This window comes from Rattus norvegicus, chromosome 4, assembly GCF_021556685.1.
Source record: "Rattus norvegicus strain SHRSP/BbbUtx chromosome 4, alternate assembly SHRSP_T2T, whole genome shotgun sequence".
Lineage (NCBI taxonomy): Eukaryota > Metazoa > Chordata > Mammalia > Rodentia > Muridae > Rattus > Rattus norvegicus.
The window spans coordinates 175611559-175683647 of record NC_141537.1 but is presented as its reverse complement, the minus strand read 5'-3'; the positions used below and the strand labels follow the sequence as shown (position 1 = coordinate 175683647).

General features: G+C 44.8%; 1 protein-coding gene across 3 annotated transcripts; it reads right to left on the bottom strand.

Annotated features, from left to right (window-relative positions):
- Positions 1-25408: 25408 nt before the first annotated feature.
- On the bottom strand, positions 25409-63006 carry Aebp2 (AE binding protein 2). 3 transcript variants are annotated; one of them, XM_087657058.1, is made up of 9 exons: positions 62178-62845; positions 51186-51393; positions 46012-46119; positions 41544-41730; positions 38526-38650; positions 34518-34585; positions 33352-33465; positions 30979-31005; positions 26307-30443 (listed from the first exon to the last, which is right to left on the bottom strand). In XM_087657058.1, the coding sequence occupies exons 1-9, from the start codon at positions 62822-62824 to the stop codon at positions 30398-30400; spliced, it is 1530 nt and encodes a 509-aa protein (XP_087513184.1). In that variant the 5' UTR covers positions 62825-62845; the 3' UTR covers positions 26307-30397. The 3 variants fall into 3 exon arrangements, with proteins under 3 accessions (NP_001388474.1, XP_087513184.1, XP_087513185.1); XM_087657059.1 differs by having other exon boundaries at positions 26307-27994; NM_001401545.1 differs by having other exon boundaries at positions 25409-31005; positions 62178-63006.
- Positions 63007-72089: the final 9083 nt, after the last annotated feature.

Genomic DNA, 72089 nt, shown 5'->3' with positions numbered 1-72089 from the left:
AGGAAAGGAGGAAAGGGGATGGAAGGGAAGGGAAAGGGAAGGAAAGGAAAGGAAAGGAAAAGAAAGGAAAGGAAAGGAAAGGAAAGGAGGAAAAGGAAGGGAAGGGAAGGGAAGGAACGGAACAGAACAGAGCCATTCTTGATTCCTGAGCCATTGATGCAAACCACATAATGGCCAGGTGATGGCCTTATGATCTGAGTTCTATCCCCAAGACCCACACAGAGAACCAGCTCCAACAAGTTGTCCCCTGACTTCTAGGCACTATGGTAACTTCACGGTCACAAATTACATACATACACTAAATAAGTGAAGTGGCTTCTGGAGGGTTTTAATTTTGGTTTTGGTTTTGGGGGGTTTTGTTGTTTGTTTTTGTTTGTTTGGTTGGTTGGTTTTGTTTTGTTTTTTGTTTTTGCCCTGCACTCCACTACCTAGAGCAGGCTGCCCTTGAAGTCACACAAACCTGTGAGCCTCTGCTGCCCAAATGCTGGAATTACAAGCATGGGCCACAAAACTCAGGCCCCCCCCAAAAAAAAATCTTCAATGTTCATAGCCATAATCGCAACACTTGTGACACGGAGGCAGGGGGACAAGAAGCACAAAGTCATGGGTGACTACGCGGTATTGTTAAGATCAGCTCAGGCCACAGACAGAGACGTGTCTCCAACACAAAATTGAAAAACGAAAGAACAGGCCCTATGCCATTCCCAGTGGACGTTTTTACCCGTTTCCTCCTCTTACTCCACCGGTCAGGAAGCCCTGGCGCTAGGATGCTACAGGCAGTCTGCATTCCCTCTGCTCCCCGGAGCTGGTGGATCAGCAGCCCGCTCGGAGATAATGAAGGAAGACTGAAGAAGAAAGGACGGACCTCCCTTACCTCACAGAGGTCCTAGGGGACCTCCCAGGCTGGCTGTGGCTTCATCTCCTTAGAGGGACTCTGGCTGAGTGTTGCCCTGACGTCACGGCCAGCATCAGGCGTGGCTCACCATCTCCTGTGACCTCCGCACCAGCAGTTCCAACACCTACGTGAAACTGTGAAACTCGGGTGTCGCATGTGCTCCCAGCCGGCGGGGAGCCAGCTCATGGTATCCGCTCATGCTCAGTGACGAGGTGGATGAGAATCTTCTTCGGCTTCGTCAGAGTCCCCTGCAAGTTCACACACGCGCCCCGTACCGCTTTGTTTGTGATGCTGTCTGTGGGTACAAAAGCTATGACGGCAGCTCGCCGTGCCGACTGATCAGCCCGGACAGGATGCAGTGGTCCCTGTAATCTGAGATGAGTCTGGTCTGATCTGATATTGTCCCCTGACCCCTGAACAGATAGACCCAAAAGGATAATTCTGCCTGATTGGTCTCTGAAGAACAATCACGTTGGGAAATTTATTTATATAAAAGAAATCTCTTTGGTGAGGCTAAAAATAGGGCTCAACATTTCCAAAGACACCGCTCTTCCATAGAGTCCCAGCAAGCAGCATGGTGGCTCACAACCACCATAACCCCAGTTCCAGGGGATCCAACAGGCACACACATGACGCCCACATGTGAATACAGGGAAGACATTCACACATAAAATCAAATAAATAAAGGTTTAAAATGTTAATGAAAAAATTAAATATGTCTTTCTACAGCACGCAAAGGCTCAGTGCTTGGAGCACTCCATGACTTCTACTACATACACACACTCACACCACACAGATATTATACACACACACATTCACACATACACATACACACACACATATACTTACACATTCACACACACATATACCCACATGCACCACACATACCACATACACACTCACACATATACACATCATATACCACAAACACAAATTTGGACACACACATACACTCATACACATATACCACAAATATACACTCACATGCACAGCACACCACACAGACATTATACACACCACACATACACTTCTCATATACACATACCGCACACACACGCACACATATACACATCATACACAAACACAAACACAAACTCTCATACACACATACACTCATTCTCATATACACATACCACACACACACTCACACACAGACCACACACATATATACTCACACACACATTCACATACACATACTCACATGCACCACACACACACTCACACGTGTACACATCATACACAGACACAAACTCACATACACACATACACTCATACTCACAAACACATTATCACAAATATACACGCACAATCACATACACACACTCATATTCACACCACATTCCACACAAGCACTCACACTCTCACACACTCACATAAACACACCACACACACACTCATATAAACACACCACATACACACTCACATAAACACACCACACACTCACACACTCACACACACACACACTCACACACACACACACACACTACTATGAACCTGTAGCCATTAGTTGTGCAAACGTCTACTGGATTCAATTTAGGACAATTTAAGTGACAATACTGTGTCACTTAATGGCCGGGTTAAGACAACCACATCAATGTTCTGAATGTAATAGTCAATATTCACAGAACTATGGCCTGGTTGCATCGCCGTGTAATATGATTTCCACAATGTTGGGGATTGAACCAGAGCCTTGGACTTGCTGGGCAAACCCTGCCACGTGTCCGAGGCCCTTGATCATATAAACCCCTGACCCTGGAAATATAGAGCTTTTTTTTTCTAAGATTTATTTATTTTATGGGTACACTGCAGCTGTCTTCAGACACACCAGAAGAGGGCATTAGATGCCATTGCAGATGGTCGTGAATTCAGGTGGAGTCTGAGGAGTTAATGACCACTTTCCACGTGGACATAGGGAGTGTGGACATATTTAATTGTCACATCAACACTGTAAAGTGACCCAGATTATGTTGCCGATGACAGTTTAGATTTTGGCAAAGGTATATTGGTGCCACAAACGTTTAATCCCAGGATGCAGAGGGCTAAGGCAAGTGGATTGTTGTGGCTTGAAGCCTGGACTACACAGTGAAATCTTGGGTCAGAAAACGAAAAAGAAAGAGGAGTGGGGAAGCAATGGGGGAAGGAGGGAGGAAAGGGGACAACAGAAGAGTGTAGAATTTGAGAAGTCAAGGTCTCCTGACACAACCAAACCCTACCTAGCAATCTAAGGATCCAACCTGACCTGTTTGTGTACCACAGCATTCCTGCATGGCTTTTAATGGCTTAGAGAGACATCACCCTTCTTGGGGAGATAACTGTCAAAAAGCTCTTTGCTCTGAGGAAATGAATTAGATACAAAGTCCTTCCTTCCTGCTAGCTGCCTCAGGCAACGCTGTGCAAAAGCAAGCTGGATCCCACAGCCCACGGATGGACGCCACCAGAACTTTCCACAGCCTGTGTGTAAACGGAGGTTCAACTGTCCCTTCTCATCTCCCTCTCCTGGGCTTCCTCTACCAGCCCTAATACATGTTTACTGTAAAATGCCTTTCCTGTTTTTTTTTTTTCTTTTTATAGAGTATGTAACTCGAAGGCACTGTTGAGTAAGCTTTTGATGGTGGTATTTTTAGGTACGTTGCAACAAAATCACCGTTTCATGATGGTTATTTTCTGGCTGTTCCATTGCTGTCAGATTCAAATGCTTCTGCCTCAAATGGAGCCAGATGTATTTTAATAGATGCAAACCGTCTTCCCCATAAATCCTCTGTGTTCCCGAGTAGGTAGATTGCCCAGCCCAGGAAATGGGACTTCGCCTCATTTGATTAGGTTCTTAACTAGTCCATCTGTCTTTGTGCCTCACAGAGTGAGACTCGACACCTCTGTCTTTCATCTGCTGTCAGCCTTCATGCTGTACTTTTAATTCTCTTGGATTTTGATACAGAACAAACCAGATTTAACCATTTAGGACGCAGACTGGCCCGGAGACCACATGCTGTGCCTTTAGTCAGATCTGTGTCCTTTTATTTATTTATTTTTAAGGAATAAAACTACCGTGTGTGTGCGTGCCTGTGTGTGTGTGTGTGTGTGTGTGTGTGTAAGCATGCAGGTGCCATGATCACAGTATGACTTGTAGGAGTTGGTTCTTGTGTCCCACCATTGCACACAGAACCCCAGGCTTGGCTGCAAGCACTGTTAATCTCACTGACCTGCTCACCAGCCCAGCCCTGGTCTGCACTGACACCTAACATACTTACCTTGAAATGCTTGTGCAGATGTCAGAAACAGACATCCCAAGTTCATAAAAATGGTTGTGGCAAGAGACAGACAGACAGACAGACAGAGACAGAGACAGAGACAGAGACAGAGGGGAAGGGGGAGGGATGAACAAATGAATCACACTTTTTTCACACACAAAGGAGTTTCTTTGCTCCTCTCCCCAACTTCAAAAGGAAATATAACTCCATACCCTGTTTTAGATTTCCCTCCTCCTGTGTGGTGTCTGTGAGTGTCCCTTTCTTCACATCTTTTTAGGAGATGGTTTCAGACACTGCTGGGATTTATAAAAAAAAAAAATCATTTCCTTTGCATTAGTGAGAAAAACCCCTCTTGCTTGCCAACTCATTAGAAGCCAAAGTTATGATTCTAATTTCGTTCTTCTCTCTTCTCATTCCAGTCTGCTTTCATCCTGTGCTCTCCATCCTGAACGTCGAGATCAGTCTTTCCCCCTGCCTCCCCAGGTCACCCTTTAACCCTTGCACAGAATGAGAGTCCAGTAATTTCAAACATAGTTGCAGGAATGGTCAGCCCTCACTCCCTCCACCTTCTGTCAATCACTGACATGTGCTGAACAAGGCTTCCGCGTCTCCACTCCAGGCTGATCACAGATTCATTCGATCTTTGTCCACTCGAGGATATAACGTCGGTGAGGAGCTGGTCGACGTGGTAGAATTTTAAAATTCATCCTTCTGATCAGCAGAGGTGTAAAGTTAGAGCTGGAACATGAACTAGGAGGTCATTGCAGCAACTGACAGAAACGTAATCAGCTCTGATGAGGGAGTAGCCAACGGACCTGAGGAGGGGAGGGCGTTAAGACACCTTTAGCAGGGGCAGGAGAGACGGCCGGGTGCTTACAGCTCCTACAGAGGACCTGGGTTCTGCTTCGGGTGCCCAGAGACGCTGAGCAACAAAACTGACAAGACTCAGTGAATAGGACTGAGGCCAAACAAACCGGAGAAAATAACTGAAAGCTGGGCTTTGGTGGCTGAAAACACCCTTTACAGAGATAGAAAGACGGAGGCAGAGGATGGCTCTGCAGTTTATGGGAACTTGCTGCCAGACCTGACAACCTGAGTTGGATCCTCGGGGCACAAAGAGTAGGAAGGAGAAATGTGACTCCCACATGTTATCATCTGACACACATACATGCATGCATGCACACACATACATACACATACATACGCACACACACTCATACACACAGACACACACATACATACCTACATACATAAATGCACACACTCATACACACATATACATACATGTACACACATACATGCACACACTCATACACATACACACACACATATATACCCACATACATAAATGCACACACACATACACACATATACATACATGTACACACATACATGCACACACTCATACACATACACACACACATATATACCCACATACATAAATGCACACACACATACATACATGCACACACATGCACACATATACAAACACACAGACAGACACATACATACATGCACACATACTCATACACACATACATGCACACACGTGCATATATATATATGCACATACTCATACATTCACACACACACACACACACACACACACACACACACACACTAGAAGGGGAGAGAGGGAAGGAGGAAAGAGGTATTGGAACAACAATTAAGGCAACCGAGGAAAAAGATAAATTTGGTGGAAACCAGAAAGATTTCCTTTGGAAGATGTCTGTGTTAGTCACAATGGGCTCATGGGTGGGAGAGATAAGGCACACGATCTGAGGAAGGCATGGCCACCATATGAGGTGATTGCTGGCAGAACATCTGAGTGGGTCAGGAAAGAAAAGGGGTTCAGCATCCCACTGGCTTTCTGCTCTTTTGCTTTCTACTCAGTCTAGGACCCCAGTAGCACCCCAGTCATTAGATGGTGGCACCCACCTTAGGACGAGCTCTCACAGACACACCTGAAGTGAGCTTCAATTATCCCCGAGGTGGTTTTTTTTTTTTTTCAGTCAAAGCTACAAAGATAAGGAACAGCCTTCAGAAAATAAAAATGGTTCGGTGAGTGGAGACGGGTTTCCAGTGTATCAGGAGTCCTGAGGGTGACCCGGTGAGGATCTTGGGAGAAACTTCTTTTCCAGATATAAAGGTAGGAGGAGAAAATGGTAGAAGTAATCTCAAAACGTCAGTAGGAATCACCCATCTCTATATGAGGCTAAAGAACTGGACTCTGGCCGATAGTCCAGGAGTTGAAATTTTAAACGCTTGTAGTCTTTCCCTGGGCGGGGGTGGGGGTGGGGGACACCAGTTTGGTATAAGCAAGCATCTATCCTTAGAGGGACCAATGACAAACCAAAGTTCAGTTCCACGGAGTCCAACTTGGGGAGCCAATGAGGTTACCCGGCTTACTTACAAAGGGCTTCTTACAGAGGACAGGGCTCCTTACAAGAGCATGGTGACAACAAAGCAGCTACACTGGGAAAATCTCAGCCCCACACGGAGGATGGGTTCCCTAGGGGGGAAGGAGGAGGAGGAGGAGGAGGAGGAGGAGCAGCAGCAGCAGCAGCAGCAGCAGCAGCAGCAGCAGCAGCAGCAGCAGCAGCAGCAGCAGCAGCAGCAGCAGCAGCAGCAGCAGCAGCAGCAGCGTAGATGTGCCCCGCCCCTTCGGCTAACCTGTTCACACTCTAGCACCTCCCTCGAACCACGTGCAATTAGGGTAGAATTGTAAACAACTGGCCAGGAGAAGATGCACGAGGAGAGCCTGCAATCTCAGGTGAGGCTCCAGGGACGCCCCCACTTTAGTGAAAGAGCATCACCAGTCCGCAGACCCAGTATCAAGTAGCCACGCTGTTCCTATTGGTGACTGCTGTCACGCTGGGAGGGCGGGGCTCTAAGACTCCTGTCAACATTGATTGGGTCATATAAATAAGCAAGGTGGGGGGGAGTGGCATGTAGAGATGCTGTGAGAACCTGGGCAGTCACGTTTCCAAATAGAATCATGTATTCTCGTGCTACAGTGGGAAGCTAATGTCCCCAGAACCTCTACTTTTTTTTTTTAAAGATTTATTATATATGAGCACACTGTAGCTGTCTTCACACACCAGAAGAGGGCATCAGGTCTCATTTCAGATGGTTGTGAGCCATCATGTGGTTGCTGGGATTTGAACTCAGGACCTCTGGAAGAGCAGTCGGTGCTTTTAACCACTGAGCCATCTCTCCAGCCCGAACCTCTACTTTTTAACACTAGCAGAACATACAGGTTTTTCTGTCAAATTCCTCAGTGCTTAAGTGTTGATGACTACCACATTCTTTGTTTTGTTTTGGGATGGGAGGGCGACTCACAGGGTATGGGTCCAAAACTGTACATATAAACTCAGATGGTGGTGTTGGCCAGTAGATTATAACCCTGGGAATCTTTTGTGAAAACACAGGAGGCAAACATCCTCACCTCCCCTTGGGGCTAGAGAGAAAGCTCAATGGTTAAGGGTCGTACTGCTCTTGCAGAAGGCCGGAGTTCAGTTCCCACACCCATGTCAGGCAGCTCACAACCGTCTGTAACTCATCTCCAGGGGATCCGTCATCCTTTCTGGTCTCTGTATGGATCTATATTAATGTGTGTGTGTGTGTGTGTGTGTGTGTGTGTGTGTGTGTGTGTGTGTGTGTGTGTGTAATAGGAAGTCAGGTGCACTGAGAGAACGAAAAACGCAGAAAGAGAAGAGTTGGGAGGCGGGCATACTCCCAGAACCCAGGAGGACTGTTTCAAGTTTTAGGCCATTGGTGGTGGGGGTGGGGGATGCACAGTGAGTACCAGGCCTGCCAGATCTACATAGCAAGACCTTGTCCCAAAATAAGATATAAAACTAAAGTAAATAAAAAAGCAAAGAGATAAATGGTGTAGCAATGCTTGAACTCACTGAGAGCTGCCTACCTCTGCCTCTGCCTCTGCCTCCCCAATGCTGGGTTAAAGGAGTGTCCTCCCACCTCAACCCATTATTAATTCTAGAGCAAAGGGGTAAAATTAGGCCAGTTAAACCTTTGAACCCAGCACTGGGGAGACAGGGGCAGGTGGGTCTCCATGAAGTTAAAGCTAGTGTGGTCTAAGTGTTTGAAGAGGGGGGTGGGAGGAGAAGGAGGGCTTGAGGGAGGGAAGAGAGGGGGGACAGTCATCTTGATCATTCCTCACCAAAATTCACTCCTGAGCAATCGTGGCAAACATCCTTATTTCTGTAAATAGTTTTATTCCCTCCCCCCGGGAATATATATATCCCAAAGCTGGCCTTGAACCAAAGTAGCTACACAGTAAAGTCCATATGCTCCTCCTCCTATCTCAGAAGAGCTGAACAGTGAGATCTTATCTATTCTAATCTATTTTAAAAAATGGTTCTGGGGCTGGAGAGAGATGGCTCAGTGGTTAAGAGCACTGACTGCTCTTACAAAGGTCCTGAGTTCAAATCCCAGCAACCACATGGTGGCTCACAACCATCTGTAATGAGATCTGATGCCCTCTTCTGATGTGTCTGAAGACAGCCACAGTGTACTTATATACGTAAAATAAATAAATCTTTAAAAAAAAATGGTTCTGAGCAGCTTTCTCAACCCCAACTAGATAGAGCCCATCACGCCCTTAAAAAACAAAGAACAAAAGAAACGAACAAAAAAAAAAGTGTTCCATACTTCCCCAAGATGGAATGAATTTACCCCATTATTTAATGTCATAACTTCCTTTTAAAACAAAAAACAAAGAACTTATTTTATAAGTGCATTCGTGTTTTGCCAGCATGTACATCTGTGTGAGGGTGTCGTCAACTGCCACGTAGGTGCTGGGAATTGAACAGAACCTGAGTCTTCTGGAAGAATAGTCAGTGCTCCTAACTGCTGAGCTGTCTGTCCAGCCCCCGTACCTTCCTTTTCTGGTTGCTGGTAAATGCCGTAGTCTGTGGTAATAGAAGCTTCTACAGCTCAAGTTTGGAAAGGCCTCTGCCTTTGGTCTCTGGATTTCATCAATGGGAGAAGTCATCAGACATTTTTCCACAGACAGCTCCCATGACCTCTGTGAAACGCACAGTGCAGTCCATGAGGTAGGTGCTGTGAACCCAGCACCCCAGGGAAGAATGCTGTCTAAACATGCCATTGTGTATACAGAGCCATCAAAGACAGATTCCACCTCAGTACTATGGCTTGAATATAAAGCTTCGCACCTGCTAGACAGTGCTCTACCTTTGAGCCCACCCCCTAGCAAATTAAATTTCTAAAGAGAAAATGGGGCGGGGCTGGCCACTCATTATTTTTTTTCCTGTAACTCCTAACCCTTCCATTTCTGTGTGCATGTGAATTCATACAGCCACAAGTCACTTGACCATGGTGGTACATGCTGAGAAAAGCATCACTTAGGCAACTTCATCGCTGTGACGCTACCGGAATGGGAAGAAATACTCATGAAACACATCGCACACAGCTCTCTGTGCATGTCAACCACTGTATCCCAGCAGTGGTATTGAGAGAAGCTTAGCCACTATTGTACATTTTTCTGAGTTATTTTTTTGTAAACCAAATCTACACAAGATAGATATTTTGTTTCTGTTTCTAACCAAAAAGAAACAGAAGCCGTTGAGAAGTAACATTCTCTGGAAGCAGACAGAGCCTGCCAGGTGCTGGTCACGGAAACCTTTAACCCCTTCCATAGCTTCTCAGGGTCTGCCCAGGCATAGTGCCAATGTCACTTGTCCCCAGAGTGAAAAGGGAAATGAGACACTGCATCAATGTCACACTTGTGGCCAGATAGGCTTTGAAGGTAGTCCAGGATCCGGGGATATTGTCGGCCATACAGATTCCACGACAGCATGGGAGGAAACCAAGTCGGGCGTACCAGCAACAGAACTCTGGCTGTTTCCTGGGGTCCTGAGCGCTGGGCTCCCTTCCAGCAGCTTCTGAGCTTCTTGTCTTTCCATAAGATACGGATGGATAGGGTTCTGGCACTAGAAATACTACTCTTGTTAGTAGAAAATTTCCCTTCTCTGTGGGGATAAAAGTCAACGCTTACATCCACCATGTGTTCTCACCGTACGGAGCCTCTGGCTGCAGCCCCATCTGTGACATCAAACAGCAGAATTCCTGTGAATCCCTCAGGAATGTTGATGGTGGAGACATGTCCCAGACATCCCGATTTGAAAGTCAGGAACACACTTTCCCACAGAGGTCGGCAGCTTCCCAGCAGAGTTCACAGAATCCCTTAACCCACAGCATTCTTAGAATACCCCAGAAGTCTATGCAAGTCCCCTAATATGTCCTCGATTCTCCCCATTGATTTTTTTTTAATAGACTAGAGTACTAAGATCTTGCTTCCCCATCCTCTTTGACACCTTTCCCTTAGGTTTACAAATTCTCCTGAGCTCAATCCGCCAGCCGTGAAAAGCAGAGGAGCAACTGAGAGGCTGGCTCCAACTCTGGCTCCCAGCCATGACAGTTTGGGTATGGCCCAGAGCTCTTTCTTTGCCTTCAATGTTCATGACCCTCATTGTTCACGGAAAGTTGGGGGAAACGTGAGGGCTCTCATCCTCCGAGAGGAGCGAACACAGATGGATTCGCCTGTGTTTGGAAATGCGATAAGCCAAACAATTACCAAGAATGGGTCTTTGTGAGTGTTGAAAATGCTGCTCGCCTCAGGGTGGAAGGTATCTGAATCCTAAGAGCCTCCCGCAGAGAAACACACAAGCTAGAGATTGCTGCCCCAGCTCGGCATCTAGGAGTGTGATTGGTCAGACCACACGATGCATCACTGTGGCCCTGAAGGGTGAAGAGTAGAAGCATCAGCGTCCCTTTCTCTTCCACAGACTCCTTGTCAGCCTCCAGGGAGATGCACCAGGTTCTGATGTTGACCTCGAGGCTTGTCCCTTGCTCCCCTAGAGCAGGACTGAGCACTCCGTGACTGAGTTCTAAAGTACATTTCCAACCTCTCCTTCCCAGACACCTACCCTACTCTTCCCCTGAGCAGCATATGGGAGGACACTGGACACTGTTCTCTGTTCTTCTTTCTCTAGGTATAACTTGATTCCTGCAGCCCCAGCTCCCGTCCCGTGTGTGTGTGTGTGTGTGTGTGTGTGTGTGTGTGTGTGTGTGTGTGTGGCCTCCGTGGGCACTGCATGAATGTAGCACACAGGAATACATGCATATACACACTAGATAGCTAAGTTGGTGATGTGCTTGCTGTGTAAACCTGACCTGGGTTCAGACCCCCAGCACCTATATAAAAAGCCGTGTATGGCAGTGCACCCGTAACATGAGCACTGGGGAGAGAGAGACGGGTGGATCCCCAGTTCAGCCAGTCCAGCAAATCAGTGAGCTCAAGGCTCAGCAAAGGACCCTAAGTCATTGTAACGGACACCAGTAATCCCAGCACGCCAGAGGCTGTGGAAGAGACTCACTGTAAGTTGCAGGCGGGTCTGGTTTGCAGTAGTAAGTCTCAGGCTAGCCTGAGCGGTGGAGTGAAACTTTGTCTCAAACAAATGTATTGTTAGTTAAAATGAAGCTCTAGTCAGGAGAAAGAAAACAGAGTTTCAAAGGAAAAAGGCGTAGTGGTCACATGATGACCATTCACGTGTCTTAGCTTCTCTTTCACTGTGATAAAACACATTGACAAAAGGGGGGTTATACTGGCCCCCAGTTCCAGGTTATATCCAGGCTCCCTCAAGGTAGAAAAGTCACAGCAGCAGCCCCTCCAGGCAACTGGTCAAGGCATCCCCTTTAAGATGAAGAGAGCAGTAATAGATGCTTGCACGACAACTGTCAGCTCACTTTCTCCAGTCTTACACAATGCAGGATCCCTCTACCCAGGGATGCTGCCTGCTTCTATGTCTGTATACCACACATGTGCCTGGTGCTGGCGGAGGCCAAGACTGTGTCAGATCACTGGGTCCGGAGTTATGGATGGTTGAGAGCCGATGTGTGGGTGCTGGGAACCAAACCTCAGTCCTCTGCAAGGACAAGTGCCCTTAACTGCTGAGCCATCTCTCCAGCCCACACCTTTATTTTGTAATTGCTTTATGATATGGAATGTCACGGTTTCTGTTTGATTTCTGGGTCGGGATTAAGTCCTTATGTAGCCCTGACTGGCCCCCAACTCATTTTGTATACCAGACTTGACTGAGAGAGATCTCCTTGTCTCTGAATCCCAATGCTCAGATTAAAGGCATATACCCACATAATGACCTGAGTTCAGTCCCCTGAAAGTGGAAGGAGAGAATCCACTCCCGAGAGCTGTCTTCAGGCCTCCACACTGGCACCATGTGTTACCTATACACACATATGAGACCTCTGCAGGCCAGGTACATCAAACAGGCTGCAGTTACAGGTGATGTTGAGCCATCTGACAGACACTGATGCCTCAAACTGAATAAGGGTCTTCTGTAAAAGCAATGCCCACGCTTAACCACTAAAGTAAAATTCTTTAAAAAAAAAAAAGTGAAAAGGAAGAGAAAAGTAGTAAGATCCCTATATATCCCACCTTGTTTCTGTAGCCACGAAAAGTAAATGTCGGGGATGACTTGGGACCTTAGTTATTTGGGAGTTTGATCCAGCTTAACTGTTGGGGTTTTCTGCTGGGGGCCAACCTCAGTAGTTGACATGGCGGCCAGAGAGGAGGCAAGGAGTCGGTAAGGAAGGAACCAGTCAGACAGATTTGTGGAGAATCTTGTAGCTCTGACTGACTGGGCATCAGGTGGTTTCTATTTATACAGGTTTCATAGAACAAAGACAGACTAATGAATGTCCAAGAAATACTGATTTTACCCATTTGTCTCTGTACATGTGTTTGTTTTCTCCTTAAATGTTTGGGTTACAAGTTCAATCACGATTAGAAAATACAAGTAGAACAGATTTTATCTTTATTATTAACTCTTTAACACCAACTCTAAAGAATGCCTCTGCTGAAGCAAACACATTTATTATATGACAGCCATGACGGCCTGCTTTTAGGCTGGCAGTATTTGCGGTTGTAAAGCAATCCAGGCAAACAGAAAATATCTGAGCTGGTATTTTTATGACAGCAAACACTAATGCCTATCCACTTTGACTATATGGTTCCGTCATGTAGGTTATAAAGCAGGAAACATTTATTTTTGTCAAACTATCTTATTTATTGAATTCTATTCCTCTGGAGGTAGACCCTGTACGACCTCTTTCTTTAAGCTACATTTTCAGAGACCTCTAAGTACATTGTAAAAAAGAGGCCTTGAACCTGTTACCAATTCTCCTGGCCGGTCGAGGTTTGTCAGTGATCTCTAAGTTTGCCCTTGTCCCAATTATACTGTTTGAGTTTGCTTAGGGGTGGGCACCCACCAAAGAGATTCCTGGACTCGTGACTTCATTTGGAAATTCCTAGCTTAGTGCTTATCTTAATCTCCAGAGCATAAGGAAGACTTACAAACAGGTCTGGATAAAGCCATTTCCGTAAAAGCAGAAGGGACAGTAAGTTTACAAGTTTCCTGAAAGGAAAACTCCGATGTAATTCTCAGGGAAAAGACATAAAGTGGAACACAGTGCAGAAGGTGCCCAAGAACACAGCACACAGAGACCGAAACCTAAAGTGAGAGGTGAAATGGCGGCGAAATGGCAGCAATCACATTCGGCTCAGCTCTGCCGGAACTGTGTCAAGCATGTGCTGGCTTCAGGACTCCCACTGTTTCCAGTGGATAGAGCTGTGCTCCTTTGGCTCACTGCAATCTCTCCCGCAGTCAGGGTCAACACTAACAGCACACGGGCAGCTTTGCTCCCGTGCTAAGAAGACTCAAGTCAGAAATCAACAATGGAGGAGTCAAGCGATCACAGATGAGACAGAAAATGTCAGCAACCTGAGGGAATCCTGCGGATGTATACAGGGTAGATCTTCGGAACGTGGGTCTTCACTGGGGCCAGAAGGTTGAAGCCCAAAAGCTTTGGAGATGCTGGCAGCATCAAGAAATGTTAAGGACCCTGCAGCAGCTCACTGCTCCTAAACCCCGTGGGAGAGAGAGCTCACCGCCCGGATAGGTGGGCACTCCTGAGGCTGCAGAGTGGAAGAGACCACCAACACTGCCCACCCCTGCCCACATCCCTGGCCCAAGAGGAAACTGTATACGGCCTCTAGGTTCCTGGAGATAAGGGCACAGGAGCAGCAGGTCCCCTGCGTCTGAGACACCACCGGAACCTGAAGGGACTGACCAGATAAACAGTCCTCTGCACCCAAATCCCGTGGGAGGGAGAGCTAAACCTTCAGAGAGGCAGACACGCCTGGGAAATCAGAAGAGACAGCACTCTGCCCACATTTCTGATTCCAGAGGAAAACACCAAACACCATCTGGAACCCTGGTGCACGGAAGTTCCCGGAAAGGGCGGCGCAGATCTTCCTGGTTGCTGCCGCTGCAGAGAGCTCATAAGCAACACCCCACGAGCAAACTTGAGCCTCGGGACCACAGGTAAGACAAACCTTCCTGCTGCAAGCAACCTGCGTGGTGAACTCAAGACACAGGCCCACAGGAACAGCTGAAGACCTGTGGAGAGGAAAAACTACACGCCCGAAAGCAGAACACTCTGTTCCCATAACTGGCTGAAAGAAAACAGGAAAACAGGTCTACAGCACTCCTGACACACAGGCTTATAGGACAGTCTAGCCACTGTCAGAAATAGCAGAACAAAGTAACACTAGAGCTAATCTGATGGCGAGAGGCAAGCGCAGGAACCCAAGCAACAGAAACCAAGACTACATGCCATCATCGGAGCCCAATTCTCCCACCAAAACAAACACAGAATATCCAAACACACCAGAAAAGCAAGATCTAGTTTCAAAATCATATTTGATCATGATGCTGGAGGACTTCAAGAAAGACATGAAGAACTCCCTTAGACAAACACAGGAAAACATAAATAAAAAAGTAGAAGCTACAAAGAGGAATCACAAAAATCCCTGAAAGAATTCTAGGAAAACACAATCAAACAGTTGAAGGAATTAAAAATGGAAATAGAAGCAATCAAGAAAGAACACATGGAAACAACCCTGGATATAGAAAACCAAAAGAAGAGACAAGGAGCCACAGATACAAGCATCACCAACAGAATACAAGAGATAGAAGAGAGAATCTCAGGAGCAGAAGATTCCATAGAAATCATCGACTCAACTGTCAAAGATAATGTAAAGCAGAAAAAGCTACTGGTCCAAAACATACAGGAAATCCAGGACTCAATGAGGAGATCAAACCTAAGGATAATAGGTATAGAAGAGAGTGAAGACTCCCAGCTCAAAGGACCAGTGATTATCTTCAACAAAATCATAGAAGAAAACTTCCCTAACCTAAAGAAAGAGATACCCATAGGCATACAAGAAGCATACAGAACTCCAAATAGATTGGACCAGAAAAGAAACACCTCCCGTCACATAATAGTCAAAACACCAAACGCACAAAATAAAGAAAGAATATTAAAAGCAATGAGGGAAAAAGGTCAAGTAACACATAAAGGCAGACCTATCAGAATCACACCAGACTTTTCGCCAGAGACTATGAAAGCCAGAAGATCCTGGACAGATGTCATACAGACCCTAAGAGAACACAAATGCCAGCCCAGGTTACTGTATCCTGCAAAACTCTCAATTAACATAGATGGAAAAACCAACATATTCCAGGATAAAAACAAATTTACACAATATCTTTCTACAAATCCAGCACTACAAAGGATAATAAATGGTAAAGCCCAACATAAGGAGGCAAGCTACACCCTAGAAAAAGCAAAAAACTAATCATCTTGCCAACAAAACAAAGAGAAGAAAAGCACACAAACATAACCTCACATCCAAATATGAATGTACCAGGAAGCAGTAATCACTATTCCTTAATATCTCTCAACATCAATGGCCTCAACTCCCCATAAAAAGACATAGATTAACAAACTGGATACGCAACAAGGACCCTGCATTCTGCTGCCTACAGGAAACACACCTCAGAGACAAAGACAGACACTACCTCAGAGTGAAAGGCTGGAAAACAACTTTCCAAGCAAATGGTCAGAAGAAACAAGCTGGAGTAGCCATTCTAATATCAAATAAAATCAATTTTCAACTAAAATTCATCAAAAAAGATAAGGAAGGACACTTCATATTCATCAAAGGAAAAATCCACCAAGATGAACTCTCAATCCTAAATATCTATGCCCCAAATACAAGGGCACCTACATACATAAAAGAAACCTTACTAAAGCTCAAAACACACATTGCACCTCACACAATAATAGTAGGAGATTTCATCAATGGACAGATCATGGAAACAGAAATTAAACAAAGACATAGACAGACTAAGAGAAGTCATGAGCCAAATGGACTTAACAGATACTTATAGAACATTCTATCCTAAAACAAAAGGATATACATTCTTCTCACCACCTCATGGTACTTTCTCCAAAATTGACCATATAATTGGTCAAAAAACGGGCCTCAACAGGTACAGAAAGATAGAAATAATCCCATGCGTGCTATCGGACCACCACGGCCTAAAACTGGTCTTCAATAACAATAAGGGAAGAATGCCCACATATACGTGGAAATTGAACAATGCTCTACTCAATGATAACCTGGTCAAGGAAGAAATAAAGAAAGAAATTAAAAACTTTTTAGAATTTAATGAAAATGAAGGTACAACATACCAAATTTATGGGACACAATGAAAGCTGTGCTAAGAGGAAAACTCATAGCGCTGAGTGCCTGCAGAAAGAAACAGGAAAGAGCATATGTCAGCAGCTTGACAGCACACCTAAAAGCTCTAGAACAAAAAGAAGCAAATACACCCAGGAGGAGTAGAAGGCAGGAAATAATCAAACTCAGAGCTGAAATCAACCAAGTAGAAACAAAAAGGACCATAGAAAGAATCAACAGAACCAAAAGTTGGTTCTTTGAGAAAATCAACAAGAGAGATAAACCCTTAGCCAGACTAACGAGAGGACACAGAGAGTGTTTACAAATTAACAAAATCAGAAATGAAAAGGGAGACATAACTACAGATTCAGAGGAAATTCAAAAAATCATCAGATCTTACTATAAAAGCCTATATTCAACAAAACTTGAAAATCTGCAGGAAATGGACAATTTCCTAGACAGATACCAGGTACCGAAGTTAAATCAGGAACAGATAAACCAGTTAAACAACCCCATAACTCCTAAGGAAATAGAAGCAGTCATTAAAGGTCTCCCAACCAAAGAGAGTCCAGGTCCAGACGGGTTTAGTGCAGAATTCTATCAGACCTTCATAGAAGACCTCATACCAATATTATCCAAACTATTCCACAAAATTGAAACAGATGGAGCACTACCGAATTCCTTCTATGAAGCCACAATTACTCTTATACCTAAACCACACAAAGACACAACAAAGAAAGAGAACTTCAGACCAATTTCCCTTATGAATATTGACGCAAAAATACTCAATAAAATTCTGGCAAACTGAATCCAAGAGCACATCAAAACAATCATCCACCATGATCAAGTAGGCTTCATCCCAGGCATGAAGGGATGGTTTAATGTACGGAAAACCATCAACGTGATCCATTATATAAACAAACTGAAAGAACAAAACCACGTGATCATTTCATTAGATGCTGGGAAAGCATTTGACAAAATTCAACACCCCTTCATGATAAAAGTCCTGGAACAAACAGGAATTCAAGGTCCATACCTAAACATAGTAAAAGCCATATACAGCAAACCAGTAGCTAACATTAAACTAAATGGAGAGAAACTTGAAGCAATCCCACTACAATCAGGGACTAGACAAGGCTGCCAACTCTCTCCCTACTTATTCGATATACTTCTTGAAGTTCTAGCCAGAGAAATCAGACAACAAAAGGAGATCAAGGGGATACAGATCGGAAAAGAAGAAGTCAAAATATCACTATTTGCAGATGATATGATAGTATATTTAAGTGATCCCAAAAGTTCCACCAGAGAACTACTAAAGCTGATAAACAACTTCAGCAAAGTGGCTGGGTATAAAATTAACTCAAATAAATCAGTAGCCTTCCTCTACACAAAAGAGAAACAAGCCAAGAAAGAAATTAGGGAAACGACACTCTTCATAATAGACCCAAATAGTATAAAGTACCTCGGTGTGACTTTAACCAAGCAAGTAAAAGATTTGTACAATAAGAACTTCAAGACACTGAAGAAAGAAATTGAAGAAGACCTCAGAAGATGGAAAGATCTCCCATGCTCATGGATTGGCAGGATTAATATAGTAAAAATGGCCATTTTACCAAAAGCGATCTACAGATTCAATGCAATCCCCATCAAAATACCAATCCATTTCTTCAAAGAGTTAGAACAATTTGCAAATTCATCTGGAATAACAAAAAAACCAGGATAGCTAAAACTATCCTCAACAATAAAAGGACTTCAGGGGGAATCACTATCCCTGAACTCAGAACAACCATTCTGGAAATCAGTCTGGAGGTTCCTCAGAAAATTGGACATTGAACTGCCTGAGGATCCTGCTATACCTCCCTTGGGCATATACCCAAAAGATGCCCCAACATATAAAAAAGACACGTGCTCCACTATGTTCATAGCAGCCTTATTTATAATAGCCAGAAGCTGGAAAGAACCCAGATGCCCTTCAACAGAGGAATGGATACAGAAAATGTGGTACATCTACACAATGGAATATTACTCAGCTATCAAAAACAATGCCTTTATGAAATTCAAAGGCAAATGGTTGGAACTGGAAAATATCATCCTGAGTGAGGTAACCCAATCACAGAAAAACACACATGGTATGCACTCATTGATAAGTGGCTATTAGCCCAAATGCTTGAATTACCCTAGATGCCTAGAACACGTGACACTCAAGACGGATGATCAAAATGTGAATGCTTCACTCCTTCTTTAAAAGGGGAACAAGAATACCCTTGGCAGGGAATAGAGAGGCAAAGATTAAAACAGACACAGAAGGAACACCCATTCAGAGCCTGCCCCCACATGTGGCCCATACATATACAGCCATCCAATTAGACAAGATGGATGAAGCAAAGAAGTGCAGGCAGACAGGAGCCGGATGCAGATCTCTCCTGAGAGACACAGCCTGAATACAGCAAAAACAGAGGCGAATGCCAGCAGCAAACCACTGAACTGAGAACGGGACCCCCGTTGAAGGAATCAGAGAAAGAACTGGAAGAGCTTGAAGGGGCTCGAGACCCCATATGTACAACAATGCCAAGCAACCAGAGCTTCCAGGGACTAAGCCACTACCTAAAGACTATACATGGACTGACCCTGGACTCTGACCCCATAGGTAGCATTGAATATCCTAGTAAGATCATCAGTGTAAGGGGAAGCCCTGGGTCCTGCTAAGACTGAACCCCCAGTGAATGTGATTGTTGGGGGGAGGGCGGCAATGGGGAGAGGATGGGGAGGGGAACACCCATAAAGAAGGGGAGGGGGAGGGATTAGAGGGATGTTTGCCCGGAAACCGGGAAAGGGAATAACACTCGAAATGTGAATAAGAAATACTCAAGTTAATAAAAAAAAAAAATAAATTCATATTCAAATTTACCAAAAAAAAAAAAAAAAAAGAAAAAAAGAAATGTTAAGGAAGGCCTTACTGGCAAACGGGGGCACTGCCTTAGAAACGTGACCTTATAATAATGTGAGGGTGTTTCCAGAGAGCTGTAAGAGGGAAAGCCCACTTTGAATATAAGTGACATCGTGCCATTGGCTGAGTGCATGAAAAGGAGAGAGCTGGGGGCTGGAGGGAACACTAAGCGAAGAGCACTAGGTGCTCTTGCAGAGTACCCCCCTTTGATTCCCGTCACCCAGGTCGAGGCTCACAGCCACCTGTAACTCCGGTTCCACAGGATTGACCTCTCCAGGCTCCTGCACAAATGGAGTGCGCACCCAAGCCCACACACGAACACATAACATACTCTTTTAAATAATTTAGACTTTCGTTTGTTTTTTGTTCCTTGTTTTTCATGTCAGGGTTTCTCTGTCTAGGCAAGGCTGTCTTGAAACTGTCTGTGGACCAGGCTGATCTCAGACTCAGGGATCTGCCTGCCTCGGCGTCCTGAGTGCTGGAGTAAAGGCATGCCAGCACGACCTGGCAATTTTTAGATTTTTAAATTTTATGTGTATAAGTGTTTTACCTGAGTTATGTCTGTGCACCACGTGCACGCAATGCATGCAGGGGCCAGAAGAGGGCGCTGGATCCTCTGTAGATGCCATATTGGGGCTTGGGAATTGAACACTTGACTTCTGGATGACCAGTCAGGACTCTTGACCACCGAACTACCTCTCCAGCCCATATACATTTTTGTAATAAATAGATTAAAAACAAGACAAAGGGGTGGGGGGGCGTGTGCTGAGCACGTTTATCTCGCTCTGCTTCCGGAATGTGGACACATGATCAGCTGCCTCGTGACTCTGCCACACTGCCTTCTTCGTGATGGTGGACTGTACCTTCAAATGTGAACCAAAGTGTAAACCCTCCGTCCCTGGCTGCCCACTAGGTAATTTTCTTCAAGCACTTTTTCACAACGCTGAGGGGCCTTGCTCCCTCATATGGTGCTTCTGCCCTTCCATCCCGAATTCACCAGCGTGGCAGGCTCTGGCCAGCAGCTCAGATTTTCAAACATCCCCAGTCAGTCTCAGACCTGCAACTGCTCGTGAATTTAAAACTCATCCTGGTCGCCCCCGGAAGCCATCCTCCCCATCACAAAACAATCAAGTGTCACTTGCCTTTGCAAAGCTCTGCGGGGAAGGCTGAGCTGCCCCTCCCACCCCCACCCCCCACCCCCCACCCCCCACCGCTCCTGAGAGCGCACTCCCATTCTTCACTGAGGTTAGAAAACTGTGGCTTAAACTCATCCTTCCAAATTCGTGTGTTGAAAACTTAATCTTTCTCATTTTTGTCGTACAAGTGTTTGGATGGTGAGGCTTTGGGGAGGCGGGAGTAGATACGGTGGCAGGGGGTGTGGGGAGCATGAAGCCGTTAGAGCAGTGGTTCTTACCCTTCCTAATGCTGCAACCCATTGATATAGATCTTTATGTTGTGGTGAATCCAACCATAAAACTATTTTTGTTGCTACTTCATAACTATAACTTTGCTACTGTTATGAACTGTAATGTAGCTATGTTGTCCAAGTCTTAGGCGACCCCTATGGGGGAGGGGGTGTCGCGGGCCACTCCTTGCTGCTCCTTTCATGTTGCAGATAGGTTGAGTATGCACCCATACTCCCTCTGAAGGCAAATTTTCCTCTCACAAGGAAACAGGCTCCCAGAACCAAAAGCAATTCTACAGTTGTTAGGATGTCTTCATCCATTGCTTTAGAAGCTTGAGTTCTTTTACATCAGACTCATACTTTACTGCCTCACCTCAACTGGAGGTCAGTGTGCAAAGGGTTTTCTGCTCTCAAGGAAACAGCACTGTGAATTTTTTATATTAAAAGTCATAAATGCGGGGCTGGAGAGATGACTCAAAAGGTTTAGAGCACTGACTGCTCTTCCAGAGGTCCTGAGTTCAATTCCCAGCAACCACATGGGGCTCACAACCATCTATAATGGGATCTGATGCTCTCTTCTGGTGTGTCTGAAGACAGCTACAGTGTACTATAAATATGATCTCTTAAAAAAAAAAAATGTGAGCCTGGCTGGGAGGGATAGCTATCTGTGCTGTCCAGGAAGAACACATACTCCTCATACTCTAGAGTAGAAACCAAAAGCAGTTCTCTGCAACCCAAAATGTTCACGAGGAGTCTGGCTGTCTTTAGCTACGACACAGGAGCAAAAGTCATGAAGCACAACCTAAGACCTGCCGACATCTGCATCTTCCTATATAAAGGAAATCAGACTTGTTATAGGAAAGTTATAACACAGACATGACGGCCTGGCATGGTAAGGGTTATCACAGTTACTCCCACTATGTGTGCAGCAAAAGCAGGCAGGTCCCTCTCAATGTTCTTGGTGGGTTTGTGGGTTTGTTTTGCTTTGGTTTTGCTTTTGGAAAGAAGTGGAATTTGTAGTTCTATCAGTTGATGCAGATTTAATTATGCATGTGTGTTTGCAGGTGCCCACAGAGGCCAGAGAGGGCAGTGCGTCCATAGACTGCAGTTAAACAGGCATTCATGAGCTATATGTGGGTACTGGGGACCCAAAATCATTTTACCACCTTTGTTTTATTCCAAAATTACACCATTTATAGATGGTTTTTGATACATCTGACAAGCTCTTTCTGAGAACCAACTGATCCCAGAGGGCGCCTTCAAAAATCCACACTAGACTTCTATTTAGAGGAGTACATGATCGGTGTGTGTGCGTCCTTCAGTTGCATGGGTGCCTAGAACTCTTAACATGTTTCTTTCCATTTACTGCTGGCCATTAACTTCTCATTCTATATTTTGAGACCGAGAACCCTCATCCCAGCCCCTGCTATTTCTCCTGGTCAGGTGAAGGAAATCAAGACTGTGGACCACTGTTGTGGATTTCTTCAGCCTCCCCTAAGGGCACGCAAGTAGGGAGGAGAGGGGAGGGGAGGGTTGGTGCCAGGACTTTAATTTTTTTTTGTCAAAGGTTGAAGGAAACAATCCTAGACAGTGGTGTGTTAAATATACTAAGCTGAGCCTTCAGAGTCTGCCACTCAAGAGAAGGGCTGATCCATAATTCCAGCTACAGCAGTTACTTAAGCTTTGTGTCCGCGTTTCAATTTTCCTGATCTTGATAATGGTTAAGCCTTCAGCTACTTAATGTTCATTAATGTTTGAAATTTCCTCATGACCACCACCAACCAACCACCCCATGCCAAACGTCATTCCCTATTTCAGGCAATATCATGTTGATAAACTTTGCCCTCAAGGTATTTGGACAAAATTACCCATACGTACAAAGGAGGCAGGAAGGTAATTTTTGGCTGAGATTTACTTTAGTGAGGCTGGCTTTTTTCCACCATACATATATTTAAGGAGAATTTCTCCGTCAATTTAGAATATGCCACATAGGACCTATTTTAAGGATGCTCTTCATGTCTTTGCTCAAAGGTAAGAGACATTTTATTGTAGTCTACTTTGCCCTATGTTTGTCTTTTTAACCGGATATAAAACTGAACGATGTAGTATGACATGTCTTGCAGACTCTGGCTGAGGCAGGACAGGCACAACTCTGGGTTGGTAAGACCAGCCTAGGTAAGAGTTAATTGCCAGTTTAGCCTGAACCAACAGGGAAGAAGGGAGGAAGGATGGGGAGGGGAGAAGCGGGGGAGGGAGCTAGGAAATCCCTTCCTATGGAGTGTCATGAGCTCCAATCTTCCCAAATGTGATATGAGAAGTACTGAACCCTCGCAGAGTTTACTTCCTACACGTTGAAAAGGGGGAGGGCAGAACCTGGCCTTGGAATGCAGCAGAACTTGCCAAGCTCTGGTACCTCAGAACCATCTGGCACTTGGTATTTGGTATCTACACTATATGATGCAATGTTAATGAGACCTCAACCCCAATATTCCAGTGTCCGGAATGCTGACTTCCTTTACATCAGGATGCACAGGAAGGCGAGGCAGTTCTGACCAGTCACTTGAGCCAAGATTTGGTTGCTCCTATATCCTTTGTCAGCTGATAAGCATACCAATTTATTGGATGAGAAAGAAGTTAGGCTGGGTGTGGTGGCACACACTCTAACCCTGGTTCTATGAAGACAAAGGCAGGCAGCTGAGTCCAAGGCTAGCCAAGACTACAAAGTAAACATGCCTCCCCCTCCCAAAAGAAAAAAAGCACCAGGTCACGTCCCATCTGCTCATCCGTGCCTCAGGTCTACTCACCCTTAAGAATGTGCAACAATCTGAGGTTAAAAAGGTTCTACTTGAAGTCAGCTCTGACACGTGGCCATCTCCTCAGCACCTCAAGTGCCCGCCCCTCCCCAAGCTGTGCACTGCCCTCAACACTTCCCAGAGTTGTTCATGCTTGTAAAACTACGTGCCGTTGAGTCAGAGTCTAACATTGGATCAACTCCCAACAGTTCCTTGCACTTTTAAGACGTTTTTCCTGTGTATTGTGGGTTTAACAAAACCACTTCCTGCCTCCATTCTAGCCAGTCTTTAGATGCTCCAACTGCACTTTGTTTCTGACTTAGCCTTGTGTAATGATTGTGTGCGGGTGAGGAGGCTCCAGCAATCACAGGCACAAACCGCCATGCACTGCTTTTTTATGTGGGGTTGGTGCTGGTGATCTGAATTCAGCTGAACTGTCTTCATGGCTGCACAGTTGAGCTCTCCTGACCAGCTATGTCCTTTAAAACAGCCACATCTTAACTTTCAACTGTTCAACACTCCATGTCCTCAAAGATAACTTCCTGTCATATGAACTCGCCTTACTTCAAGCACAAGGAAATGGCATGGTCCACGAAATCTTGAGTTTGTCCTAGTTTCATTTCTGCCTGGAAATAGTGTGAAAATAATGCATTTCTCACTGTTCTTCCTTCCGGCCTCTCGGTCTTTACACTCGCTACGCTCTGTGCTGGCATTTTTTCCTTGAAATGCCTGCAGAGGCTCTCCACTCCTTTGTCTTTGCTCACAAGAGCTTACCATCTGTCTAAGAACCACATCACAGTCCCACTTCTGCACAGCATCTGCATCCCGAGGCACCATCTCACTCATTTGCATATTCACTGTCAACTCCCATCCACACACTTCTAAAGGTCAAAAATAGTTTAGGGACAGGGAGGGTGGCCAAGTACCTTTTATCCCAGCACTCGGGCACCTAAAGTCTAAAGTTCAAGGCCAGCCTAGTATACACTTAGTGTCTCAATGAGGAGGTGGAGGCATCCTAGGAAGACTGCCCAGTGGGTTCACCACTAAACTCCTGAAACCCTGTCCTAGTACCTCCAGTGTGGGGAAATTCTCCCAAATCACTACCTTATTATCCACCACACGCTGTTACAGAGGCAGAGGATTGGCAGGGCGGCACACGCAGGTGAGGTCAGCTTGAGGTACATGTGAATCCTAGTCACACAGACAACTCTGGGGCACATATAGCTGTGTTAGTAGCTGCCCTCAGATGCACAAGGGCCCAGCAACACAGAGTGGAGAATGACCAAACAGATTACCCAACGCATACCTAATATTCTTAATGAATCTGTAAGAGCAACCTTACGTCAAGAGTTCAGCTTGTTCCTAATGCCCCAATGCTGCCCTCAAATACAAACATCTAAAAGGGAGAAACAGAGTCTAGTTTTCTCTAATATCAACTTTGATAACTATAACTCCACAAAACCAAAAATATGGATGTTTATAATGTTTTTAATGAACTGATGACTAAAATTACATTTGACAAGGAAACGAGACCCATCATGAAGGTGGGGTTGGGGAGGAAGGGACCAACGGAGACATATGGAACATGTCACAATGAGACCTGTTTCTCTGTATAGTGACCCTTTTAAGACAAGGTTTCTGATAGCATCCTCCCAGTTCTAACTATAGCTAGCACACTGGCTACAGATTAGTTCTCACTGAACTTATGTTTATGTAGGGTTTGTACAAAATCATGTGAGCTGGCGTTAGAGGTGGTTGTAAGCAGCCCATACTAGGAACTGGGAAATGAAGTCCCCAAAAGCAGTACACTCGGCCCGCTCGCCTTAGGACTTCCTGTGCTTTGTTTCCAGCATTTTCTGACTTATGATACAAGTCCATCCTCACTCAGTGCAGAGTCACTTGTACACCGAGTGCACTTCTCCATTATGTGTCCCAACTATATCCTCTTGTTCAGAAGTCAGACCACTGAAAAGATGGAGAAGGTATGCTGAGATGCAAACCACTCACTGAGACTTACATGCCCACACAAGTGGACGTCCATCATGCCTGCACCAGTGGTCATCAATGAGGCTCTCTGATGAAGCCCAACAGAGGACCTTAGGACATTTATGAACGCGTCCAGTGGTGTTCTCAGCTGAACTGGCAGTATTGGACCTGGAAACCAAGAGAAGACTCAGGGCTGGGGAAGGCCACTGGAAGATGGCTGAAGATCCTGGGTTCCTCTCCAAGTGCACAGCACCAAGGGCCCAGCCTTTACGTTTTCTACGATGGTCATATCCCCTAACTATACAAATCCCAAGCCGTGACTCGAGACCCTCCCCAAATGTAATCATCTTAAGCACACACAAGAACCACAGGCATCAGAATATAAATTTGTGAAATTTTTCTTTACAAGAAACAGAGATCATTATAAAATCATAAAATTTAAAAACATGTTTTCTTCAGCCAAAGAATGTAAACCATGAGGAACATAACAGGACAGCAAGGCTACAGCCTTCTGGAGAAACCACAGACCAGGCAGGTCCTCAGGACATATTACTGAAAATGCCATTCACAGCAATTTTATTGGTCTTACTATTCTTAGAGGGTTCTACCAAAAGCAAGTTATTTTTAATGAGATTAAATAAATCAAAATAATTACATTGCAACTGAATTATGGAATGAACGTAATATTGAATCCTGTGCATGGGGATGTTTAGATATCCATCCAAGCACAGGTCCCTTCACTCCGTCTGTATGAAGGGCAGGTGTCGCTTGTGTATCTCAACCCTACAGTGTCCTCCTCTGCCCTGCAGTTTCCCCACAGCACCTGGTGAACAAGCACTCATTGCAAACACTTCATCCATCCATTATTCTGTGTGGAGTGTGATCCTGGCAGACTGTGAGACAGTGAGAACAGATAGTGAGGTTAAACACATCTATCACCATCTTGCTCATGCTGAGAGGCAATTTGGTATAGTTGACATAATAGACCTACACAAAACCTGCTCTAACCTGCTTCCACCCTTTTTGCAGAGAGAGAGTTATATGTGACACTGTTCAAACTTAACTTGGGAAAGAAATCAAGGTAAGTACGTTATTTCTAAATTTTAACAATATAAAAATCAGAACACAACATTTTATGCCTATTATTTTAAGGCTATTCAGGCTCTAAAGGAAATAATAAAAATGACAAAATAGTCTCACCTTTATTTCAAAGAAAACCTCTACAAATGTTATTTATATTAAAGCTATAGTGTTAAAATTGCAAAACTGCCCTACACCAGGTCATAAGATTCTTGAACAATTAAAAAAAATATTTATACACAAAATTTTAAACCTTTTATGAAATAGAATAGAAAAATATCTTAAATTAAAACCTCAAAGTGCCACTCTGCTTTTTAAAAAAAAAGACGTCCAAATAATATATGGTTTGAATCTTTCTTTATAAATAAACTACATTTGTTTATGTATCTCTGTAACCTGAGGCCTTGTTAGACACACCAACATGTCAGACTTTGTATTAGAAACCCACATAGGCCAAAATTTGGTTTACCTTTAGGCTTTATACAAGGGTGTTACAAAAACTATAAAAAAATTAAAGCTGTGACCGGATATACCATGGCCTCAGCTTCACGTACATTTGCCCACTTTGATATTCAGTCAACCATGCATCAAGAAAACAGTTCAATGCAAACAACAGAACTCACGTGTTTTTAACTATGGCGAATTCTACCTTGTGAAGATCATTTGCATATTTACTTGTGGGGAAGACAAATCTCCGGTCAGGTCTCTCCTCAGACCTTCGGGTCCCAGGAACTCAGCTGCTGAGCCCCTCCATGGTCCCTGCTTTACTAACGTGTGACATTAGAAACATCCTAATTATCAGTATTTATTTCTTCTTTTGGTTTGTGTGCCTCAGGATGCTACTCGGGGCTTCAACTCTCGGCAATCCTCTTGTTTCGTCCTCCCAAACGCACGGCTTTAGTCAGCGCACCCAGCTTTCTATGGTCAATGACTTAGACACACGGGGAAATACTTGAGGGTTAAGTATTGTCCACTTTATTTTCTTTTCATCTGAAATTCAGAATTAATGTGCAGCCACATTAATGTACGAAAAGGTTTACTAGAAAAATAAAGAATTTTAAATTTTTACAATATTTACTACTTCAAGAATCTCTTAGAACAAATGTTATTTGTGGTTGAAATGCAGAATCTGACTTACAGATTCTCATTCAGTCCCTGTAAGACAAAGCACGCGTGGTAAAATGGTAGATCCTCAACAATACTAAGAAACCCAGCGTGAGCGCTCCACCTAAACGCCGTGTGCCGTGCTCCGTGCCTCTGGTGCTGCCCGCAGAGTGTGAGACAGTCAGTCTCCTTGGACACTGGCCTCGTGCTCACTGCCATACTAAGGGCAAACAATGTGCTCTGTTTACTGCTCCAACACTTATACCAGCTACACGAGAGACAGAGAAATACGCATGTGCACGTAGAGCAGACACTGAACGCCGCAGGCCCCTAAAGTCTCACTACTTCAAGAGGCCACTGCAGGGAAAAGACAAGGTGACAGGTAAAAAAAATGAGAGCTGTGCCTGTGGGCTGCACACTGTCCAGTGCTGGACCAGACATGTTTGGGGGAAAAACAAGAAACCAGGTCCGCCATTAATGTCCTGGAGAGACAGGCACAGGAGATCAGAGCTGGGTGAGAAGAAACATTAATAGATGGTACCTACTACAATTTCATACCTGACTATCCAATCACTTTGAATGTGCCTGTGGATATGGATACATACAAGTTATAAAACTAGCTTACTCACACTCCTTTTGGTGTGCTAACAAGTGTCAAGCCCAGTCAATCAGAAGCAAAGGGACCGTGAATACCTGCGTACTCAGAGGCTAGTCAGTAACTAGCATTATGGTTTTGACAGCAAAAATTCTATACATAATAGTAACTTATTTGTTCTCTATGCATCTAAAGAAAATGTTCAATGTATACTTCCAGATGTCACCTTAAAGTTAAATTGAATTGTTACAATTTGAAGCTAAGTGTAATTTGCTTTGTTTTATTAGAAAAAATACTCAAGCAAAGTCTACAATCATCGGTCAATTAGGAATGATGTACAAGAACATGAGACAGTAAAATAAAAATGCAGGTACAAACTATGTCTCAAACACTCTATTTGGCAATATTTTAACAAACCAAAATTTTAAAGGAACAAAGGAGTTGCAGAGTCCTTCGCAGATACAGAATAAAACAAATGATGAAGTGCTTAAGCAAAAGGAAATAGTAAAGCACACTGCTTTTCCTCTGAAAACAGACCCCCATTTTCTACATCTTAGCATCTTAGATGGCTGTCCCAGAGTGCCTCACCTGCAGTGCTGTCCCTCGTCCCTCAGGCTCCCTCAGGCTCTGGGACTGCTCCTTATCTACCTCTTCAACCCCCACCATTTCAGCCTCCCATTCTTTTAAGACCCTGTGGGTGGTCTTTCATTTTTTAAGCAAATGAGAAATGATCTATGCATCATGGAACGTTTCCCATTTTGGAACTAAAGGATTAATTTTATATTGTCTATTCTTTAAAAACTTAGAGTAAAAACTGCTGGTATTCCTGACACTGTAGGAAGCGAGAACTCCAAGTGAGGAGCGGTTTCTGCAGTCTGACTGCACAGCACATGCTACAGTGCTGCTCCAACAGTGAGGAACGACTGCCTCAGCCTCTGTCAGAGGGGGTGCCGTAAACTATTACAGGTCAGGGTCCTCCCTGGACTTTCTGGAATGATGCCCAATGCTTTGTTCTTAGACATTAACAGTAGTACACAGTCCCTTCAGTCTGCACAGACATCTCTCGTTAAAGGTGCTTTGTTAGCAATCCCTCTGGCAGCACTAGTGAGTTACAATTTCCTTCAATATTATTTCTACCATAATATATACATTGACTTTCATGCCTCTAGAAAACATCTACAGTACATTTCATAATAGAAAAATATATTACAAATCTGCTGAATTATTTACAAGCAACGCTCTATTATCTCTATGCAACATTTGTTTGATACAGTACTGACAAGTTACACATTTCTGTAAAAGTTAAAAAAATTCCATATGGCTTCTTGCCTGCCAAGCAAGAAAGTGATTTTATTTTCCTTTTCAAAACCAACTTTGGTGCATAAAAGATTCAGTTTGAAGATATTTTAAAAAAAATACAATTTTTTTAACGTTAAAAAACTCAAAACACTTTCCTCAGGAAAAAAATTTAAAGAGTCAGAGGTTAAATGAAAATATGGAGATCATTCAAATATTTTGAAACCGAGGTTTTTTTCAAAAACCATTGACAAGAGTTATTTAGGTAAATATTAACACACTGTGCCCCGTGAGACCCTAGTCCTGAAAAGGGAGCCATCAGACATACGGCCACACTCTTTATAGCAATTCTCAGACCTAACTCGATAGACGAATTTTTAGTTGATTGCAAACGTCGTTCACTGTTTGCTTAAATACAAATTGAACATTTTTCTTATCAGAGTTCTGCAAAAGAACACAAATGGCAACCAATCACATCTATTTATCATAACTGAAAGGTTAATTATCTCTTGATAATTTCCACTGTCTAAATATTTTCCCTTAGGACTTCAAATCAACTCACACTGTCAAGATGGTTATCTCACAGTGCTTTGGTATTTAAGGGCAATTGCTTGTCTTTCCAAATACGACTGCTGCTACAGTCACTAGGGGAGAAATCAGCAGCCTAGGCAGCGAGCATGCAAAGCCTTCCTTCCTTCCTTCCTTCCTTCCTTTCAGAAGCTGTTCCACTGAGGTGCCAGCAAGTGTCTGCGCAGTGTCCCACAGCCATGTGGGCTACAGGCATATTAATATGCTCCACACAGGATCTACTCCAGTCACAGAAGGTCCACACTAGGCATAAATATTACTCTAAATACTGGGCTTAAAAGTAAAAGAGGACGGGGTTGACTGTAATGTGCAACTTTCCCTAACCCATTGTCAGTGACTAAGACTGCAGGTTCCCCGCTTGTTTGCTTTTATGTATTTATGAATGTTTTACCTCTTCAACCTCTTCTGTGGCATTGTTCTAGAAAAAGAAAAAGAAAAATTACTCAGTTGAATCAAACAGAGTACTTCAAAATATTAAAATTTCAAATATTAGAAATCCTTGTAGAACTGAACATAATGACAGTGACAGGCTGTCACATAAGGTTATTTCCAAGTGTGGATGTGTGCCCTCAGTCCCAACTACTGAAGACGGAGGCAGAGGGATTGTTTGAACCTGGGAGTTTGAGGACAGATGGGGCAACACAGAAAAACCTGTCTCAGGAATCAAATATATATGGAGAGCAAAAGTCCTAAAATATACAGATGAGATCACCATAATTTTTTTTTTTTTTTTTTTTTTTGGTTCTTTTTTTCGGAGCTGGGGACCGAACCCAGGGCCTTGAGCTTCCTAGGCAAGGAGATCACCATAATTTTTAATTTAAAAAGAATCCCTGTTTCTATTATCAAGAGTCCCACATCTAAGATTTTCAACTATTTTTAAATGTTTACATTTCAAATAAATACTCTTTTTCGTCATGTCTATAAGTGAAGTGTACTTTCATTTTAACGTGTATATTATCAAAATTGTTCCTCAAAAACAGAAGTGGGAAGGAATAACTGTTTCACTGGTCAAAATCCAGCAAGTTAAACCCTAATCTCACACAGGGAACAATCGGGCCTTTATTACTCTACTAGCCCCTGGTATTCCAGCTCCCTCAGCTCCAACTTGCAGAAGACGACAAAGGTCAGTATTGAGGTTGGGGGTTGTTAATATAGGCACTGTCCAAGCCAGGTGCGATGGGGCGTCTGTGAGCTGAGCCCTGCAGAGACTGTGATGTGGGGCTCCAGGACAGCCTGGGCTACACAAAACCATCTAATGTAGTGAAAACATCATTTCCCAGGAGGGGAAAAGCCAACCTGGTTTCTTTCAGTATTTCTGATCAAATCTAAGTGCGAAGACTATTTTTAATCACTTTCATTAACATACATAAACTGCTTTTCTACAAAACATAACAACACAAAAATAAGTTGATGTGTAAGAAAGGATGAGGGGAAGGATGGAGAGAAGAGGCTTGGATGCTCATCCATTGTGGACTCTGAAGGTGCTGTGCCCTAACCAGTTTTAAGGCAAATGAGGAGCACAACACCGCTGTCCTACTTCAATTACCTCCCTAGAGTAAGTGGGATCAAATCTAAGTTAGGCACCAGCAAATGAATGCCACTCATCTTTCTAAGTATGACTTTCCTATATTCTTGGTGTGATCGTCTCAATCTTATCCCATCTCAGAGAGTAAGTCTCATTGCCTGTGGCACTGTCCACAGAGGATAGTTTATACTAAAGAGGGGAGAGTAGGGAATCCCAAGAGTCTCAATGTTCCCTCACAGCAAGCAAGACCCGCGATGTTGGAACTCTGTTCTCAGAACATGTCTCAAACAAGAATCCTGATACACTGAATGGCATTTCCAACACCTGAGTCACAGAAGGAACAGGACCTTTCAAAGAGTTCGATTCCTACAAATGGGAGTCTTAGTTAGACAGGGATACAGATTAGTTGGAAGGACTCCTAACTGGCATGAGCACCCCAAGTTTGCTACTTACCCCCCCTCAACTCTAGATCAGCTAACTTTATGATGGCCAATCTGGGGATTTATCAGCCTCGTCTTACTGCTGGGTAACCATTCTCACAAGACATTAAAATGCACTGCCCCTGAGAATACAAGGCTGGGCGCTGGTTTTTAGTCACTGGTTTTAGTCGCTGGTTTTTAGTCTGCTATTTGGACACAGCAGCATGGTGCTTAGCTCATACTCTGGGACGTGGGCAGAGGGAGTGAACTCGCTGTGACAGCTGCTAGGACACATAGTGTTAGGCCCGCCCAGGGGTGCTATGTTGTGTGTCACCTGCGGAAACCTCTCATCAGACAAGCTTAGGAATGCGACTGAGAAGCACTAAACACACACAGTGCTGCTCACTGCTCCTCGGAAAAGTCTGAGGACAGAGTGAGTGAAGCACACGGCCTACAGGACACTCGCTCTCTTTCAGGCCCACAGAAGTCTGAGACACAGCAGGGAGGCAGCGCTGATGGCACACCACATGGGCAGCCCCACAACCCCTGCACCACCCAAGAAAACTACAGATCTACAGGACAGAAATGCTGCTTGTCCCGAGTCCAGAAATCTGCATGCTTTACAAAGCCTGGTGCAGGGATTCTGAACGCTCACAAGGGATGTTCAGTTACTCATGTCTACACAAAAGCAAGACAGATCTCCAACACTGCAGATGGACATGATGTTCTATCTCTACTGAAAAGCTCCAATGTCCCCAAAACCTACAAAGGTCAAGATGATAATTTAGAAGGGAAAGTGTGTTGTCAGGACGGAGGTTACCTGTAGATGTTTGGGTCCAGCAGCAAGGCAGTGTCTTTGGGTAGTTTTGATAAATGAACTACTTTAGTTCTTAACTGATGTCGCTCACTTTCATTCACCCATACATCTGGCAGACTATAAATTTAAAAAAAAGCCAATAATTAATTTATAGTTATCTTTGACATACTGCTCCTGTGCTGACAGAGACACCTACATTAATTAATTTATTGTTATCGTTGATATACTGCTCCTGTGCTGACAGACACCTGTGTTTACTTCTGCCAAGGCCCGTGTGTCAGACACACACTCCACGAGTAGCATTTGGGGTCTATAGGATGCACTAGGAATGTATAAGGCTGGCTTTCAAATAAATTAAAGAAAATCTAACTTTGTTTCTTCACTAACAAAGGAGTACTCCATCAACGCCGAGGAGAGGACTCTCAGGAGCCTGAAGGGGGGAAAGGGTAACAAGGAAGAAAAGGAGAAACTGCATGTGTGTGACCAAATCTGAATTTAAAAGTATTTAATCCTACAAAGCAAAGTACTTTGATATCTGAATTGTTCAATTTCTGTAACAGTAGGGTTATAACATTAAATTTGACATTTTAAAAAAACTTTATTTAATATGCATGAGTGTATGCCTGAATGCACGTCTGTGTGCCACAAATATGCCTGCCTGTTGCCCTGAAGGCCCAATGTAGGTACTTGTGGACAGTACGATGTGCCATCTGGTGGGTGCTGCAAATCAAACATGGCTTCTCAAAAATCAGCTTCAATAAAGACGACCATGAGTTTTCAGAAAGTGGGCTCCATAGAGAGACCTTGTCTAAAAAACAAAAAGGTTCCATGTGGGAGGCGGCTCTCTGACTGAAGACCAATTGCATAAAAACTGTGCTGGCTTCACAGACTGGGGAAGCTACTGTGGCTAGGGAGACGCCGAGGTGCAGAAGCTCCAGCCGCTGCCTCCTGAAGGAACATTCACCAAGCTGCCCTCTGACGTCACAGGGACTGGTGGTCCTCCTCAGAAGCTTCCTTATACAACCTCTAAGCGTTGCCAACTTGACAGCCTCAAAGCACAGTACAAGTAAATTTCTTATTAAGATTTCAGTAGGCTAAATCATTTTTAAACTCATGATTTTAATAAAAATAAAACATGTTTATTTCTTTATGCAGTTTCAAATACTTACATGTCTTCGGGCATCCAATGAAGCAAAAGCTTTATCTTCCCAGATTCCTCCTTTCTCTTAGCTATTACCTAGTAACGTCACAAAAAGTAAAAAGTAAACTATAAACCACCATCTCTCTATACTCTTAAAACACTGACAGCCATGCCTACCAGCAAAGGCACTGCCACCACATCTCACCCTTTCTTCTTCCCACACATCAACTTCTTCCCACAACACTGAAATTGCCAAGGTGTACTCACACACACACACTCACACACACACACACACACACACATACACACTCACACTCACTCACACACACACACACATACACACTCACACACTCACTCACACACACACACACACATTCTCTCTCTCTCTCTCTCTCTCTCTCTCTCTCTCTCTCTCTCTCTCTCAAGAATTAAAAAAACAAACCATTTAAAAAATGTAAGACCACTAAGTCAACTAATGGCTGCCGGTGGCTCAGCAGTTATAAGCACTTTGTTCAAGGGCTGATTGTGGCCCATGATCTCCATGGGAGAAGGAGAACCGACTCCCAAATGACTTCTCATCTCTAAACAGATGGATATATAGGAGAACAGAGAACAAACAACAACAATGAAACCAGAAACAGGTTTTTAGTGGCACATAACTATAACTTCCTAGGTCAGAGGGTCTAGGAATTCAAGGCTATCCTTGGCTACATGGCCAATTCCAAAGTAACCTGGACTACAGGAGACCTAAAGCTGCTGCAAAGAGAAATATCTACTGAGATCACTGTCTGCCTGGGCTTCCACTGCTGTACTCGGTGGGTCAATTCATCTTAGGTCTTACAGAGTGGCCCACCTATCCTATCTGGCCAGGGTGTCAGCAGTCTGAAAGCCAAGGTGATCCCTAGAGTCCACACTGACTGACACTGGGGCTCCGTCTGTGTCGTTACCATCTCAATACTACTGATACCAAGTCCAAGTTAGAAATGTCTCAATATTATATTACTATTCCCAAAACATACCACAACTAATAACAGAACAAAAAAAACCAAGGATTTCCTCCTTCATATGCAAGCTTGTAGCTGGATAAATGCATTATTATAAGACGTGGAAATTAATGGAAAAATCCAAAAGTAGACCCAACAAATAAATGCCAGAACCACTCAGCCCAACGGAGCCAGAAAGTGTGGTTCTGCTGGCCTCCTCTGGAAAAGACTTGGCAAACAGTTTCGAGTACTTCACGACCATTTCCTACCATGGTCACTGGTCATTCTCAAATGCTACTAAGACGGACACTTACATTTACAGTTTGTATTAACCGCTGAGAAGCTTTGGCAGATGTCTGAGGGCAGCTTTGTAGACTGTCTCGAACTTTATTCTACAAAGGCTGACTCTACTTAACATACAGTGATGTCCACTGAAGTCGTCTTGAACCTGCTAGGCGGCTCATTTCTCGCTAACTCGAGAGGCTGCCCCAGGCTGCACTTGGACTTCCCAGGCAAGGCCCCTGAGCTTACAACTCTGCAGTTAGTCGAGACACTCATGCTCATGTACTTAAGGGTTCAATCACTATGCACACGACATAAACAAGTATGTCCTTCATCTTCCCAGATCCTTAACCTTATTTTATTCTCCTCTTTTGGAGAAGGGGGAAATCTCTTTCTTCTACAGTAAGACTAAGTGTTTCATCATCAAAATGATAGGGATACTTACTTGGAAGTCTTTACACACAAAATACATAAAAGACAATGAAACAAACATTTTTGATGGGGACATGCATGTGTACACACACACAAACACACACACACACACACATTCAATTAGGCCTCTTCAATTGCTTACCATCTTATATTTAAGTAATATTTTTCTTGGTGAAGCACACATTTAATCTCAGCACTAGGGAGGCAGAAGCAAGTGGATCTGAGTTCCAGGACACCCAGGTCTACACTGTGAAACACCATGCACTCCGGTTGTCAGTCTTACCAGCAAGCACTCTCCTCCGGTAAGCCATCCTGCCAGCTAACCCTCTACTTTATTTCAGTCTTGGTACCATATTTTGAGACAGACTTCTCCCTTAGCCTGGAGCTCACTGATTGGTTAGACTGGGTGGTCAGTGAGCTGGCCAGCACTGGAGTTACAGACATAGCTGAGGATCAGTCAGTCTGGCCCTGGGCCACCTTCCCTACCAAAACTTTACAGGACTAAACTTGTCAGTGTTATCAAAACAGGATCTACGATCTCACCCTTACCTCCACTGCAAGCCAGAACCTGTATCCCCATCTTTAAAGGTTTTGTGTGCTATGAAAGGTAAGTGTGGGTGCTCTCATGCCACGGCACACACGGGAGTGAGGAGAATGTGTGTGACTCGGTTCTCTCCTTCCACCACATGCGTCACAGGGATCAAGTTGGCAAGTATGGTGGTTAGCAATGTCAGTGAGCTATCTTACTGGCTCAAGATGCCTTTTCTCCCCTTCAATCTGCTGTCAATACAGAGACCAAAGCTATATATCCACACAAGGAAGAAGAAATTAAGAACCAAACCCAGTATGCTCTGCAGCTAAGCATGGGTGAATGACGAAGGGCGAGGTGGGGGGCCACATGCTCTGGGGACAGACGGCTCCATTGCTGCGTACAGTGCCTCGTCCAGTCTCAGTGAACTTCCCCGGCTAGCCTCTCGTGGATCTCCCTCCTCATTCCCTCCTGCCACCTTGTTTTTTCAAGTATACTAGAACCTAAAATACTATACACACCTCAGTGTTTTCCTTAACACCCCCTCTAGCTACGGTGCTTAGCGCTCAAAAACTAACACAAGAAACCTCTTCGTTATAGGAGAGGAGCTGAGATGCCAATCAATGCCATCTAGTCAATGCCAACAATACTTCAAACCTCCATTTTGTTGAAAAAGAAAACAAAAACAGCCCAATTCTAGTATATTTCTCAACACAAACGGATCTAGAGATATGGTAATTGGTAAAAGCACTTGCCACATAAACCTAGAGATCTGAATGTAACCTCTAGAAACCACATCAAGGTGGAGGAAAAACTAATTACGGTTGCCTCTGACCTTCTCACAGGCATCATAGTATATGCACCCACTATGTGACCATGCACAGTCATGTGTTCTCTTTCTGTGTGTGCATGCGTGCGTGTAAAATGCCTACAGATGAGCAGAGTATGAGACAGTGCTAGGTTTTCTGCAAAGGAGCAGCAAGCACTAAACCATCTCTCTCGCACCATAATTACATTCATTTTTCCAAGGATTCAAGTTGCCAGAAGCCTTATGCAGAGCCCCGTGCCAAACTATATCACTTTAAAAAATGACTAGGAGGAGGCTCAGGACAGACTCAGCACTCAAGACTATTTGCTGCCCTTTTAGAGAATCCTGGAAGAGCTTGGATTCTCCAGTTTCAGGGAATCTGACCTCCTCGGACACCAGACACACTGGGTACAAAGATGTACATATGGGCACACATAGCACATAAGAATGAATAAAAATTAGTTCCTAGCTAGCCAACTAATTTATTGTTTTGTGTTTCTAAAGTGACAGTCTGTTTATTCTGGGTTAAAAACCTAGCCCCAAGAAATGATGACTCTCCACAATTCTAGGAAACTGAGGTTATACCTATTAAACAAAACCCCCAAAACTCTCCTCCTCCATGACGCTGATGACATATTTATACCCCCATGCTGCCCCCACAAATACTTTCTTTGGGCTTTTGGTACTAGGGGTTGTGGATTGACCCTAGGGCCTCTGCTATGCTGAGCCAATGTTCTGTCACTGAGCTGCACCCCTCTTCTTTGTTTTCAGCAACCAGGTTGCCCAGGCTGGCCTTACACTTATCTAGCCCAGGCAAGCCTTGAAACTGCAGATTCTCCTGCTTTGCTCTGTGGCGTGCTGGGTTACAGGCATGTACTAGCATATTCAGCCAACTGTGACTTTAACAAAACCTCCTAGATTGAGAAATTTATAATTGTGAAAGCCAATGTATACTTTTTTTTTGCCAATCTATATAATTTGAAAGAAAAATAGAATACTTACAGTACTATGAAAAACAACACTGTGTCCCTTCCCTAAACTTTCTATATGAGCCGAGAGGTTAAAGCATATGGCTCGATGTCTTATGGCATCCAGTGTTTGTGCATCGAAGAAATCATGTGGTCGCGCTAAAAGTCAACACAAAGAAGTTAAAGACAGTTTAGAAAAATTCACAATATGCTAAATGCTCGAGTGTTTTCCAAACACAGGAGACTGCAGCTTTAATTGACAGTCCCTGCCCAGTGCCCAGCTACATAGGTCTTTGTGATCTGATTAAGTTGAGAACAGGCAGAATTCCAATTATCAATGAGTCCAGCAACTCCTCACAACCCACAAACTTCACTTTTCCATAAAAATTCTCAAAACCAACTTTTCAACAGTGACCATCTCCATTTATGTAATAAGGTTTCAAACTTACCGTGTGATTCCATCAGCATTCTCTTTTTATTTATTATATACTATCAAACCCTTTCCACATCTGTGACAAGAGGCAATGGCATTCCCAAGCTCTCAACCAGTATTTTCTGATGACAAGCAAATGCCCTAAGAATAGGTAAGAAAAGCTGCCACTCAAGTCTGGAATGCTGGAAGGCTCAAACAACCCTCTCACCTCAGAGGCACATAGGCCACTGCACTCAGCCAAATCCCTAAGGAAAGCCAGGACCTCTCACAGGTGAGACAGGCACTGTACCCATCAGTGCAATTCTAAATAGCAACTACTTAGTTCATAGCTCAACCAGTTCTCCACTGTGACTGTGCACATGGCTTCACCTTCATTAGATTTTCTCACTTCTGAAATAGCCTTGTATAGCCCAGGCTGGCCTCAAAGTCCTAACAGTCTCTTTTTTAGTATATTAAAATAAAACCATTGGGGTTGGGGATTTAGCTCAGTGGTAGAGCGCTTGCCTAGGAAGCGCAAGGCCCTGGGTTCGGTCCCCAGCTCCGAAAAAAAGAACCAAAAATAAAATAAAATAAAATAAAATAAAATAAAATAAAATAAAATAAAACCATTTAAAGACAGGTTTACCAGCACAGACAAAGACTGGGTTCAGGGCCACTCTAGGCAATGTACTAAGGTCCAGTCTCCAAACACTCAGAGGGGGTGGTCAGAGCAGTACTTGTGGGGCTGTGCTAAGACAACCCTGATTCCTACCTAATGCAACCTGACACTCAATAGAAGCTGTGCTGTGGTGCTATTTAAAATCTGCTTTTTATAAGAAATGGAGTAAAAATGGTCACAGCGCACGTCCTGTATGAAGTGCCAACAAAAGCACGGCTTCCGTGTCCCATGGACGTTCAGAGGGAGGGAAGACAGATCTGACCACAGCACTGTCTGTTCAACAGTGGTTCCCGCAGTGAAAGGCTTTGCATGTTTTACAGTTTAGAGAGCAGTTTACATGCATCCTCTCCTCAACAAAACAAACCAAAACCCTGGAAATAGGTAACAAGTGTTTCCATGTCAGCTGTCGCTAGCTAGCACTTGACTCACCTCAGCACCTGACCATAAAACAGAAAGAAGGAGCTGCGCCTCCTTAGGTAACACGCGTGCCGGTTCTAAACATGAGCTGACCCTCAAGTGCACCCACCTTCACTTTCTAAGAAGAGTGGGCAGGCAGGTGTTTTCAGAAGATCAAGAATTTGAGGCCAGCCTGGGCTACACTGAGAAAGCCTTGAAAAGGCAGCAGAGGGGCCTGGACTGTTGGCACACACCCGTCAGTTCCGGCAGCCTGGCTTACAGTGAGATCGTGTACACGCTCCCTAGTTGAACACAGGGTTAAGCAAGTTTCTTTTTCAGTCTTACGTCATGGCAGCTGAGGGCAGACCTGAGTATGCATGGGGTTAGAAATGACTCGTTACTTCTCTGCTTCCACCATGCGGGCTCCCGAGATCAAACTTGTACCAGATGCCAAGGCTGCTTCTGCATCTAGGTTATTGGCCTAACTTCCCTCAGTGATACCATAAAATGAAATAAACTTTCCAAAGTTACTGACAGTCACAATATTTAGAACCAACTAAGGCAGTATGTAAAGATGTTTTTACTTTAACAATAGGAAACGATTTAGCTAATTTTTTTTTCTCTTTGCAGTCAATTCATTTGTTCACCATAGTTTTGTAGTGACAGAAATACTTCAATGTTTTAGCGACCTGCTTTTATGGCTCAGACTTGCACCTGCCTTTTCTTCTATACCCACTCACCCACCCACCCACCCACCACCCTCTTGGTCCCTTGCTCATTGTCTCACCCCCATTCCTTCACTCACGGGACTCCGCTTGTTTCCTCACTCCACATGTGAGGACAGATGATCAAGATGGGGCCCACCAGGTTCTGTAGTTAAGGCTAATTCCTACTCCCAACACTTGTAAGCCTATTGTTTAATTTTAACCCTGAATAACAAGTTGGAAGAACTATGTAATACCATCTAAAAATATAGTAACCCAGTAGTTAAAAGCATGATCTTCATATGTTCATGCTGTTACATAGTTCACACACATCCCACACTGACGGGTTAACTTACTTTTACTTCTGACACGCTCAAAATTTCCCAAAGTATTTGTAGAAATAAAAACTGCCATGTTTTCAATTTCCCTAATTTATAACAAACCAAATCAAATACCACGTAGTTAACGAATTCTCTAAATATAAATATTTTAGGGCTGGAGAGATGGCTCAGTAGTTAAGAGCACTGACTGCTCTTCCACTGGTCCTGAGTTCAATTCCCAGCAACCACATGGTGGCTCACAACCATCTGTAATGGGATCTGATGCCCTCTTCTGGTGTGTGTGAAGATAGCTACAGTGTACTTACATACAATAAATAAATCTTTAAAACAATGTTTACATTCTAAGATCGCATACACTTAATACTCTTTTAGCATATACAAACATTTCTCACTAGATTCTCATTCCCATAGGCAGGTATAGTATATTACCTTCCATAAATATAGTCAAACTTAAGACCAGTAGAACTGGACTGGCTTAAAGCTCTTTTACCACATGGAGACTGAGGAAGTGAGCACTTACGTAACGAGCGCCGTCTCTTGTTCTTCAGTTTCCTCCTCTTGTTCATTCCAGCTTTAGAAGGAGATTCTTCTTTGGCCTTTGGCTGGCTAGAAACTTTTGAGGAGTTCTGCTGACTGAAGTGTGTGGGTACATGGCGAGCTAGCCCTCCCTGAGAAGCAAAGCTGGCATTGCAGCCACCAACTACACACTAAAAAGAAGAAAAGCTCTGTCAGTGTTACTGCGTGACGTGTGAGCAGACTGAAGGTCAAGGAAGGTTCCAGCAAGTAAAACCCAAGTATAAATGATTCTAGAAACCATGCAGAGAATTTCTTTCATGAGTTCACTTCAAAACTCAACAAGTTATCTAACAAGTACTGCTTGACAGCGGCATGGCTGTTTCCAAACTTATGTCCATTGCTCTCTCCATTGCACCAAGACAAAAAATCCACAAGACTGTCTTCCTAAAAGAGATGGTTCTAAACAAACCATGGATAGAAAACCAACATTAATAGCTGCAGGAATTCAGATTATTTATGTATGTATACACACACACACACACACACACACACACACACACACACACACACACACACACACACACTATTAAGGCAGGATCTGGAGGTTGGAGAGATGGTTCAATGGTTCAGAGCACTGACTGCTCTTCCAGAGGTCCTGAGTTCAATTCCCAGCAACTACATGTTGGCTCACAACCATCTGTAATGGGATCTGATGCCCCTTTCTGGTGTGTCTGAAGACAGCAACAGTGTTGTACTCGCAGACATAAAATAAACATATAAATCTTTAAAAAAAAACAAAATGGATCTCCCTATGAAGCTCAGGCTGGCCTTGACCTTGTTATTTAGAACAGGTTGGATTCAATTCACAGAGCCTCCTGCCTCTTCCTCCAGAGAACTAGGATTAAAGCTATGTAATACCATCTAAAAATATATAGAAGCTACTACAAACTCTTCAGATGCCGCGCTACTTTTCTAGTAGAAAACAGATCTAAAAGCAGAGTTGAAAAGCTTTTTTATGTATGTTGTCCTTGTAGATCTAATCAATCAGAGGACACGTTCACAGGTCCCGCCTACTTATTGCTGTCTTGGAAAAGAAAATAAACTACAAACATGTAATTGGTACAGTCATCACCAAACAACCAAACACCACCCCACACCTCCAGGTTCTTCTTTCCAAGGCACTACCAATCCTAATTTCGAATCCTAACTTCGAAAAACTTCAGCAAGATCTGCTATCAGGCAAAATCCCAAATTCCTTCCAAGTACCTACATGTGGCTTAGGTGCAAATGAGCTCTCCTCACCTGGGCCTGTCAGCACACCACTGTGTCCACATGCCACAATTCACTTTCAATGTATTTGGAAGTATGAACACCCTTGTGCACAAGTTTAAGCCCAAAACATCTTGTTAGTCACAGTCATGTCTATCACAGCAGTAGAAATCAATAGCTGTGTGCTTCTATGATTCATAAAATGAATGACAGATGCAACATTTTTTTTTTTTTTTGGTTCTTTTTTTCGGAGCTGGAGACCGAACCCAGGGCCTTGCGCTTCCTAGGTAAGCGCTCTACCACTGAGCTAAATCCCCAGCCCCCAGATGCAACATTTAACAAGCTCTTTATACAGTGTTAATAAAAATGGCAGCTAGCATTACTAAGAATCTACACGCACCTTATAAGTGCTCAGGAAGCTGGAAGAACAGCTCAAGGTTTCAGTGCAAACACTTACCAGACTCCACTCTAATACAAGGTACATGAAAGGGAAAAACAAGACCAACTTCTTGCCCTGAAAGGGTATCTAAGAACTCAGGAAGGCACACAGGAAAAGTACTAATTTCAACAATAAAGCTAAGTCCAAGTTATTGTAACTCAGAAGAGAAGCAATTATCTATGTAATGTAATGAGCTAGTGTGAGTCAGTGACAGCTCCAAGCACAAACGCTTTGTGTTTTACCAAACCTCAATATCGCAAAGAAAATAGGAAACACTCAATTCATTTACTTTTTTCCAACAACCTCATCAATGCGGTTATTACCCAGTACTTGCAACCAGTTAATAAAACCACATAAAGTTAAGGAAAGATACCCTGGGGCTGGAGGGATGGCTCAGCACTTAAGACATTGCTCTTCCAGGACCCAGATTCAATTCCCAGCACCTACAGGGCACCTCACAACTGTACCACGTTATAGTTCCAGGGAATCTCACAGAAATACATGCAGGACACTCATCTACAGAAGAGTGAGATCTCCCTACACAAAAACCAACCTAAACCTTCAAGCTCTCTTCATTTACAACCCAAAATGAGAAACGGCTAAGAGAAACACTTCCAAACAAGCATCGGGCAGATGGATCGGTGGGTGAAGTGCTGACTGCACAAGCATGTAGACTGTTTGGATCCCCAGCGCCTCCACACCTTAGCCGGGCACAGCAGCACACATCTATAATCCTAGCTCGGAAAAGGCTGACAGATGCATTTCTGGAGCTCACTGGCAGCTTAGCCAAATTGGTGAAATCAGGTTCAATGTGAGGCCCTAGGTGGCGAGTAGAGATGTAGCTCAGTAGCAGTCATTTACACAGTGCCAACAAGGCCTTCGTTCAAGGATCAGGCATTCAAGGTCACTGGCACAACTGAGCTACGTGGCACTATCTCAAGGAAGAAGTGTGCATGAGAAGCAATTGAGGCAACAGCCATGGCCAACATCTGACCTAGATGTGAACTCCTCACCCACCCCACACATGAAGCAAGAATAGGCATCTACTCCTGGACAAGAGCCTACATACTAAGGCCAAGCATTATTATAGAAAGTTAAAGGCTTCGGTAGGACAGGCTAATATCGAGGCTATACATAAATAACTACAAAGATTAAACCATAAAGTGTAAAAAAACAAAAAACAAAAAACAAAAACCCTGATAATCAAGAAAATGAGATAAACTCTAACCTCCACACATATACAGATATGCTCACATACACATAACATCTCCTGTCTGGAGAGATGGCTCAGTGGTAAGAACACTGCCTGTTCTTACAGGTGACTAGAATTCAAATTCCAACACCCATATTATTATAATGGACAGTTAGTTTCAAGAGATTAAATATCTTCTTCTGGCCTCCCACATGAACCTATAGGCAAGTTCATGAGTTTACCCACACAGACAATAAAAAATAATGAAAATAAATCCTTAGTGAGGTTTTGGTGATAAATATTTTTAATCCTAGCACTCGAGAGGCAGAGGCAGGATTATCTCTAACTTTGAAGGTATACTCCATAACACACTCCTAAAATCTCTAAAAACCTCTTGCCTTTCTTTCCTCCCAGGACACTGGGAGCTGGGCATGCTGCAGCATGCCTTTGAGCCCTTGGGAGGCAAGGCAAGCAGATCTGTGAGTTCAAAGCCATCTTGGTCTACACAGCAAGTTTTAAGCCAATCAGTTAAATGCTGAGACCCCCAATTCCACTCCTATCTCCCAAAAAGACCCTAATAATAAACGTTTCCCAACCAAAAAACAATCATGATATGAGGGGTCTCCACCATGTTGCCCAGACCGGCTTCACATTCCTGGGCTCAAGCAACCCCCTTGCCTCATGGTTCAGGCTTCTGCATCTAAATGTACCTAGTAACTTAAATTTGTTCATGATGCTCTTAAAATAAAGCATCAGTAATGGCTACATTCTTTGACAAAACTCAAAGGAGAGGTCTTGAATGACACTCATGCACATTATGTTTTTAAAAATTATTGAAATTCTTTATAGTGATCCTATAAATCCTGTGACATATGCTTCCCATAATTAGAAAACTAATCTTTAAAAATTGGAAGAATTCTTCAAACATCTGTGCTTCCTTTATTCCACAACAGGATCACCTGCTAATGAGGCTGAACCTGACACTAAGTCAGCAGTCAGGTCACAGGGCGGATCTGGCTCAACACTGCCCAGCCATTTGCTGGTCTGAAAGACCCTCCCCTAACTGTGATTTTGCTGTTCTTCACCCTGAATTTTATTCTCTATCCCCGGCTTCTTTCAAAATCTAAGCATCAACAAAATTGCTAACAAAAATCTTTTCCTGGAGCTGGGGAGATAGCTCAGGTTAAGAGCACTGACTGCTTTTCCAGAGGTCCTGAGCCTAGCAACCTGCTGGGGCTCATGACAATGTGTAATGGGATCTGGTGCCCTCTTCTGGTGTGTCTGAGGACAGCTACAGTGTACTTATAAAAATCTTTTTCATTTTTAGAAATCACCAGGGTCAAGTCTGTGGGAGAATTTTTATAAAGGCCCAAAGCACGCTCATCACACAAGCCAGGCATGGTGATTCAACCTGAAATCCTAACACTGGGAGGGAAGCCAAGGCAGCCGGATTGCCAAGACTTTGAAGCCAGTTTGGCCTACATTACAGATTACAGAGTGAGACCTTACCTTTCTTTAAAAAGGAGAGATACAAGTTCAGGGAATGACTTTACGAACCCCTCATATACGTACCTTGAAAGGTTTGTCTCCACTGTGTGTCAGCATGTGCCGCTGTAGCCAGCTCTGACTGGTTGATGGGGTGTTATACACCTTACAGCCTTTCCACAAGCAAACGAACACCTGTTCAAAGAAGGGCAATGTCATCGTTCATCTCAAAGACTTTGGGCTCCTCATCATTCAGATGATGAAAATTTTCAACTGATAAAAAGGCTGTGCCCGTAATCAAAATACATTTAATTCCAAGTTCCCCAACAGAGTGCAGTTTTGCCCTATTTCCTGTGCCGGGTCTTTCTGCTGAGGACCTCAGGGTGAAGCTACAGAGAAGACAACCAGCCTCCAGGCACTAAGATAAGCTTACTCACATTTGTATAAGGAACAAACATTTGCTACATCTGAATGTGAAATGTAAATGTGAAAACAAAAATGGCCGATAAACATTAACTAGTAGATAAGCCTTTAACTTCAAAGGCTGAGTCAGAAGTCACACTTCTGGTTACCCTCCAAGTCTCCTACTTAGGACTCCTAGTCACAGGTGCCCATTAGCATTCCATGTTCTTGTTCTGCTTTCCCATAAGTATTTTCAGATCTTAATTATGAAGTAAATATAAAAAATTAATGGACAGGGGTTGGGGACTTAGCTCAGTGGTAGAGCACTTGCCTAGCAAGCGCAAGGCCCTGGGTTCGGTCCCCAGCTCCGAAAAAAAAAAAAAAAGAAAGTTAATGGACAAAGACGGATGAACACTGTGAAGTGCTACACTCTGCTTCAGAAGACCAAATTTGACTAGGTCTGGAAAGTTCTAAAACTAACAACCTTCCCCTTAATGAGACTTCCAGAATCTTCCAAACACTCAAGTCTTCCCCTAAAAGACATAACATAGTGAGATCTTCCTTAAAAAAAAATTGGACTTGGGCTGGAGAGATGGCTCAGTGGTTAAGAGCACTGACCACTCTTCCAGAGGTCCTGAGTTCAATTCCCAGCAACCACATGGTGGCTCACAACCATCTGTAATGAGATCTGATGCCCTCTTCTGGTATGTCTGAGGACAGCTACAGTGTACTTATACATAATAAATAAATACATCTTTAAAAAAAATTGGACTTAAAACTTTTCTTCGTAAGAACAATTATACACAGTCACTTTAATACTATACTGTACAATATATAAACATGACAACAGTATATGACTGAAGAAAGATGCATGAAGGGTTAAGAATGTAGTAGTTCTGTGGTAGAGTGCTTGCCTACCATGCACAAAACCCTGGGATTTCAATCCCAGGAAGCACAAAGCAAATTAACAAACACAGTTTTTAAAAAATGCAGGGCTGGAGAGACAACTCAGTGTCTACAAGCACTGGCTGCTCTTTGCAGGGACCTGTGTCAAATTTCCAGCACCCAATGGCAGCTCAAACAATCTAACTTCAGTTCCAGGGATTCTGATATTCTCCTTTCTAGCCTCCTTGGGAGGAACCAGGCACACATTTTTAAGTGCAATGGGCAGCAGGCATCTCAGTCTGAGAACTCATGTCTGAAGTCAGGTGGCCTCTGTGGTCTACTGTGGCTTTGACTTCTCAGATGGGCCTGGTGACATTGGCCTAACCTAGCTTCTTAGCAGGCACAGTAGGTATGACAGTAAAGTGGAACCGCTGTGTCGTCCTCCAGTGGTTGGTAGACTTGCCTGGAATACACAAACCGAAGAACTAGGTGCAATGACCGTGCAGAGACTAGCTCAGCAATTGGGAAGTAGAGGCAAAAGGCTCAGAAGTTCAAAGTCCTGAGGCCAGCCCAGATCACATGAGACAAAAACAGAACTTACTCTAACAAGGCAGCATCACTGTTGCCCTTCTGAATGGCTGCTCCCTGGATAACTCCCATATACTTCACTTAGGCAGACACACACTACATTTCGAAACACTTCTTCCTCAATGACTCATTCCTGGCCCTCTCTGTTCATCCCATCGTGCTTCCCTCGCCAAGGCTTAAACCCCTAACTAGTAGAGCAGGTTTGTAGCTGCAGCTGCTCAGCAGGTGAGGCAGGCAGGAGGCAGCTAAGCCTACCTGGGCTACAGAGGAAGTTCAAGGGGTAAATCAAAGGCCCGTGGTTCAATACCTCCACCAAAACACTGCTCCCAGGATGACTTCCGGACCAGTGAGGAGACCTAGTAGGCAAAGGCCTACCTTGCCACCAAGCCTGATGAGCTGAGCTCAATCCCCACACCCACACGGTGAGAGAACCAATACTGACAAACTGCGCTCTCATCTCTACACTCCCACCCCCCCATACAAAATAAGTAGATAAATTTAATGCAAGCATATTTAAACAGATACATAAAAGGTTCCTTCAACAAATCTAGGGCTGGAGAGATGACTCAGTGGTTAAGAGATCTGACTGCTCTTCCAGAGGTCCTGCGTTCAATTCCCAGCAACCACATGGTGGTTCACAACCAACTGTAATGGGATCTGGTGCCCTCTTCTGGTGTGTCTGAAGACAGCTGCAGTGCACTCATAAAAATTAAAAAGGGAGTTGGGGATTTAGCTCAGTGGTAGAGCTTTGTTGCGCAAGGCCCTGGTTTCAGTACACAGCTCCGGGAGAAAAAAAAAAAACAAAAAAACAAATCTGGATACAGTGAGTGGCACATGCCTTTAATCCCAGCCAGAACTCATGAGGCAGATGCAGGTAGATCTGAAAACTGTGGTCTACACAGTGAAATCCTGTCTCAAAATAAACTTAGGAAAAGAAAAACGTGAAATGCTACACATTACAGGAAATAATTGAGTGCTGTTTTATAAGCACATACTTACACTCCTGATGTAAATCTCCTGACTGGCTAATGATGGACTTGGCTGCCCAAGTGAAATCAACAGAAATGTCAGCAGAGCTGGGCACGCCTGTAACTCTAACACCCCATTGGCAGCAGGCAGATCTGTGAGTTACAGGACAGCCAGGACTACACAGATCGACAGTCTTTAAAAACTAAAATAAGGGCTGGACAGATGGCTCAGCGGTTAAGAGCACTGACTATTCTGCCAGAGGTCCTGAGTTCAATTCCCAGCAACCACATGGTGGCTCATAACCATCTGTAATGAGATCCAATGGTCTCTTCTGGTGTGTCTGAAGACAGGTACAGTGAACTTATACATTATAAATAAATAAATCTTAAAAGAACTAAAATAAATAAAAAAGGAAGGAAGAAAATGAAATAATAAACACAGTATTTAAACACAAGACTCAGTTTTGTTTGGATGGCTTGGCTCTTTGAGACAGGTCCCTGCAGGGTGGACCAGGCTGACCTCTATCAGGAGGCTGACTTGAGGTCCCATGATTTTTATACAGACCTGCTACTACTAGACTTCTACAGACCTGCTGCTCTATTCATCTAAAAATCTTAAGTGACTACTCTTTTTTTTTTTTTTTGGTTCTTTTTTTCGGAGCTGGGGACCGAACCCAAAGTGACTACTCTTTAAAGACAGGGCTTCTCTATATAGCCTAGGCTGTCTTAGAACTAGCTCTGTAGACCAGGCTAGCCCCAAACTCACAGCGATGTACCTGCCTCTACCTCCCAATTGCTGGGATTAAAGGTATGTGCCACTGTCACCTGAAGGCACTGACAGAGAAGTGAAGAGGAGACAAGAAAAGGAGAGCAGAACCTAAGACTTTAGATGCCCACTTGTAGCTATTTCACCAGTATCTGTGGTTTGCTTTGTTCTTTTTTTTCCCTTAATCTTCTTTTGTAAAAGTGCTCAAGTGTTTTGCCAGGGTATCTGTGCAGCACATGTCACCTTAGGAGGGCAGAAGTGAGCATGGACTGACTCCCTAGGAACTGGAATTCTAGAGAACCTGAGCCTTCTGGAAGAGCAGCCTGTGCTCTTAATCATTGCTCCACCTGTCCAGCCCCACCTGCCTGGTTTTCAAACAGGGTCTCACAGCACAGGCAGCCTCAGAACCTCTAACCTCTCTAGATAGACATCATCCTGCCTCTGCCTCCCAAGCAGGGATCACAAGCAAGTACCAGTATTTCTGGCCTTGAAAAACATTTTATACTTGACTTTTAGAAACGTTTTTGTTTTTGTTTTTCTGAGGCACTATCTTAAAATGTAGCCTTGGCTAGAACACGACCAGGTTGACCTCAAACTCACAAAGTCCAACTGCCAATGCTTCCCCAGTGCTGGGACTAAACTGCTTCAAAGTCAGCAACTGGTCCTATAAATCAAGGTTTGACTATTTTAATAAACCCATAGTCAGTCCCCTTGTATGTGATATGGAGAAGCCTAGACACTATTAGAGAACACTAGACAAAACAAATATAGTAAACAAACTTGGCAGGCACAGTGGTCATGCCGTATCCTTAGAACTCAGAAGACAAGATGCCAAACACAAGGCGGCACAGCCAGCACCGGAGAAAGCCCGTGCCACTGTGAGACTCCAAAGGACAGACCCGAAAGCTCTACACTTTTCCCTCTTTTTTAATTATATGCATACTCTTACCTCAACTTCTGAATGCTAAGATAACACCCAGGTTGTCTCCTAATTCTTTAAAGTACACTCATCATCTGTTGCCTAAGTAATTTAATTTCCAATACACCCAATCCATGCTTATACATGCAGTCAGTCAGAGGGAGGCTGGACGGATGGAGAAGAGCTCAGCAGCTAAGAACACAGGCTTCTCTTTCAGAGCGGACCCGAGTCCAATTCCCAGCACTCAAATAGTAGCTCACAGTCTATCTCCAGTATAAAAATCACCAGACATATAGTGTACAGACATGCATACAGGCAAAACACCCATCCACATAAAAGTAAGTAAAATGTTAAAGGGGCTAGAAAGATGGCTCTAATCTCTTCGAATTACATGGGCTGGCTACATGTAGCAACCCTGTCACTGTCTCTTGACAGGAACCATTTGAATGACACTGGTTCCCAGATGCTCTCCTCTCCAGTGCCAGAACCTTGGGAGTCACTGTGTCCCATTTATATATTTCTACCACACACAGCTTTAAAGGGTTCATTTCTTCAAAACAACACATCTAGGAACAAACTGAAATCCAAATATTTCATGTAACCTAGCAATCAGACAGGATAATAGTATTTAAGAGGGAATTCACCAATTCCTTTCATGAAGAAAAAAAAACCCTCTTTGCAATTATAAATGAACACAATAAAAAACAGAATGAAAAAGAATGGCAAAACCAACCCCTCCACGCTGACCATCTACATGTATGGAGCGAATGTGGTCTGCCAGGTCTGGGCTGGAGTTGAAGCAGGCCTGGCACTGGTCCCAACAGCAGTTGTAGGCAATGTGCTTGCTGGAAGCAGCAGTGCTCCCCTGTCCATTCATCATGGCTGGAGTTGAGCGTCCACTGGAGATTGTGCTGTCTATGTCCATTAGAGTGCTGCTGATGCTGCAAGAGAAGAAAGGGCTGTTACTGCTAGCAATCCTCCAGGACCAGCATGCTCTCACAGCGCATGATCACATCCAGCATTCTGCTCCACAGGGCTCCCACACCACTGCAAGGCTTTGAGGGAGCTGGCAATAAAGCACAAGGTAAACACACAACAGTGCCTTAAAACCAAACATAAGGCTGGGTGCTGTGGGCTGAGGCAGGGCTGCCAGGGATGTGAAGACAGCCTGAGATGAAATCCACTGTGAATATCTTAAAGGAGTGAAGTGAACAGCAGCTGGGGATATGGGTGATGGCAGAATACTTTCTTAGCATTAGCTAGACTAACTACCCTACAAGCAAACCATCACCCCTGCCCCTACGCAGGCACACACCATGCACATGGGGGTGGGGGGTTGGAGTTACCAAAACCTAACCTCTAGCCCCTGAGCAGATTAAGAAACTAGAACTTTATTTAAAAATAAGCTGCAGTCGGCATTTCCGGGATCTCCCAGGTCCTAACCCAAGGCCTTTCAGATCTTGGAGGCAGATAAACTACCTCCTGGTGGAGTCCTCAAATCAAGAGGCAGGCAAGATTGTAGCCACCAAGCCTGACCCACAGGGGAACTTAGTTCATCCACTGACATGCTGGAAGGCAGCAGACAGGAAGAGCTGGGGGCCTGTGTGGCCCAGCCAACCAGGCCCAGTCTGCATTTCCACTTCCACTCCAGCACCTGCTGCTGACATTCTGAAGTCTGCCAAGGCAGGTTCACGTCCATCAACTCCAAGGAACCCTTTGACACTAAGCACTGGGCACAGAAGGGCAGACCCACAAAGAGCTAGCTCCCCACAACTCTGAAGGCCTTTCAGAGACTCATTCTCTGCTTTAACACCTGGCTAACAACAAGACAGACAGACATGGCCTGGCAGACAATCAGCCAAACCCTAAAGATAGATTTCTGAACCTACTGTGAGGGACTCCTCTACCTCTGCTCCACCATCTCTGCCTGTGGGCACTGACTTACAGCAGATGAAGATGGGTGGCTGCAGTGTGACTTGTGACCTTTTTTCCTGGGAGGTCCCCTGCGGAGCAGGCTAACCAGCAGCTCCATACATACAATATAAAGCATGAGCTTAAATGCTTCCTGACCCTCCCTCTGGCCTGCACCTCACTACTACTGAGTTAATCGATCACTGACCATGCACATCTGTCCTTCACTATTCGGTTGTTTGCCTGGTTTTGGCTTTTTGAGACAGGGTTTCTTTATATAGTCGTGGCTATCCATGTAGGCCACGTTGGCTCAGATACTCCTGTCTCTGCCTCTTAAGCGCTCGCCCCGCCCTGCTCACACACACAGACCCTTTCTAAAAAATATGTACAATTGTGTCTCTGTACCACTTGGTCCCCAAAGAGGGCATTGGTTCCCCTAGAACTGGTGTCTGTGAGTGAATCACCATGTGAAAGCTGGACTGAGAGTTCTTTAGCACTCATTCTGTACCTGTTGCAGGCTTTTTGGTTGTTTTCGAGGCTGAGTTTCATGCCCCTAATTCCCAGGTAGTCTAGGGAACTTCAAGTGGCTTCTTAGAGGTTCCCTTTGAGTTTTTAAATCTATGAACGGTACATTGACAGTAAAAATTGTTAGAAACAAAATTTTCATTTTGGGGGAAATACAACTTGCAGGGGTTGGGTCTTCCCTCCTACCATGTAGATTCCAGCTTCCGCATCAGGACGGTGGAGGGCACTTCTAGCTGCTTCACCCACCCTGCCAAAAACCACGAGACAGTCTTTGCCATGCTTCGTAGGCTGGCACCGATTAACCTTTCACAACCCATCTCTCTCCCAAAGTCTGAAATGTCTATCAATTGGTTTTAATTTGTGAGATCTTGCTACTGTTTTTTGGGGGTCTGTTTGGTTTTTTTTGAGTCAGTCTTATTTGCCCGGGGTGCCTGAAACTTGCTCTGTAATCAGACAGCCTTGAACCACCGTCACGTCCGGTTCTTCCCGTTTTCATTATGAAAAGGCTCAAATTGGTTCTAAGAAGGTCCAGTTTCCAACACCAAAATTAATTAAATTCAGTTTTCAGACTAGAGTACACTGCATTAGTGCTTGCCTATTAATTGTGAAGACCTTGCTTCAATTCAATCTCCAGGACTAAAAGAGAAGGCAAAAAGGTGATTGAAATTGGAGGGGGGGAGGGGAGGGGACACTGCAAGATGGCTCTGTGCAGGTACAGACACCTGCTGCCAAACCTGCTGACCTGAATTCAATCCTCTCTAGCCAGATGTCCCTCTGCCCTCCATGTATGTGCCCACATATACACACATGCCAGCACGTACATATGCACTTACACTCACAAAATAAAATATAAAGGGAGCTAGAGGCATAGCTCTGGAGATGGCTTGCCTATACACAAGCTCGTACTCAAATCTGTAGCACCATGTACACCATGCATGGTGGTGGGATTTAAAATCATCCTCAGCCACATGGTGAATTAGAAGAAAAGATCAGTTTGCAACTGTGCCGGCATGGTACCCAAGGAAGACAAGTGATCATCACAAGTTGGCCAACCTGGGTTACAACCGGACAGTGTCTCAAAACCAAACAAATTAACTGTAGAGCTGAGGGGTTTAACTCAGTGGTAGAACACTCATTTAGCATGTTCATGAGGGAGAGAACCAACTCCTGCACAGCTGCTCTGATCTCTGCATACATGCCTTCACACACGCACATGAAATAAAATTAACAAAAAAAGTCTAAAGACCTGCCCCCCCAAATCAGTGCTAATAAAATGTCATTTTCATTTTTATGTGTTGGGGTTCCATATAAAATTCCACTTGAGGGGCTGGAGAGATGGCTCAGCGGTTAAGAGCACCGACTACTCTTCCAGAGGTCCTGAGTTCAATTCCCAGCAACCACATGGTGGCTCACAACCATCTGTAAGGAGATCCAATGCCCTCTTCTGGTGTATCTGAAGACAGCTACAGTGTACTTATATATAATAAATGAATAAATCTTTTAAAAAAAATTCCACTTGAGGAAAAGTTTCCAATCACTACTGGAAATTCATAAACTGTGTTAACTCTGAATGACAGACACATAGCTGTACATACTTAGAGCAATGACGCTTCACTCTCTGTACAAAGATGAGCATACTAGAGCAGTGAGCACCCCACAACCTTGACCTCATCACCTGTTGCAGAGTTTGCAGTAATCACTGTTCTGTGCAGGAGAGAGCGCAGGAATTATTCCAAGGGCAGCACTGTACCCTGTTGATTGTTTTTAAACTGTATTTTCTCAACAGACACCAAAATGTCCACTACTGTGAAAACAGTACTTTTTTATTACAGGGCTGGAGCCCTCTGTGCTGAGTGCGACAGAAAGGAAAGGATTAAGGTACCATGAACTCACCATGAATGCTTACCCCAAACCCTTCCTTCAGGAACAAATGAAGGTCCTGGATTGAAAATTCCAATAAGAACTTGCCTAATCTCTAAGAGATCAGACTTTTTCCCTTGCACAATCTTTAAGAACCCTTCAATTCACCTAATTAGTACAAACTCGTGTGTGTGTGTGTGTGTGTGTGTGTGTGTGTGTGTGTGTAATGAATATATGGAATCTGGGGGACTCCTGCATATGATATGTATCTACAGCCTATAAAAAACAAAGATTCCAAAATTTCCATTTTTCAAGACAGTACACGGGCCATGTGGTGTGACATGTCTGTAAGCCTCGGGCAGCAGGAGGAGGGGTCACCTGCAGTTCTGACCCAGCGTTGAACTGTCCATCTGAGGATGCCATGTGCAGGGCTCACACTTGGAAACCCTGAGTGAGAGGGAGGGAGGCAGGGAAAAGTTCAAGGGCAGTCTCCTGTTAGCTTTTGTTGTCCGCTGGACACAACATCAGTGGAGTTCCAGGCTCGTCTGAACAAACAGTGAGAGAGAGCCCATCTCAAAACAGAATGAGACAAACATGACCCTACATACCAAATGAAAACCGCTTAAAGTGCAAGCAAAAAAAAGTGCAGTCTAAGAGCACTGAAAGGGTCACCTGAAAGAACAATCTAACCTTAAGCTTTTTAATTGGGTTAGGTTTTTCTGACTCAGACCTTGTTATGTATCCCAGACTGGCTTTGAGCTTACAGAAGGAATGAGCCATGTGTTACAAATCTTCTACCTTGTAATAATAAGCAACGTGTTTAGCAAACTGTAGACAACCTGAAGACCACACAAAAGATCCGGCCTCTAACTGCTAACAAGGAAAACATGTTGGTTGCAGGTGCTTCTCTTTTTTACCTACAATACTGTCACCTACTAGGACTGCTCTAGCAAGGCTGGCGTTTCCTTTAGTATCTGTCTGCACTTGGGTGATAGAGATGGTCATATTTCTGTGAGCTCCAGGCTAGCCAGAAGACCCTGTTTCAAAAAATAAACTCAGAATAAAAGGCTAGAGATGCTTATCGCACTGAGCTGATCATAAAAAATTCTAAGTACATTAAAAAACATTAACCTAAACTTAGAAATTATTACTGTTATTGCTCTAACTACATCTAATTATCACAGTAAAACAAATAGCCAAAATGGGTTTTTCTAATCAAGATGAAAAAAGACTACTGTCTATCCCCACAGTGACTTCTCTAGAGAAGACCCAGCAGCATTCACTAAATTGGTCAAAGGGGACTTTGTGCAACAATGATGAAATAAATGCAGTGTGTGGAGAACAAGCAGGCTGCTTCCCTCTATGGCCTCTCACTCCACACAGCACAGAGATGGTCTGTCAAGCCGACAGCCCTTCAGCACTACTACACCCACACTCCTCTAGCTCAGACAGCGGCCATCATGTTCAGACTACAGTGGAACCACCTTACTTTAATACAACAACGTTTCCGGAGGGAGGCTGGTGAATGAAGAGCAGGACAGCTCCTGCAAAGGGTCCACACTGTTCTCAGCACTCACACTGGGCGGCCTGGCTAGCAAGCACCTGTAACCCCAGCTCCCAAAGCTCTGAAGTCTCTGGCCTCTCAGGCACCTGTTCTCACACAGACCCAATACAGATACAGACATACAAAAAAATTTCAAAACAAAAATATGCTTATAAGTTCCAGAAAAATGTAACCCAAACAGATGATGACATTTAAAGGAAAGCTTCCAGGCCAGAGAGACAGCTCACTGAGACTGGCTCTTCTGTAAAAAGCCTGGGCTCTGAGTTCAGCCCCACACCCTCCTAAAGGCTGGAGAAGTGACCCCCACAAGCTGTCCTCTGACCTACACACAAATGTATAAAAGGATTTAAAGTCCCTTTAAAAACTGTCACTAGGTACTGCTGATCATGCCTGTAACCTTAGAACCCAGGAGACTGGTGATGCAAGTTCTCTGTCTGAGGCCAGCCTGGTGTACATCGTGAGTTCCAGGTTAGCCTGGTCTAGAAGAGACCTGCCCTCTCTCAACAAGACCACCCAAAACACATTCTCACACACACAACAAAGTGGCCAGAAAAGCAATAATTGTGTTCTGATGTTTGCATTTAGTTTCATTTTGGAGGGGGTGGCTGTTATTTCAGTCAAGATTTGGATATATTAACCTCTGCTGGCCTGGAACTCAGAGGCTAAGCCAACCGGATACTTGCTGGATGATCCTCCTGCCTCTACCTGCTAAGTAATTAGATTACAGGGGTGCACCACACTGCTTTTTAAACTGTAGAGTTTAAAAGTTTGTTTTGTTCATAGGTGAAAAGGCAATTTAATGTTATCAGAGACTAAAATAGAAACAGAAGCAGCTTACTGAGATAGTGCACATTACTCAGTTGCTACTCTTCCATAGGATCTGGGCTTAATTCCCAAAACCATCCTAACTTCAGTCCCAGGGTTGCCAATGGGACCAAGCGCACATGTGGCACAAACATAAATGCACACATAAACCTACAATAAAGAAGACATTTATTATAGGTAGATCTAGCTCAAAGAGCTCTGTGGCTTCCCTTCTGCTCTTTCTCAGATCAACTCTAAGAGAAGCCAGCCAGTCCATATTGATGCCACACAAATTATCCAGGGCTGAAGCACTGAACACTGTGGTCCATGCTGAACTGGCATGGTTCACTGCACTACCACCAAATTCTTCATCCACTGCAGCTTCCACCATTATTAACAGATGACAGGTAAAGGGTAAAACCTGGCATTCTTCACTTTTGAGTAATCAGGTTTGCTGAGCTCAGTGTGATAGGACTTGCCTGTAATCCTAACACTTTGGAAATCTTCTTGTGGTACAAGGATCAGGAGTTCTATAGACTACATAGACCCAGTCTAATTAATACAATAAATAAAATTATTTGCTAGAAGCTATGGCAAAACCTACCTTGGAATTAAAGTGTAAAGGACAACATACATGATGGATCAAGCGGGAAATGTCACCCTATATCTCCACCCCAAAAAAAGAAATCTTACACACAAAACCACAATAGTTTAAAATACTATTAAATATGCTTTAACATATTTCTCAACCATTTTGTACAACATATCTAATCAATTTAGAAATCAGCTACTTATTACAATACTTCTAATAGAAGTTTGGAGAAAGAACTCTTGTTAATCCATAGGCAAAGACAAAAGGACCCACAACAGGAGGCTCACAGCTGCCTCAAACTCCAGCTCCGAAGGGACCAATGCCTCTGATCTGAAACCACTTGCACCCAAGTACAGATATACATGCATAACTACACTTAATTAAAAAAAAATCTTTCAAAACCAAAAATGTCTGATGCATGTTTGTAAAGGAAACAATGAAATATTCTAATATCTAGGCATTTCTAGTTAATTATTTTTCTATAGAGAACATGCATACTTAAGAAATGTGAATACATTTTAAGGCATAACAGAAGATTAACTCGAATGTTTAACATGTTTTCTTTTATTTTGAGACAGGGTCTGTGTGTTTTAACCCTGGCTCTCCTGGAATTTACTATGCACACTAGGCTACTGCCTCTGCCTCCAGAGTACTGGGATTAAAGGCAAGTAACAGAACAGCTTTTCTAAATATTTTCAAAACCTGAAAAACTACCATTCCAACAAAAACAGCTCAGACAATAAGGTAAGCATATATATTGCTGTCACAGTAATGTCTCAACCTTTTTAAAGGATTTTAAGCTAGCTACTGTATCCTCCCATCAACTTACTATAAAACCTGCAGCTCCCTTCCATGACCAACCACCAATGCAGGCAGGGATTGATTGGTGCACTTTAATCTGGATCCTAAGCAGCACGGCAGCCGAAGGCTGACTCGAGTTTAAGGCTGGCCTAGGTTATAGTGGAATAACAGGCCAGTCTAAACCAGAGTCAGACTGTCAAAAAAAAAAAAATATGAATCTTCTCCAAACTTAATCTAACTCTGAATCATAAAACTCAAAGCCAACAAGAGGTATTTCAGAACGATCAAGGCTACAATCCAGTATCACTAGTAAGGATTCCTCACGCAGGTGAAAAAGCTACTACCCGGAAATGATCACCACAATAGCTTTTTCTCAGTTGCCAATGTTTAAAAGCTTTAGGGAAGCAAGAATGGGCCAGTGAAGTGGATCAGCAGTAAATTGACTTCCTACAAAGCCGGTTGCCGAGTTTGATTCCCATAGATCATGAGATGGAGAGAACTATGGAGGCCTTGAACTCTGTAAGTGCACCTGCTGTGTACACACACACACACACACACACACACACACACACACACACACACACACACCAGTAAATAAATCTTAATTACAGGAATAAGGAGGCAAGCATGCTTGATTGTCTTAGCCTTATCTGGACTTGATCCAAGTATTACTCATCATTGATTATGTCAAAATTGGATATCTAATACCAAATGAAACCAAATTACTGAACTGTTGTTTAACCAGAAACTCACTGTCCCCTGAAAGTAAGTAATGGAGAGGGTGGGGGTAAGGACATATACCACTTATTATTTCAAGTGAGTTATTCTAGGCCAGAGCTGTAAGCCACTGCGGCCACACCTTCCTCTGCAGGGAAGGACTTGGTCCCCCTCTCCCCCAAGCCATGTGGACAGCTCCCCGAGGCACATCTCAAAGGTCTAACTGTGCGTGTGACCCAGTCCGGGTTTTCTGTTTGTTGTCCAGCAGAAAGAAGCAGACTGATCTGTGTTTAAGGGCGGCCTGGTCTACATATGGAGTTACAACACAGCCAGGACTGCAGAAACCAAGTGCTCCTCACCCTCCCACCCAGAAAAAACCCCAGGCTCTTCTCGTGCTCAACCTTACAGCATGGACAGAACGTGATGGCCAACTTCTTGCTCCTGTCCCAATCCTTCCTGCATGCTACATGCATTTCCAGGCCAGGATGGATTTTATCTTCCCATCCCACCCTATCCCACCCCTACCCTAAAACTATAAATCAAAATAAACTCTTCCTTAAAAATGAAATAAAGCTAACTATTCCAAGTCTTCTTCTGAGGGAATAATGGAGTTGTGAACCTTGTTTCACACCCAGTTGCATCTCAAAGAATGCTGTTTTCAGGGAGACACAGTTTGTTTCCATCTGCTTAATGGAAGTTACAATAACCCTCTCGTGAATCATAAACAGGAGAATGAAATGCAGACATGCCAACATGGGTGTGCACACATTCACACTAAAGTTGGTAGACTGTTGTCAATGAAACTTACACTGCAGTGAATAGCAGCACAGGCACCACTGTGTGGTTAGACTCAGTGTTTGACGAGCAGACAGGGCTTTGGCTGAGTAAAGTAACAGATTACAGCAGCCCCCAAACAGGCTGTCCCACAGATCTCTCAAAGACACTACCTTCCCCAGCCACGCCTACAACTCAGCACAGCAGCCCCCAAAATAGGCGGCCCCACAGGTTTCTTAAAGACATTACCCGGGTTGGGGATTTAGCTCAGTGGTTAGCTCAAGGCCCTGGGTTCAGTCCCCAGCTTCGGAAAAAAAAAAAAAAAGAAAAAAGAAAAAGAAAAAGAAAAAAAAAAGACATTACCTTCCCCAACCACACCTACAGGTTAGCACATTTCTCTAAGTTTTCCTAAGGAGCAGTCTGTTTTACACCCATTCAAGAACACTTCTTGTGGCAGATAGATGGTGGATCCTGCATTTGGGAGGCTGAGGATTTCTGTGAATACCAGACTAGCCTGGGCTACAAAGGGAAACCTTGTTGTACAGATGTTGGAGGAAAAAGAAAATGTATTTACTTATCTCAGTTTTAAAGTGTCAAAAGAATGCCTGAGGGTTTTTTTTTCCTCCAGATTGTTCATTTATCACTAGCTAATAACATATTCATCTTTTTTGGCAACCAGAATTCCTAAAGACCTCAGAATGCTTTAACTTAAGATCAAATCAAAATCCAGGGATGGTGGTGTGTGTGGACTCTATCCAGAGACTAAGGGAGGTAAAGTTGAATTCTCAATAAGGGCAACTGATTAGGCAGATGCACCCCACCCCCAAAAAAATACAACCCGAGGAGAGAAATCACTACTGGCTTATAAATTCTAATCATCAAAACACTAGCAGATGGTCAAAAGTAAACGCTAATGTACTTTAGGAACATATTAAGCCTGATTCTTTTTCAAAGTACATTGAAAATCAACTTCAATTATGAAATTTTACAAAGCAATCAAAAATTAGAGCAGCAACCAAAACATACTACATTTCTTAAATGTTCTAACTAGAACAAGCTCTAGAAAAGCCACAATTCCTCCAGACACCTCCCCCATACATGACTTTAAAAAAAAATCACCAAGGGGGATGTGACTCCCACATCAAAGTATCGCTGCACAATGCCGTTTTCATAAGTAAGCCACATCCTAATTGTTTAACCTTCATGGCTGTATCTTATGACTCCAATTCTTTCTGATTCTGCAAAGTTACTGTAAAGGACATCAATTCAAACTCACTGTTCTTTTCCACAATGTTTAAAACTTGGTCGCTCAGATTTGATGACCAAAACTCAAATCCCCTGAGATGATATAACTGATACATGTGAGGGGTTCGAGAAGCTGTGATTACACACAACAGACCAACAGTCCTTTTTGAAAGTAAAGCAAAGCCAGGCTTGGGGATGTCCTCCCAGCACAAGTTACTCCCGTGAGATCCAGGAGACCAGCCATATTGGAAAACACTTGTCAATTACAGTTCTGACAAGTGTTCCCGAACACCGATGCACGAAGCTACCGAGGTGTACACCAAGGGCTTCTGGGCCGCTTTGGGGGAGCTGTCTCCGGGATAGAGTCGTCCTTCGATCCGAAAGAACCGCGCGCGGAGGTAAGGAGGGTAGGGGAAAGGAGAGTTGAGGGGGATGGTGAGGAGTTGGAAGCCGCTCAGTGGCGAGAGAGGGGCGCGGCGGCCGCCCGGGATTTCCAAGTTGAGATCTGGGGGGGAGGGGCCGAGAACCAGGGAGCGGGAGATCACCGAGAGAAAGTCCCCCGGGTCTGGGGTCCGGGGTCCCAGAGTCGGGGGCAGGGGTGATGCTGGCGAAGACGTTTCTCAAGGCGAGCGGGCGGGCGGGCGGGGTTGGGAAGGGGAGGCAAGAAACGGAAAGGACCGCGGCGAGAAAGTCCCCTTGGTCCCCTTGGCGGTGGCCCGGACTCTACCCGGAGCAAGGAGATCGCTGCCAGGAGGTCCCCCCTGCTGGGCCACCAGTCCAGGAGGTGGGAGGGGATCGGGCAAGGAAGTCAACTCAAAGGGGTCCAAAGAGTCCCCTAGACAGGACCCAAGGGGAGTCCCCTGGAGTCAGGAAGGAGTCCCCTGAGTCCCCTCGACCGGGTCCGGGAAGAGTTCCCTTGGCGGCGCACTGACCTGTCCTCCGAGTCCATGCGGCTCAGCGGCTCCCCGTCCGACGACATCTCCAGGCTGCCCCGCCGGCCCCCGGAGGTCGCGCTGCTCCCGCCTCCCCCGGTGCCGTAACCCTCGTCGCCGCCGCTCGACACCACGCTACTGCTGCTACTACCGCCGCCGTTGCCCGGGCCGCCCGGGCCGCCCCGCGGTCCCTTGGGCTCCTCCAGGCCCTCCTTCCCGTCCCCATCGCCGCTGCTGCTGCTCGCCGCGCCCGGGCTCAGCGAGCGCGTCTCGTCGCCGCTGCAGCCGCCGCTGCTGCTGCCCACCAGGCTCTCGGCGCTGCTCTCCTCCTCAGCGCCGCCGCTGCTACTGCCCTCGTCCTCGTCGTCCTCGTCGTCCTCGTCCTCGTCCCCGCCCGCCTGGCTGGCGCTCTCGGGGCTAGGCTCCGACATGGTCTCCGCCTCGCCGCCCCCCGCGCCGCCGCCCGCTCCGCCGTTCAACAGCAGCGCGGCCACCGCCTCTGCCTCCGCCTCATCGTCCTCCTCCTCCTCCTCTTCCTCCGGCGGCTCGGCCCGGCCGCGCGCCGCGGGCCCGGGGCTGCCGGGGGACAGCGGGCTGAGGCGGGAGAGCTCCTCCAAGTCGGCCATGTCGGTGAGCGCGGCGGCCATGGCGGCGCCTGCTGCTCCTCCGCCTCCTCTCGCCGCCGCCGCCTCCTCTCGCGGCGCGCCGCCTCGCCCCCGCCTCCCCGCGCCCGCACGCCCCAAACTCCTCGCAGCCGCCGCAGAGCGGGAGGAGGGCCCGCGGGGCTGCGTCAGGCTGCACACGCGCTACGGAGCCCGCGCGGGGACACGCGCCGGAACGCGCGCACTCACGCGGACGAGGCAGCGCGCCTGCGCGGCGGCCCACGGCAGCCACTCCCCCGGCCAGCCTGGCCCCTCGGAGAGTTTCTCGGGGCCTTCCCACGCCTTCCCGCGCCCAGCGGAGGCGGGACGAGCCCTCGAAACCTGAAGTCACTGGGGATTTTCACAGCCCTGTACTTCTCTAGAGGAAAGCATCCGCTCAGAGTGTGTGTGGGAAGGTGTCCTGTAGAAGGAAGCCATAAGTGGAGCAAGAGTCTCACCTTCTGAGTGCTTACCGTACGCAAAGACAGGACACAAAAATGTGCAGAAAGTTAAATAGATTTTTTTTTTTTTGAGGCATAGAGCTGCCGTCCACACCGCGGAGGCATAGTCCTCACTCTCAGCCGGACCTGCTTACCTGTCCCGACGTTCCAACGACCCAAGGAGGGAAGCTCAGACGAAGAGGGCAGCGCTTTAGCTCAAGATCCTCGCAGTTTTTAGTCCTGGAGCTTCTAATAAAATCTGGGATGAAGCTGTAGGTAGGCTGAGTTCTCGGGGGTGTAGTGCTGGCTCTGCCGTTGAGCGATCTAACCGCTCTTCCAGAGGACCCGGCGCTCGGTTCCCAGCACCCACATGGCGGCTCACAACTGTCTAACTCCAGAAGCTCTGACCCTGGCCTCCCTCCCGGTCACGTGGGCGGTGCACACATGTACCTGACCTAAAATAGGCGTGCCTTTACGCCCAGCCCTCGGGTGGCCGAGGCAGGAGAGTCTCCGAGATCTCTAGGCTAGCCTGAGCTATAGAGAGAGTTCTAGGCAGGCCAGTGATAACGCAGTGAAACCCTGTCTCAAAAAGCGAAACTCGGGAGGGTGGGAAGAAAAGAAAGCCTGGAAGGAGAGATCAATACTCAAACTAGTGAAAGCTCCTCCCTATCCTCAGGCAAGAGTCCTTTCCTTTGTGGGGTTTACATTAAGGGAAGCATTGCATCTTCCAAAACTTTCAGTAAGGGAATGCCTTGTTAATAAGCTTTTGTAAAATAAAGACCTGGAGTTTATGTTCCTCCTAACTAGTAAGGAGCCCACATTACACTCTGACTCCCAAGCACAAGGCATATTCTCGCATACTCTCTCTCTCTCTCTCTCTCTCTCTCTCTCTCTCTCTCTCACACACACACACACACACGCGCGCGCACACACACACACACAGAGAGAGAGAGACCCCCAGGTAGAGTGCTTTCAAGTTTCTAGAATTCTCTGCCCTAATAAAATAAAAATAATAAAGAAACAACATGTAGCCTACCAAAATAATCACAGCACTCAAGTATGAGGCTAGAAGGATCCTTGCAACTTTGAGGCAAACTAGCGTGGGCCACAAGGTAAACGCCTACGTCACTACAAATACCAGAGTAGTGTAGCTGCAGCCTTACCCTTTGGATACATATTATCACATGTACTGTGTTAAGCCACTGGTGTCCCCCCCCAACCCCCCCAGTGGAAGGAAACATTGTCAAAAAAATGTTGCCTCAAGGGAAGGCAAAAATTAAAATAATAATACACAATATGGGACACTATGTTTTATAAACAACTTTACACAGCTGTTGCCATCTTGGATTGTACACTAAGGATCAACAGAACTGGACTGAAGTAAAGCTTGGAACCAGTGAATATGGAGGTGGCTCTGGTGAATGTTAGAGATTAGGACTGAATTAGTAAAGAATATTCAAACCTTTTTATCTCCCCCGCCCACCTTCTAGGAATTTTATGCAAATATTTTACTCTTCCCCAACCAATTAACCTTTGTTTAAATAAAAGCCCACAGCTCTACTCTCTGAACTTGATGGCCAGGAGCAGTGACCTTTTTCTCCTCGGAGCAGTAATACCCTTCCTCAGATTCCTGTCAAATCCAGATGTATTTCCTGCCACTGTGTGTGTGTTCAGTCTCATGAGCACACCCTCTTGATCGAGTGGTTGCCTTGTTTGGTCCCTTCAGTTGTACTCAGGGTCTCTTTCATTGTGACCCTCAATTTCTCGCATCCATAATTACTTTATAAAATGATGTATTGGTTTAGGCACCGCAGTACTAATGGGGTCACTGATTCTACCCCTCACACCTAACACTCCATCCCGTCGCCCTCTCACACTTGACTCTGCTGTTCAGGCACCTACTGTGCCTGCCCAAATCTGAGAAACCAGGCAAAGCCAGGATGTCCTCTGGAGAAATGGAGATCACCATGTTGAGCACCGCTGTTAGTGGAAACCTTGAGTGGGCTGCTGTGTTCAGAGTCCCGGGCTTTCTGTGAAACAGCTCTTTATGAGTTCTGTTTCCTTTAGAGACCCAGACGGGTTTTCATGGGCCTGAACTTGAGACAGATTTGAGTCACAGCTACCCCAAGCTGCATTTATGACTCTCCATCGCGTGACTAAGTCTTTTTTACACAGCTTCTCTCGTTCTCTCTTCACTTCTAAAATGAGTCCTGTTCTAGGAAGCAGCCTCCACCTGTGTCAGCCAGTGTGCCTCCATCTTGCCTCAGCAGGTCACCAGACATGCCCAGGCGTGCTTGACCACGGGGCGACAAATCCATGTCAGCTCTAAGCTGGGATTCCTGCCACACTGCAAATTAGATGTTTCTAAAATTTCCCCAAAATTGGCAGCCAGTTACATTTTGCGCCTTGGTTTTACTTCCCTTTATTCGGTCTCTGTGCGTGGATACTGCCCTTGTGAGCAAGAGCAATAGCACCACGATGACTTCATCCCCTGAGTGACTTGGCACTGAAAGGAAATACCCATGAAGAGAGATGTTAAAGCTAGAAAGAACATCAAGGCTTCCACGAAGTCTTTCATATGACTGTAGCCTGGAGTTGAAATTCATCAGCATAACCTGGATACTTTTAGACTCCAATCCCATTAAGAGGTTATATGTGGACTGGAGCAATGGCTCGGCAGTTAAGAACACTGATTGCTCTTCCAGAGGTCCTGAGTTCAAATCCCAGCAACCACATGGTGGCTCACAACCATCTGTAATGAGATCAGATGCCCTTTGGTGTGTCAGAAGAGAGCTATAGTGTATTTATATATAATAAACAAATAGATCTAAAAAGAGGTTATATGCACGAGTAGAATGTATGTGCTGAGAGTAGTTTTGAACTTCTGTTTACTCTCCGCCTGTCTGTCCCTTGTTCTGTCTGCCTATCTCTATGTCCTGTTGAATTTTTCTTTTCTGTTTTTGGAACGGCCTCACTGTGTAGCGCTGGAAGGAAGCAGCGGACAAGAGCAGCCAACCTCGGTTCGCAGGCCTGCAGTGGCCTGGTAGCAGACAGGCAACGTCTCACCTACAAGGTCCACGGAGCATGTTTCCCATATACATTAAATATATGTGGTGTCTACTGTATGCCTGGAAACTTGATATGTACACTAGGCTGACCTCCATCCAATTCACAGGAAGCCACCTGCTCCTGCCTCTGAAGTACCAGGATAATCATGGATGCCACATGCACACATTGTTCAGTTTATCGTTGTTGTTCTCTTATTTTACGTGCATTGCTCGTATGTTTATCTATACACTATATTGGAATATGGCATTCACAGATGACAAAAGAAGGTATCAGGTCTCCCGAAACAGGAGTTACAGATAGCTGTTAGCCACCGTGTGGACGCTGGGAAGCAAACCTGGGTTCTCTAGAAGAGCAGTCCAAGCTCTCAACCAGAGCTTAAACCACTTCTGTTTAATAATTTTTTGAGAGTCTTATGTGGCTCCAAAATGACCTTGAATTTGATAGGTAGCTGAGAACGACTTTGAATTATTATTTTTAAGGATTCGTTTAATTAATTTTAAATGGTGTTTGTGTGAGTGCAGGTGCTTTAGGAGTCCAGAAGTCATTGAATCCTCCTGGAGCCGGAGGTACGGGCAGGTGCAAGCCACCCAGTGTTGGCTACTAGGAATGGAACTTGCTGCTCCTGCAGAACAGTGCAGTATTGTCTTTCTTTGATCCTTTCTTCCTTTCCTTTCTTCCTTCCTCCCTTCCTTCCTTTCTTTCTTTGTTTCTTTCTTTGTTTCTTTCTTTTTGTTTTTGTTTTTGTGTCCTTTCCTTCCTTTCTTTCTTTGTTTCTTTCTTTGTTTCTTTCTTTCTTTCTTTCTTTCTTTTTGTTTTTGTTTTTGTTTTGAGACAGGGTTTCTCTGTGTAGCACTGACTGTCCTGGAACTTCCTCTGCAGAATAGGCTGGCCTTGAACTCAGAGTTGATTCTGCCTCTGCATCTAAAATGCTGGGGTTAAAGGTGTATGAGCCACCAGCGCCTGGCTGGCCTTGGTTTGTTTATTTTCTTTTTTATTTGTTTATTTTTAGAACTCCTATAACCAAAGTTCACGTCAAACCCCAGAGGTAGCGGAGGGTGACCTTGAACTTCTGACCCTTGGGACTCCACTGTCCTCCCCACTCCTCTTTTTTATCTAAATGACACTTTGCTCAAATTAGCAGCCATTGCCTTCCCTGTTCCCACTTTTTTTTTTTAATTTACATTTCAAATGTTATTGCCTTTCCTGGTTTCCTTTTCATAAACCCCCATCCCATCCCCATCCCCATCCCCCTTCTTCTATGAGGGCGTTTCCCACCCCTTCCCGCCTCCCTGCCCTGACATTCTGGGGCATTGAGCCTTGGCAGGACCAAGAAAGGGCTTCTCCTCCCATTGGTTCCCAACAAGGCCATCCTCTGCTACACATGCAGCTGGAGCCGTGGGTCTATCCACGTGTATGTACTCTTTGGATGGTGGTTTAGTCCCTGAGAGCCCCACTTCCTTTTTTTTTTTTTTTTTTTTCTTTTTTCTGGAGCTGGGGACCGAACCCAGGGCCTTGCGCTTGCTAGGCAAGCGCTCTACCCCTGAGCTAAATCCCCAACCCCCCCACTTCCTTTTTTTACATAAGGCTTCTGTAGTCTATACTGGCCTAAAACACCCAAGGTAGTCAAGGATGACCCTGAATTCCTTCTCTGTCTCCATCTGCAGCCTGAGTTCTGGGCTTACAGGAAGGGACCACCTCTGGCAGCTTTTCAGGGTCTGCCAATTGTCCCTTTTAGGTTGGTAATGGTAGACAAGGCCTCCTTAGGTCCAGGCCAAGTTTGAACGTGCTCTGTAGCCCATGGTGGCCTTGAATTTGCAGTCCTCCTGCACCTGACTCCGGAGCAGCTGGGATAGCAAACAGGCCTGTGCCCCCAGACCCCTCGCTCTCCCCACCACACTGATATCAGCAGTAGATTATGGTGCTTAGAGATGTTTTGTTTTCTTTAAAGCAGTCACACAGCTGTTTGTGTAAGGATAAGAAACTCACTGTCCCCAGGTTCTTCTCCAGAGTCTCAACATGAGGGGAGCAAGCAGGAGCGTCACCTAAGCAGTGACAAGAGCAGCCAACCTCCTTTGCAGGCCTGCAGTCGCTTGGTGGCATTAAATCCATGTGGTGTCTACTACATGCCAGGTACAATTGCTTTTTAAAACATGTATTTATTTGTGTGTGTGTGTGTGTGTGTGTGTGTGTGTGTGTGTTGCTTCTTTCCTTCTACTGTGTGGGTCTCGGGGATTGAACCCACGTCTGTCAGGCTTGTTAGTCTGTGTATACTATCCCATTCCTATTTTCCTCCGGTCTGGGTACTGAAACCCGGCCCTCAATCATGGTAGGTAAGCACCTATGGTTGAAATGCAGGCTAGCCTCCCCACACTCTCCTCTCTGCTCCAGGAAAGTGGATAAAGGCGATAAACAGCCCTGCTCTCATGAAACTTCCACTCTGGTCACGTGCTTGCAAATGACAGGAAAAAGGGACAAGTGTGCGGTGCCTCCCTAGGGCATTCCATCAGTGAGAATATTTTTCTGACACCATTTCTGCTAATTAGTAAACCTTGTGGTATAAATTTCAATAAAGATTCTTGAAATGCTTGAGTAGCCACCTGGGGAGTCTGGGGTCCTGATTAGGGCCCTTCAGACCACAGCTCACCTCCCCTGCAGTGTGAGTTCCTAACAGAACTCTAATGGGAACTCACCTCCCCTAGAGGATAGATTAAAGTTAATTTACACATAAATACATTACTCCGCTGGTAAGGAAGTATTTTAATGTAAATTAGGGCAGAGGATCCTGACACCAAGGCAGCTATAGAGTCACAAACTACTTTTATTATATTTTTAAATTTATTTTGACAAGTTCTTCCGTATTCCAGCATGGCTTTGAACTCACTGCACTGCTCAGGATGACTGAATTCCTGATATCCCGACTCTGCCTGCTCCGTTCTTGGTTGTAGGACATCCACACATCAGGGTGCTCAGGATAGAATCCAGGCCTTCTGTGCACAAGAGCCAAGCCCTGTAGGCCCTGGACTGTATCTCTCCCCAGCCCCAGGCTCTGCTTCTTAGTGTTTGTGTTGTTGGGTTTGTGATCTCCTTGATCCAAAAGGACTTGTTCTAGGATCCAGTCTGTCCTGGAACTCACTGTGTAGCCCACACTGGCCTCAAACTCATGACAAGACTCCAGGAGAAGAAAAGAAAATGCCCCACAGAAGGCCTATACGATGGCTCAATGGGTAAAGGTGCTCGCCACCAAGATTAAGAACCAGAGTTTGGTCCCACATGGCGGAAGGAGAGAAGGAGCTTGTCCGAGTTGTTGTCCTTTGGTGTCCGCACCGGTGCCATAGCTCATGCCCACTCACGCCAAGTAAATAAATGTATCGTGTATGGGGGTTGGGGATTTAGCTCAGCGGAAGAGCGCTTGCCTAGGGAGCGCAAGGCCCTGGGTTCGGTCCCCAGCTCCGGAAAAAAAGAAAAAAAAAAGTATCGTGTGTCTGTGTGTGTGTGTGTGTGTGTGTGTGTGTGTGTATCTCCCAAATGAAAAAATGCCATGCCTAAATAAATAAATGACTAGCTGACTAGCTTTCTGTTTATTTGCTGGCTTCTATATCAGTCCTTTAGACCTTCCTTCAGACTTGCTAAGTAAGTTCTACTGAGTTATATCCCAAGCCCCGAGATACCCCCTTATCACTTGGTAAATCAAAACCTAGTGGTTGGGCTGGAGAGATGGCTCAGCGATAAAGAGCATTGTTCTTCCAGAGGTCCTGAATTCAATTCCCAGCAACCACACGGTGGCTCGCAACCATCTATGATGAGATCAGATGCCCTCTGGTGTGTCTGAAGACAGCGACAGTGTACTCTCTGTCACACAGTGTGAGCACAGTGTAGTCACATACGTTAAATAATCTTTAAAAAGCAAAACAAAACACCTATGGGTTAAGAGTAAGTGCTGCTGTTGCAGAGGCCTGCAGTTCTGTCCATAACGTTCCCAGGGCAGCTTGAGAGTCCCCGAGCCTCCAGCTCCTGCACTCACACGCCCACCCATATCCACAGAAACATGACATTGGAATAAAACAGGCAGGTGGTGGTGTGTGACTTTAATCCCAGCACTTGGGAGGCAGAAGCAGATGAATCTCTGAGTTCTGGGCTAGCCTGGCCTTCAGAGCAAGCTTCAGGATACCCAAAGCTACACGAAGAAACTCTGTCTTAAAAAAGAATAAAATAAGAAAATAACATAGATCTGTAAGAAAAAAAATAACTATAAATGTTGAGATAGGGTCACAGTATGTAGCTCAGGTTGGCCTGAAGCTGAATGCTCCCTACCTGAGTATCCACAGGCGGAGGTCACCAGTGTGCATCACCATACCTGAGTATCCACAGGCGGAGGTCACCTTTGTGCATCACCACACCTGAGTATCCACAGGCTGAGGTCACCGGTGTGTCACCACACCTGGAAAGCACTGTATGTTCATTCAGGGGTTGGCATATGGATGACAGAGAGGTTTACAAATTCCAGATCAGGCCGAATAATGTGGTAAATTCTAAGACAGGCTGGGCTTCAAAACGGTAAGGATTCCATCACACAGACACAAGCACACAGAAACAGAGACACAAGCGCACACACACACACACAGACACACACACACAGAGACACAAGCACACACACACAGACACACACACACAGACGCACACAGGCACACAGACACACACACAAACACACACATAGATACACAGACACACAAGCATACACACACAGACACGCACACACAGATACACACGCAAGCACACACAGAGACACAAGCACACACACACGCACACACAGACACACAGATACACACACAGACACACACACAGATACACAGACACACAAGCATACACACACACAGATACACACACAGACACACACACACTCGCTATTAACACATTAATGTGGATAAAAACCCCAACCACCACATCTAAGGACCTGAGTTGGATATCCTGGAACCCATGGGGGCAGGGGAGGGGGGAAGAAAGAACCAACTTCTAAAAGTCGTCTTCTAACCACCACCACTGCCACAGTCACCGCCACCACACACACATGGTGTGGCACACATGCAACCCTCTCATGAACATACAGTTAAATAGTTTTTTCAAAAAACATACTATTTTAGTGAGTTGCTATTGTTCATATGCGGCTTGAATTTTGAATTTTTGTTTTTTAAGATGAGTTTTATTTAAAGGAGAGAGAGAGAGAGAGTGAGAGAGAGAGTGTGTGTGTTCATCCCATTTATGTGGGTGATATGAAAGGAACAGAGAGTGAGAATAAGACACGCACACACCTTTGTAATCAAGCCAGCCTTTAGCCGGAGAACATGAGGTGTCACCTGAACTGATCTGTGTGATCCACCGTCCCCACCAGTACAGGGTAGGTCATCATTTACAGAGCTTTCATGAGGAGGAAGTGAGCTAGCATGTGGGGGTCCTCTCTTCATGCATTATGGTTGGGGTTCTTGTGTTCTTGCTCCCTAAGTAGGGCTTAATCAATAACTTGGTTTCCTTCTGGAGATAGGCCCAGCAGTGCTGAGGTCTCCAAGCTGCGGAGGCCTGAGGTAAGAACAGGATGGCAGCACTGATGAACGCTTGCTAAAATCTTCATCTGTGTTAAAAGCTCCTTGAAGGGCCTAGGCAGGTTAGCTGGTGTAATCTCTGGACCTCTGAGGTAAGGACAAATAGAGTGCCCATTTGAAGTGCAGAAAGACCCTGACTAGAGGGTTCCAGAAGCCTTTAGGCTCAAT

Coding starts and splice junctions, on each gene's coding strand:
- Aebp2 (XM_087657058.1), bottom strand. CDS start 62,824: ATGGCCGCCGCGCTCACCGACATGGCCGACTTGGAGGAGCTCTCCCGC. Junction 38,651..41,543: donor CAAGAGACGGCGCTCGTTAC/GTAAGTGCTCAC, acceptor GTTGACTTTTAG/CGCGACCACATGATTTCTTC. Junction 33,466..34,517: donor CATTGGATGCCCGAAGACAT/GTAAGTATTTGA, acceptor TTAAATTTATAG/TCTGCCAGATGTATGGGTGA.